The 72,089-nt window shown below is 42.4% G+C and overlaps 3 long non-coding RNA genes across 9 annotated transcripts; 2 read left to right on the top strand and 1 right to left on the bottom strand.

Moving 5' to 3' along the window:
- The first annotated feature begins 43,492 nt into the window (after window positions 1-43,492).
- On the top strand, window positions 43,493-57,305 carry LOC123281607 (uncharacterized). 7 transcript variants are annotated; one of them, XR_011497020.1, is made up of 4 exons: window positions 43,493-43,629; window positions 43,813-44,003; window positions 47,236-47,288; window positions 48,292-53,917. It is a non-coding gene; the product is annotated as an uncharacterized lncRNA (long non-coding RNA). The 7 variants fall into 7 exon arrangements; XR_011497039.1 differs by adding an exon at window positions 55,641-57,305 and having other exon boundaries at window positions 43,813-51,866; XR_011497000.1 differs by having other exon boundaries at window positions 47,236-53,917.
- A 148-nt stretch (window positions 57,306-57,453) lies between these two features.
- On the bottom strand, window positions 57,454-59,029 carry LOC139041608 (uncharacterized). Its single transcript, XR_011497080.1, has 2 exons — window positions 58,933-59,029; window positions 57,454-58,124 (listed from the first exon to the last, which is right to left on the bottom strand). It is a non-coding gene; the product is annotated as an uncharacterized lncRNA (long non-coding RNA).
- A 3,144-nt stretch (window positions 59,030-62,173) lies between these two features.
- LOC139041570 (uncharacterized) lies at window positions 62,174-69,226 on the top strand. Its single transcript, XR_011496991.1, has 2 exons — window positions 62,174-62,473; window positions 68,556-69,226. It is a non-coding gene; the product is annotated as an uncharacterized lncRNA (long non-coding RNA).
- Window positions 69,227-72,089: the final 2,863 nt, after the last annotated feature.

Genomic DNA, 72,089 nt, shown 5'->3' with positions numbered 1-72,089 from the left:
ACAGATTAGCGCTGCAATCAGTTCCCAGCCTAAAGAAAGATGCTTAATCTTTAAGGAGATGCCAACATTGGGAGGGGGTTGGAAGATGCACCTTTATCTCAAAATGTCTAAGCAGATATACAATGCATGCTCAATGGCCACAGTCAGGCCCTTTTGGAAAAACAAAGTCAGGCCGAATTAGGTTTATACCAAATGGCTTCCTCATATACTCCAATATATCCTATTGCTTGCCATTTTTATTTGTCACTAGAGACTAAAGGACATCTCTGGCTATCCAAGAATAGAATACTACAATATCAAGCTATGCTGTTAGGGTCCCCTTGGATTTCTTAAAACCTTGTCATACCTTAAACCAAGCTACCCTGCTCCCTGATTCCAAGGGGCCTATTACCCATGCTTGCCCAGAAGTGATTGATCAGGTTTACTCTAGCCACAGAGATCTCCAGGTTGAACCATCGCCTAATGCAGAGGAAGTATGATTTGTAGATGGGAGCACCTTCATGAGTAACAGATAAGGAAGAGCAGGTTATGCAGTAGTGTCTCTGCATGCAACCATAGAAGCCAAGGGGCTGACACTGGTCACCTGGGCCCAAAAGGCAGAAATAATTGCATGAATCAGAGCTTTGGAATTGGGACTAGAAAAAACAATAACAATATACACAGGCCCTAAATATGCTTTCTCTGTAATTCATGCTCATTGCAAAGAAAGAGGACTTTGTAATGGCAGCAGTAAAAGATATCAGACGTGAGCCAGAGATCCTTTGGTGCACGGCCCCAAAGAAGTATCTGTGGCCATTGTAAAGGCCATCAAAGTGGGGAATCAGAGCATATAAAAGGGAATGATTTGGCAGATGCAGCTGCAAAAAGGGCTGCTATATCAGGAGAGCTTCTCCAATTATCATTAATTCCCATTCTACCCTTCTATGAATTTACACCAGTGTAAATTCCCCTGACTAAGTAAGGGAAACCACTACACAGGGTTACCTGTGGTCCCCAATAGTCAAGAGCTGGATGATGAACCCATGAGGGAAGATTTGGGTGCCCAAACAGCTTGGGGGCTCCTTAAGAGTGCTCATGATTCTACCCATTATGGAAAAGAAACCTTATATACCTATGGCTGACAAAGGTCATAAGCACCCCAGGTATAAAAGAACTTATTGAAAACAATAACTGGACAGTGCATTTATTGCCAGAAGAATAATGCATAAACCAGACCTCCTGTACCTCCCCTGGCCAAAGAAATGTAAATTGGGGGAACTTTAGTGGGGGAAGACTGGCAAGTTGATTTTACTGTTATGTCCATGGCCACTGGAGGGTACAAATTCTTCTTGGTGTTTGTGGATAAATTCACTGGATGCATTGAAGCCCTTCCTTGTAGGTCAAAAATTGTGAATGTGGTAATAAAAGTGTTAAAAGAAATAATTGCCCATTTGGGGTAGCCTAGATCAATTCAGAGTGACAACAGGCCAACTTTTATATGAAAAATAACCTCCAAAGTAGCCAGAGTTTTAAAAATTAAACAGAGGGCTACATGCTGCAAAGAGACCACAACTTCTGAAAAAACTGAGTGGGCCAATCAAACTTTAAAGAAAACATTAGCAAAACTGGGCCAAGAGATGCAGGAAAATAGGCTAAATTACTGCCAATAGCCCTCACTCAGATAAGGGCAGTTTCAAAAGGCAAACAGAAGCTTAGCTCCTTGGAAATCACCTATGGGGGGCTGTTCTCTAAAGACTCAGATTCACTACAAACCCAGACAAAGAGGTTTCCATGGCAATCAAACACATAACCAAACTGAAGCAGGTGGTAGAAGTACTCAATAAATATGGAAACTTCTGACTTCCCTTGTCCATGGAGGTCAAACTCCACCCATATGAGCCAGGAGATTGGGTCTTCCTTAAAACAGTGAGTTGTCCCAAGTTGAGCTAAATCCTATTTGGGTAGAGTCTTGGTTGGTGTTACTAACCACACACTCTTCCCTAAACTAAGGAGTCGCCCCTTGGATCCACCACACAGGAGTTAAAAGTGCGCCCACGCCTGAACACCAAGAGAGGTCATCACAGACACTTGATGACTCGGAGTTTTCCTGGAAACCCCTCTCTGTTTTTAACCTCTCGTTTTGGTGACACTATACAGATTAGTAATGACTCCCTACTCACCCCAGGCTCTTCCCTGGATCCTAGCCAACCCCACACCAATTAGGGATGGTATGCTTCTAAGGAGGTGGCATGTTCCTAGGCAGCAAGACTAGGTCCATCAGAGAAGGATAGACAACTCATTAACCAGATTATAAAGAACTGGTGGAATCGGGGGCAAGTATGCCAGATCCTAAACATATACTAAACACATTGAGGGTATAAAATTACAGGTGGTTGTTATGAACAACTTGGGGCTATGCCTGTGGTGAGCCATAAACCTATTTGAGAGTAGCTGGAAATTCAGCTCCTCTTCTGGTCCCTATGACAATGCCCAAGCTCAGCAGTCACAGAACATGGACCTTCGACCTGTGCCCCTCAAGAACAAGGTGCAGGATTAAACCAGAGGAGGGATTTGTGTCACCGACTAGTTACCCTGTGAAACTCAAGGGTGGTTATGGATATTTTAACTGTTTTTCCAAGTTGTTACTGTTCCTTATGTTAAGGAGATGCAATCACCAAGCTCCCTGAATCAGACCAAGCCTCATCACAAAAGAAATGCCTATGACCTTTGCCTTATTTTTAACGCTAAGATCTCTCCAGGAGGAGCTTAGGCCTTATTACCATAACCTACAGTGTATGTGGAAGCATGTTTTCAAACTGAGCCTGTGCAAGGAAATACCCATCTCTCCCTTTTAACTATTCACTTCTTATCTGAAATAAATGTCCCTTCTTCCCTTTGTTCAGGGAGGCCATGACTTGGGAGATGATTCTTCATAGTCACCTATTTGCTGCAAATGTACCTTAATTTGTGAGATAAATACTTCTGATGGAGAGCCTGATTTAACTCACCAGGAGCAAACCCACATTGGTTTGGTAAAAAAGGGAATCCTGAGAATAAAATAACAAAGCTGGAGGTACCACACTCCCTGATTTCAAAATATACTACAAAGCTATAGTAATCAAAACAGCACTGTAGTGGCACAAAAAGAGACACACAGATCAATGGAACAGAATTGAGAGCAAGGTAAATAAACCCACACATCTATGGACAGCTAATTCTTAACTAGGGAGCAAAGAGCATACAATGGACAAAGGAAAGTCTCTTCAATCAATGGTATGGGGAAAACTGGACAGCCACCTTCAAAAGGATGAAAGACCATTATCTTACATCATACACAAAAATTAACTCAAAATGGATTAAAGGACTTGAACGTAAGACCTGAAACCATAACACTTTGAGAGGAAAACATAGGCACTATCCTCTTCAACATCGATCTTAGCAGTGTATTTTCAAATGCCATGTCTGAACAGGCAAGGGAAACAAAAGAAAAAATAAACAAATGAGAGTATATCAAACGAAAAAGCTTCTGTACAGGAAAGGAAACCATCAACAAAATGAAAACTCAACCTGAAAATTGGGAGAAGATATTTTCAAACTCATGCTTATCACATATACGGTATGAGCAGTTAATATCCAAAATATATAAAGAACTCATACATCTCAACAGCAAATAAACTAAAAACCCAACTCAAGAATGGGCAAAAGACATTTCTCCAATGAAGATATTCAGATGGCCAGCAAGCACAAGAAAACATGTTCACCATCACTAATTATCAGGGAAATGCAAATGAAAACTATCATGAGATATCAACTTATGCTCATCAGAATGGCTATAATTAACAAAAAAGGAAATAAGAAGTATTGTGGAGGATCTGGAGAAAAGTGAACTCATATCCAGCTGGTGGGAGTGCAGCCACTATGGAAAACATTATAGAGATTCCTCAAAAAATTAAGTATAGTAGTTCAGTATGATCCAGCTAGTCCACTGCTCGGTATTTTTGCAAAGAACATGAATAGGTAAAGACATATTCACCCTTATGTTCACGGCAGCGTCATTCAGAGTAGCCAAAACTTGGAAGCATTTAGGTGCCTGTTAAGAGATGAATGGGGGCCAGCCCAGTGGCACAGCAGTGAAGTTCACACGTTCCGCTTTGGTGGCCTGGGGTTCACCAGATAGGATCCCAGGTGTGGACATGGCACTGCTTGGCAAACCATGCTGTGGTAGGCATCCCACATACAAAGTAGAGGAAGATGGGGATGGATGTTAGCTCAGGGCCAGTCTTCCTCAGAAAAAAGAGGAGGATTGATGGCAGATGTTAGCTCAGGGCTAATCTTCCTCAAAATAAAAAAAAAAAGAGAGACAAATGGATAAAGAAGAGGTGGTATATATACACAATGGAATACTACTCAGCCATGAAAGAGAATGATATCTGGCCATTTGTGACAACATGGATGGAACTTGAGGGTATTATGCTAAGTGAAATAAGTCACAGTGAGAAAGTCAAATACCGTATGATCTCATTCCTATATAGAAGATAAAAATGAGAACAAAGACATAGAGACAGAGATTGGATTGGTCCTTACCAGAGGTTAGGAGGGAGGCAGGAGGGTAAATGGGGTAATTACACACTTGGGTATGGTGATTCATTGTAATTAGCCTTTGGGTGGTGAATATGATGTAAATTACACCAAAATCGAAGGATAATCATGTACACTTGAAATTTATATAATGTTATAAACCAATGTTACTGCAACAAATAAATAAAAAAGGAATGAATATGGTAAAGTTGCAGGATGCAAATCAACATGAAGACATATGTTAGGTTTCTATACAATAACAAGGAATTTGCTGAAAGAGAAATTGCAAATGCAATCCCATTTACAATTGCAGCAAAAAGAATAAGCCACCTCGGAAGAAACTTCTCTAACGAGATTAAAGATCTTTGCATTCAAAATCGTAAAACATTGTTGAAAGAAATGGAAGACGCAAAGAAATGGAATGATATTCCATGCTCTTGGATTGGAAGAATTAACATAGTTAAAATGTCCATACGTCTTAAAGCAATCTACAGGTTCAATGCAGTCCCTACCAAAGTTCCAATCACATTTGTCACAGAAATAGAACAAAGAATCCTAAAATTTATATGGCACAACAAGAGACCAAAAAGACCCAAAGGAATCCTGAGAAAAAAGAACAAAGTTGGAGATATCACACTCCCTGATTACAAAATATACTACAGAGCTATAGTAATCAAAACAGCACTGTACTGGCACAAAAGCAGACACACAGATCAACGGAGTAGAATCACGAGGGCAGAAATAAACCCACATATCTATGGACAGCTAGTTTTTCACAAGGGAGCAAAGAACATACAATTGACAAAGGAAAGCCTCTTCAATAAATGGTGTTGGGAAAACTGGAGAGTCACTTGCAAAAGAATGAAAGTAGACCATTGTCTCACACCGTATACAAAAATTAACTCAAAATGGACTATAGATTTGAATGTAAGACCTGAAATCATGAAAATTCTAGAAGAAAATAAAAGCAGTACTGTATTTGACATCAGACTTAGCAGTATATTTTCAAGTACTATGTCTGACCGGGTAAGAGAAACAGTAAAAAAATAAAATAAACAGATGGGACTACATCAAACTAAAAAGCTTCTGCACAGCAAAGGAAACCACCAACAAAACAAAAAGACCACCTAACAATCTGTAGAATATATTGGCAAGCCATATATCTGATAAGAGGTTAATATCCAAAATCTATAAAGAACTCATGCATATAAACTAGAAAAAATTGAAAAGCCCAATAAAAAAATGGGCAAAAGACATTTCTCCAAAGAAGATATACACATGGCCAACAGGCACATGAAAAGATGTTCAACGTAACTAATTATCAGGGAAATGCAAATGAAAACTACGATGAGATATCACCTCATGCCCGTCAAAATGCCTATAATTAGCAAGACAGGAAATAAGTGTTGGAGAAGATGAGGAGAAAACAGAATTCTCATACACAGCCAGTGGGAGTGCAAACTGGTGCAGCCACTATGGAAAAACTTTGGAGATTTCTCAAAATAATTATGAGTAGAACAACCATACGATCCAGCTATTCCAACAAAGGATATTTACCCAAAGAAGATGAAAACATGAACATGTCAATATGTATGCACCCCTATGTTCATGGAAGCATCATTCACACTAGCCAAGACTTTGAAGCAAACAAGGTTCCTGTCAAGGGCCAATAAGTAAAGAAGATGTGGTATACAACTAGACAGACACACAACTAAAACTGCACGACTATGTACCTAGGGGTTTTGGAGAGAAAAAGGAAAAATAAAATCTTTAAAATAGAAAAAAGGAGATGTGGTATATATACACAATGGAATACTGTTCACCATAAAGAAGGATGAAATCTGGCCATTTTGTGACAACATGAATGGAACTTGAGGGTCCACTGTGCTAAGTGAAATAAGTCATAGTGTGGAAGTCAAATATTGCATGATCTCATTCATAAATAAAAAACAATAAACAAACACATAGAGACAGAGATTAGATTTGTGGTCACCAGAGGGTAAGGAGGGAGGAAGGATGGTGAAGGGAGTGATGAGGAACATGTGTATGGTGATGGGTTGTAATTGCCCTTTGGGTGGTGAGCATGATATACTCTACACAGAAATCGAAATATACTGATTTACACCTCAAATTTACATAACGGTGTAAACCAATGTTACCACAATAATGAATGAATGAATGAATAAAACAAATAAATAAATAAGAAACGAATATGGTAAAGTTGTAGGATACAAAGTTAACGTGCAGAAATCAGTTGCGTTTTTAAACACTAACAAGGAAGTAGCAGAAAGAGAAATTAAGAAATAAATCCCATTTACAATTGCAGCAGAAAGAATAAAAAACTTGGGAAGAAACTGAACCAAAGAGGTAAAAGACTTTTATACTGAAAATGATAAAACGTTGTTCAGAGAAATAGAAGAAGACACAAAGAAATGGAATGGTATTTGGTGCTCTTGGATTGGGAGAATTAACACAGCTAGAATGTCCATACTCCCTAAAGCAATCTACAGATTCAATGCCATCTTCATCATAGTTCCAATGACACTTGTCACAGAAATAGAACAAACAATCCTAAAATTTATATGGCACAACAAGGTTCCAAACAGCCAAGGGAATCCTGAGAACAAAAAGCAAAGCTGGAAGTATCACACTCCCTGACTTGATGTAAGTTGAAAAGATTGGAAACTTTGGCTGGGCCGGTGGCTGGTGTCTCTGATGAGCTCCTGTGGCTCATCTTTGATCTGGAAGTCACTGACATGCTTCCCATTCTCCCCTACATCCCTAATCCTGCCGTCTCCTTCCATAGGTCTCAGGGGTGGGAAAAGCATTAAGCCCCAACATCTACCTCCTTCAACTCTTCCTGGCACTTTTGGCAAATATCAGCCCAATAATGACATTGACCATGGCCAAGCTCCCTGCTGAGCACTTTCATTCATGATCACCTCATTTAAATCCCATAGAAGCCTCCATGAGGTGGATAAAATGAACATTCCCGTTGTTCAGATGGGGCAACTGAGGCTCAGAGAAGTGAAGCAAATGGGCCAAGAAGTGCACATGGGTTTGAATCCAGGTCTCTGAGGGATGGGTGGAGAAACTAGGACACCCACACAGGGGAAGAGGGGGATCATGGGACACAGAGCTATCTTTGAATCTTTCTAAACTTCAGTTCCTTTGTCTTTAACATGGGGATAATTATAATAATACTTTCCACCACAGTAATGGTGAGAGAATGTGTAAGTCACTTCTCAGAAGTGCTCAGTAGGTGTTCATTATTGTCACTGTTATTGCTTCTATTCCCAACTCCAGGAAGCCTTTTCTTTCTGGTCAGGGTCTCTTTCCTAGCCTGGGAGAAGAGACAGCCAGACAACCCCGCACTGCTTGTCCCTAGGTCTCTGGCTGTATAAAGCAGGACCTCAGGAGTTCCCTTGGTCTCTGTCTCTAGTTTGGACTACATGTTGGCCACCATCCAGGCACTGTTCTCCTCCAATCTGGACCACCTCATGGTGAAGCAAGTGCTTTTAGACAACATCCTGAATGCCTCATCCCACTGCCTGGGTGCAACTTAACTGGTTGTTGATGTGCACGTGACAGGTGCTAGATGGGGTCTGGTTTCATGGCTCGAAGAGATGGGGCTGTGAGGAAGGATGGGTTTTCTCAGTAGCAATGTAATGGATGGAGGCTCTGGAGGTGAAAGGGGGTCTATCTAGATACCCATGGAAGTGTGCCATCCAACAGGAGGCAGGAAGACGACGTCAAGCAACTGCACCCAAGGGAATGGTTATTATTACACATCAATTTTTCCAACTCAAAACGTGAAGGATCCTGAGTTGACTTCTTAGGTTCCTTAGTTATGAGTCATGCATTGTTTCATTCTCATTCATTTATTCAACAAATACTTAAGGGGAGTAAATAGGCACTGATGGTACATTTTGATGGTTGCTATAATCAGAGAATTTCAAGAGCCTGTGGGAACCTAAAGGAGGGACACACAGCCATGTCTTGAAAAGTTTTCTGAGGAAGTGATGAGGAAACAGAGATGTGATGTGGAACAGGACCTAGAAAGGGGGAAGAGATGGGGAGTGGTGCTGCATGTGTCTATAACCTAGAGAGAAAGATCAGGGCATATTTGGGGAAGCTGTTAGAAGTTTAGTGAGGCTGAACCATACAGTTTGACACAGGAGAGGTGACAGTTGAGGCTAAAGGTGTGGGCAGGGTCTTTGGGCACTGGAATAGTTCATGGGGGGACACTACACATTCAGAGTCCTGCTTTTGAAAGCTCACCTTCTAAGTGATGTTTGGAGAGTGGATTGGGAGGGGGAAGAGGACCAGAGGCAGAAAGCCCCATTATGAACCTAGGTCAGAAAAGGTATGTGACAGATGCCCACTGGGATGATCAGCAACTGCACTTATTGACTATGCCCCCCAAGAGGCCCAATCTCCTCTTCCCCCATCCTAGTGAACTTTCATAATTCTTGGTTGAGAGTTGGACAGGTAGACATATGAATGGGTTCAATGTGGGCAGGGAGATGAAGGGTCTTCTGCAGCCCACCCTTAAAAACCCAGCTCAGGTCATGTTGCCAGGAATAAGTGGACCTGGCTGGAATGACGTCTTTGTTAAAATCGTCTCCTGATCGAGGAGTTTTATACTTTCTGTTTATTCTAGGTGTGGAGGCACCATTTCAGCTACTGACAGACAAGCCAAGAAGCGATCCCAGTCCCCAGCATTTCCAGCTGAATTTCACTGTCACCAACCTACTCTATTCCCAGGACATAACCCAGCCAAGCACCACCAAACACCAATAGAACAAGAGAAGTATTAAGGATGCGGTGAGAATGGAGTTGCTTGGCCACTCTGTTCTCATGTAAGGACTGACCTTTGGGCACTGTGTGGTCAGAGTTTGACTTTTCTTAACAATTCATGAAGACACGTCCTTATTCCTGTTTTACAAATTAAGAAATAGGCACTGAGAGTTTCAATAGCTGGCCCAGGGTCACATAGCTAAGTCATAGCCTGGAACAAGACATCCTTTGGTACACATACCTGGTCTAGTGTTCATTGAGACAAGAAAAAATAAATGGGGAAATTCATTCAGTAGCTGAAAACTCTCAGAGGCCACGGAGCCTGGGATTCTGACCTCGGCAATATTGCCGTGTCTTTCAGCTCAACCAGCTCTTCTGAAATAGCAGTGGCAGGAGCTATTTTTCTGACTGTTAAGTTTTAGCATTCAGTTGAGTTTCAACTCAGGACCTAATGACTCTGGGAAGTTCTCCTTCTGTAAAAGTATTCCCATTCCATAGTCTCTCAGTTCCAGCTATTATGGAAGAGAATCCTTGGAATATAGAACTGTTACCTAAAATCCAGCTTCTTCCTAAACCAGTGAGCCCAACAGGTTTAGAACCTCAAGGAAGCCTGTGTAAACTCAGAAGTCATGGAGGTACCTAGTGCTGGGAGCCATGGAATATAGTGTGTAGGAATCATGCCTTAGTCAAGATTCATGGAAGATGGGGGCCTAGAACCAGTTGATTTAGGATCCAGCAGTCTAACTGTGCTGTTCAGTAGTGTATCCACTAACCACATGAGGCAATTTAAGTTTTTATACACCTGTTGGGATAGATTCACATAGCGTGTATTCATCTGCTTATCTCTTAGGATTTCCTATATATGATATGTCATCTGCAAAAGGAAATAGTTTTACACCTTCCTTTCTAACCTGGATGTCTTTTATTTCCCTTTCTTGTCTAACTGCCCTCATTAGAACCTCTAGTACAATGTGGTTACCACATGAGATGAGGGCAGACCTTGCTGTCTTGTCCCTGGTATTAGGGGGAAATTTTCAGTCTTTCACCATTGAGTATGTTGTTAGCTGTGGGCTTTCCAAGGATGATATTTATCAGGATGAGAAAATTACTTTCTATTCCTAATGTGTTGAGTGATTTCTTTTTTAATCCTGAAGGATTTGTATTTTGTGAAATCTATATTCCATGTGTGTATTGAGATTATGTGGTATTTGTCCTTTACTCTATTAATATGGCATATTACGTTAATCAATTTTTCAGATAAACCAAACTTTCAGCTAAAGGTGAGGGATTAAGACCTTCTCAAGTCTTTCCTGGTTATGCACAGAGCCCTGCACACTTACAGCCTTCTAGATAACCACAAATCCACTGGAGCTTTCCAAAGCCCCCTATGGACATTTCATTCCCACAATTTTTCTTTTATGCTTCTGCTCACCTCTTGCCTGCCTCAACTGGTATAGCTCACTCAGGCCTCTGAAATGTAAAACACTTACCACTGATGTTTTTTCTTCAAGTGCTCTGGGCTAAAGCTTTCCTTACTGAGCAAGCTCTGAGTCAACTACAGAGAAGCCCTGAGAGTGAGGCTTTTTCAAGGAGCTGCCAGACAGGTCAAATAGTGACAGTTCATTGGGGATGGGTCTTTTGGGAGCTCCAAATCCATTATGGCTGCTAAGGTGTTGGTTTTCAGAGCGACCATGGTTCTGCGACTGATGGTTTTCAAAGTTATTGAGAATACTGTGAGGGCAGGATGGGAATAGTGCAAGTTATAATGCGACAGAGCTTACTCGCTTCACCAAGAATCAAGTTTTTCTTAACCAAACAGTCCTCAGATTGCTGTAAGCCTTTGGTTCATTTCTAGACTTCTGAAAATATTGATTTTTGACCATTTCGACCAGTCTTCTCATTTTTTTGTATTTTCAGAAATCCTTTCTCCAACATTTCCCTGTGACTACTTATTTATAAATCAATTACTTTAAAGTGCATGAGAAATTTAGCTCCTTGTCCATGCCCAGTAGGCACATTTTAACTGCTCAATAACAATATAGGACTAATAATGACTGTATTGGGTAGGGCAGACAAATGTTCACATCCTTACAGAAAGTTCTCTTGAACAGGACCTAGAATCAGGGTAGAATTCCAGACACACTTATGCATCCCTTGTGCCCTTCTAGGTCTGTCCCCACAGTAACCACACTGGGGGACCGTCTGTGTAACTTCTCACCATTGATGTGGAGACTGGACAGAGTTGCCATCTGTGAGGAATTCCTGTGACTGATGCAGAATGGTACCCAGCTACAGAGCCTTACCCTGGACAAGATCAGTATCTTTGTGGATGGGAAGGCTTCCTGGTCACTGGGGCTGGAGTAGGTTTCCAACTTCTAAACCTGAGGTTGTTCCTGGGAATCTGGAGGACTGGAGCGGAGAGAGCATGGAAACTTCTCAGGCTAGTGGGAGGTGGCATAGGCCCCCAGGCTTTACCTACCATTGAGGGAGAGAAAAGGAGACCCAGTGGAATATAAGAGGCCTTCTCCTAGACAGCTCTGTGAGCTCAGGCTAGTCACCTCCCCTCTCTGGACTCTGTTTCCTTATCTCTGCACTGAAAGCCACTTGGCCAGTTGGTCAGTGAGGGCCTCTAGCTGTGTGTGACCCAGCATTGACAAGTGTGGCAGGGTGGACCCGTTTCCACATCTATAGGCTGTATAAAAATAGGAATGAGCCTGATTTGGCCCACAGGCTGTAGTTTGCCAAGTCCTGCTCTAGATCAGCACCATGAACTCGAGCTTTCTGCAATGATGGAAATGTTCTATATCTGTGCTGTCCAGTGCATAACTACCTGTGGCTATCGAGTACTTGAAGTTACATTATTGTGACTAGGATTTATGATTACCGATTTCTAATGGTACTGAGGTACCAGATTTTTAATTTTACTTAATTAAAATTAATTTTAACTTAAAAAGGCACTTGTTGTAACTCCACATTGGATGACACATTGGCTGGAGAGAGGTCGCACAAGTACAGGGACCTGAAACCCTCCCCCCATGTACAACAGGTGCTGTGTGTCCAAACCCTCCTGGAGTTTATGTTGCAGTTGGTAACAACAATGATAGGTGATTGAAAATTATAAATTAGGTGATGCGAACCAATCCATGATTGGGAGTGGTAATCTGAGAAGGCTTCTTGGAGGAAATTACAAGAGAATCCTTAAAAAGTAGTATAAAACAACTCAGTAAAGGAGAAGAGGATGAATATTTTTCTAGGCAGAGGAGAAAGCGTTTGAGTGAGAATTTACAAATTTAGAGAGCTCCCATGGGCTTGCCAGTTATGATGACCCATTGTTCCCACGACCATCATGAGATGGCCAGGCCCAATTTCAGTTCTCCGTGCCCAGAGGTATAAGTTTGATTTAATTTGTTACTCTCTTGTCGTGCGATAATGGCCTTGAATATGTAGCAAAATTCCCTGATTTTTCAGAGGTGCAAAATGGGGTTGAAACCCCACGATGTCTACTTAACTTTAGTATTTCAAGGAAAATATCCATTTTCATTGAAGCAAGGGTGGCAAGTGTTAATAATTTACACATTGGAAGAAACATTGTTTTAATTGGCTAAAATATACATTGTTAAATCTAGGTGATGGATGTTCCTGATATTGTTCTACTTTTCTGTGTTTGAAAAGTTTTACTTAAAAAAGTAAACTACACATGCATTCTCCATTCCATTCACTTCCAGGGTATTCTCTCAACAGAAATGGTGCCTTGACTGACAGTTCTAGTCAACCTCAAGGAAGCCCCAGCCCAGGGTGGGGAGGGAATTTCTTGATGCTCTGACCCATAAAAGATAACCATGCAAACAGGGCCTTGGGTGATGATGAAAGTTGGCCAACCCATGTCAAGGAGTGTTGCAACACAGTGAGGGGTCAGCAGCAGCCCTGGGGGAATTACAGGAGGTTCCTCACACCAGGAATTGTCTGCCCATATCTCCCCTTCTAGACCATCGTTCTCATTTGATTGGCAGGATTCATGGTGCTCATCACATGTCTGATCTGCTGTCTCCTGGTAAGCAAGGAAGTGTTGTTTGTCTTCTTACTGTTGGGTTGTAAGAACTCTTTATATTTATAAATACATGTGCTTTGCTAGGAATATGTTTTGTTTTCTCCCATTGACCACTTGGTATGCAGAGCTCCTTTAGAGCTTAAATTAATAGTGAAATTATCTACCTGACTCTTAGTGACTCACTCCCACATCCCAGATATTTCCATCAACCCAAATGGTCTTGTGCAAAAATAAATAACTCAGAAAACATATCCACCCCCCACCAATTCCTGATTTCCAGTTTTTACTCAAATGCTCATACAATAGATACTCTTTCCTCAAGATTGGAAGTGATGCCAGATCACCACATCCTCACCTTCATTTCTCTTCTCCTCTTCATTCTCCTCTCCTATCATCCCAGGATTCCATGGGCTATGATCTCAATAATTCCCTTGGAATGATCCAAACTTTGTTACTGCTCATATCTGTCTTGTAAAACTTCAAACCCAGAAGATCCTGGTTATCTGCCATGCCTTACCTGCTGCTGGTCTTATGTTAACTGCTGAGAAAAGCACATAACATATGTTGGTACCACTATATATCCAATATCACCTACCTCAACTGGGAATTATCCATAAAGCCTGGACATTTTACTTTCTTTTTATGTGTCAGTAATTTACTCCTTGATTTTCCACACAGCCTGTTTTTAATATTCCCCACTTTCCTTATTCCTTCATACATATTCAAAGTCACTTAAATTTCCTCATATTTCACAGAGAAATTGCAGTCTATAACTCCTTCTCTGTAGTGGTGAACCATTGAGAAAAGGTCATCTATATTATGTGTGTCTGTCCCACCACCTCCTCAGACCCCCCACACTCCATCTGCCCTCACTATTCTATGGGTGATTCCCTTGGTAAGGCCATACTGACTCCTTTCTTACTAGACCCAAGAGAAACTTTTCATTATTCATCCTACGTGATGCTTAAATGGAAATCTTTTAAGTATGTTTGCAACAACTTAGAGATGTGAATCTTATGTTACAACTGTGAAGGTTATAATATCTCAATACATAGAATATATATCTGAAAAGATTCAAGTTACAAATGGAGATTATGCTACAGCTGGAAGGTGCAAACTGGATTTGTGGAACCAATAAAAAATCCCAGAATGTAAACTCTCTCATTATTAATTTTTATATAGATTGCATGCGCGAATGATAATATCATGGTTACCATGGGTTAAAATATACTATTAAAATTAGGTTCAGCTGTTTGCTTTTATTTTCTTAAATGTGACCACTAGAAAGTTTTGATTTTACGTTATAGAGTGTTAATGCTACTATTGGACAGCACCAGTGAAGCAATGAATGAAAATAAAGCACAGAGAAAGTGGTTAGGGGGGCCGGCCCAGTGGTGCAGTGGTTAAGTTCGCACATTCCGCTTCTTGGCAGCCTGGGGTTCACCGGTTCGGAACCCGGGTGTGGACTTGGCACCGATCTGCAAAAGCCATGCTGTGGTAGGCATTCCACATATAAAGTAGAGGAAGATGGGCATGGATGTTAGCTCAGGGCCACTCTTCGTCAGTGAAAAGAGGAGGATTGGCAGTAGTTAGCTCAGGGCTAATCTTCCTCAAAAAAATGTGGTTAGGGAACATTTTTCCCAAGAAAAGGAGTATACGCTGGCCCACACTGCAAGAGGCAGTAAACACTCTCATTCTCACACACACACACACACACACACAAAATGAAACAAATGTCATCCTAGAGTCCCACCACTACTTCTCAAGTGGCATGAAGTTGCGCTCCTACATAGTCCTAAATGTACTAATCTCAAGAAAGTAATCAGAAATCAAGATAATTTACCAATTAGGAAGATCTAAAACCAGAGTCTAAGGGTCAAAAATTTCTTTGTGAATTTTCCATCAATGGCTTCTGTTATTAATTCAATATGCTAGGGAGACTCTTTCAAGGAGAGTTATTTTAAAACTCACTTTTTCTTTACTATGTAAATATATACAAGATATGTAAAGAATAATTGAATTACACCAGCCAATCAATGAAAAGGAGATGATAGAATACAAACATCACTACTATAAATCACTATTGGATTAGCGAATTGGTCAGGGTACAGATGACGTTGGATTAATTTGGACCTCTTTAGGATGATTCTGATTTCATGAACCATCATATTGCAGGTATTATGCTAGGAACTATGAAATAGCCATCCCCCCACACACAATTTAACTATCAAGGCCCACCAGCAGGACCAGTCCTTGCTGACAACTCTCCTGACTCCATCCCTCTGTCAACACCTGGGGAGTTTTACACAAATCCCACCCTGTCACTGCATGCTTCTACCTGCCACAGGCCAGGGAAACATTTCTAGAAGGCTCATGCTCTGTGCATGCCCAGATCTGGGGATGACACTTGTCATTAGTGTGAAGAAAAGGATCAGAGTGCAGACCCTGTGAGCTGCAGCAATTAGGACAAGGACTGGTGTTGGTGACAGAGAGAAGAGAACCTTTAGAGGGTATCATCACTATGGTCCAAGAAGCCCCAGTGATTCCTGGATAGACTCAAAGAAGACGCTTAAGGACAGAACACATAGGTTTGGGTGTGGTTCTGCTTGGGAATGCCTGTAGGATGACATATGTGACAGTGGTAAAGCATTCAACAGTGTTGTTCATTCTTTTATTCATTGTATGTCATGGAGTGCTTTCTACTTATATCCGGGCACTAGCCTCACCCTCTGGAGCTTATGAACAGGGTCAGAAGATTTTTTTAATTTTATTTATAATGCATAGATACAGTGCTTATGATATGCTAGGTGTTCCAAGCATTTTACAGACATTAACTCCTATAATACTTGGCATGATTTTACAAAGTGGGTGCGCTTATCATAATTGCCAACTGACAGATGAAGAAACTGAGGCACCAATGACATAGTAATTTGCCCAATACACATATCTAGTAAGTGACTGCGCTGAAATTTGAGCATGAGATGTTTGCTCCATTTTCTATGCTCCTAATAATGATATTTGCCCTCCAAAGACTTCACACATTGAAAAGATTTGATCAACTTATCCATTTTCTTGGTATATTCAATAGCCTAGTTTATCTGTTTGAAAAATATAATAGCTGCATAGAAACTATTGCACATACACACCCAAATTACTTCTAACAATATCCCCTGTCCTTGAAAATTAATACAGAGAACACTTCAAAACATTTCTTGCCCAGGCTGGGCGGTCTCTGAGGAAATCCCAGTGTTACTCTAATAAGCCAAGGGCAGGCTAGGAGTTGGGTCTCAGGGGAAAGGTGACTTCAGAAGTTACCACTCAATTACAAAATAGATGGGTAGGTCTCAGCAGTAACTGAATTCAGGATCTGGTGGAGTTTCAATCTGGCGCTCGTTTTCTGGCTTGGGTTTAAGGGCTGGTGCTGCATTACAGGGAGAGGGGATGGATCACTGTGTTCTTGGGGAAACCAGACCCATGAAAGAGAAGAAATGATGGTTTTCTTTCACAATGGACTTGTAGTGAGAAAAATTGGGCCTGGAAGAGATAATTGTGTGCTCAGTGTGACCAGAAGGAATTGCACCTGCTTCCGCCAAAGCAGACAGCCCTTCCACATGAACACATCTTATGTAAATAAGACCAAGAAGGAGGAAATAATTTAATGTTCTTCTGGATGTGAAATGTGTGATGGTAGAGATCTGCCTAGAAGGTTCCAAAAAGCCTCACTGAGGTGACATTCGCTGTGACCAGAGTGACAAGGGTAAGCCAGCCCTGCCTTTGCTGGGAAGAGTTCGTGTGTCAGGGAGAAGGCTCCACTGGTGAAGAAACTCACAGGAAGAAGTGAGTTTAACCAGAGGAGGTCAGAAAGGCAGCAGTGTGGCTGGAGGGATCCTGAGAGGAGAGAGCAGGGGAGAAAGGATGGCAGGGCCAGATCCCGGGACCTGGTAGACTATTTCCTTTTCCTCTTTGACAACATTGCTCTAAAATCTTGCACCTATAAAGAACAAATATTTAATATCTTATAACTTCTGTGTCCCAGGCTTCAGGCATGGCTTATCTGGGTGCCTCTACCTCAAGGTCTCTCTGAAGTAGGGGCACCAGTTACTATTGAGGCTCAACTGGGGGAGAATTTGATCCCAAGCTCAACACTCACAGGAGTGTTGTCAGAATTCATTTGGACTGACAGTCTGAGTTCCTATCCTTCTGTTGGCTGGACGCTCCCTCAGGTCTCTCCTATGGAGCCTCTACATAGGGCAACTGAAAACATGGGCATTTGCTTTTCCATTTGCAGAGATAGACAGAGAGAGAGAGAAAGATGGAAACAGGGAGAAGGAAAGAGGGAGGGAACTCAAGAAAGCAAATAAGAAGGAAGTGACAGAGTTGAAAATTTGGACATGGTGGCCAACCCCATGGCTGAGTGATTAAGTTCACACACTCCATTTTGGGCACAGGGTTTTACCAGTTTGGATCCTGGGCACAGACATGGCACCACCCATCAAACCATGCTGAGGGGGCAGAGCAAAATGGCAGAGTGAGCTGACCCGGGATTCTCTCCCCTCCAAAATACAACAAAAGATTGGAAGAACTGAATTTCAGAGAATAAACATAATGCCAGCTCATTAGAGACCTACAATACCAAGAAGGAGGAGATCATAAACCTAGCTTTACACCTTCAGAGGTGCCGGAACGGTAGGAGGGAACATCGCTCCCTCCCCTAGAGTCTGCGGCGCGGGTCGAGAAGGAGCAGGGGAGGGGCCGCACGACCAGGGGATCATCCAGGACTCCTGCCGCTGATTCAGTGGAGACCTGCTGAAGGGGGGGAAAGCTTCCATCCACGGGAACCCTATAAATCAAGGGCCTTGGGAGACCAGAGAACAGAACTGATCTGAACCCAGACCGGCACGTGTGAGTAACAGCCCCTCCCCCACAGCAAAGCCAGTGGGTGCAGCCATCTTGCCCCAAGGCAGAGAGCTAACATGCCGCTCTCGACCCCCATCTAGTGGCGACAGGCTGTAACTGCAACTGAATTCTACCACCATGAGAAAAAACCGCTCCTCTACCATCCAGCAATTTATAAAAGCCCCAGACCAGAAGGAAAACAATAAAAACACAGAATTAAGTCCTGAGGACTTGGAATTAGGTAAACTAAGTGATAATGAATTCAGAGCAGCTATAATCAAAAAACTCAATGAGGTAGAGAGAAAGATAGAGAAACAAGCCGAGTTCTGGAGTTACTTCACAAAAGAGATTGAAATCATAAAGAAGAATCAAACAGAATTAGCTGAGATGAAAAACACAATGGACCAGATAAAACAGAATATGAATTCCCTGAATGCCCGTGTAGACAATATAGAGGAGCAAATCAGCATAATCGAGGACAGACAGGCTGAATGGCACCAGACAGAGGAAGAAAGAGAACTAAGAATTTAAAAAAATGAGGAAAATCTCCGAGAGATAATGGATTCAATGAGGAGTAAGAACATAAGGATCATAGGAATTCCCGAGAATATGGAAAAGGAAAATGGAGCAGAAAGTGTGCTTAACGAAATTATTGAAGAGAACTTCCCAAATCTAGGGATCAACGGAGAAATGTGTGTAGAGGAGGGTTTTAGATCTCCTAGATTTGTCAATGTAAAAAGACCCACCGCAAGGCACATAATAGTAAAGTTGGCAAATAGGAATGATAAGGAAAGAATACTCAGGGAAGTAAGGGAAAAAAAGAGAATAACCTATAAAGGAGCCCCTATCAGACTGTCAGCGGATTTCTCTACAGAAACCCTACAAGCTAGGAGAGAATGGAGTGATATATTCAAAGCTTTAAAGGATAAAAACCTTCAGCCAAGAATACTCTACCCAGCAAGAATTTCCTTCAGATATGAGGGAGAAATTAAATCTCTTCCAGACAAACAAAAGTTAAGGGAATTTGTAACTAAAAGCCCTCCATTACAAGAAATCCTCAAGAAGGCTCTCATACTTGAAAAAAGAAAAAAGGGAGAAAGGGGACACAAGCCACAGACTAGGGAGACCGATGGAGAGAACCAGAACAGGATAGCAAATATTCAACTATAGCATTAGGGTAAAAATAAGGAAACTACCAAAACAAGGACGATCTTAGCACTCTAACTACAAATTAATAAGACGAGTTGGAATAAAAAATGAAAATAATTATTTAGGAGGGGAAGAGCAAAGGGTCTTAATCAGTATTGGTCAAGTAAGTAAGAGACCACCAGAGAATAGACTATATTATACACGAGATTCTAAATACAAACTTCAAGGTAGACACTAAAATAAAGTACAGAACAGAGTCACCAATCATAGATAAGGAAAAATCTAAGAAACCCAGCATAAGAAATCGCAGTATTAAATGGATAGTCTAAAGCACACAGGAAAAGAAACACAGGAAAAAAGATAATGAGCGACAGATTGACAGCATTAAGTCCACATGCATCAATAATCACTCTCAATGTGAATGGATTGAACTCTCCAATAAAAAGACACAGAGTGGCAAAATGGATTAAAGAACAAGATCCAACAATTTGTTGCCTCCAGGAAACACACCTCAGCCCCAAGGACAAACACAGACTCAGGGTGAAGGGGTGGAGGACAATACTTCAAGCAAATAGCAAGGAAAAAAAAAGCAGGTGTTGCAATTCTCATATCAGACCAAGTGGATTTCAAAATAAGACAGGTAAAGAGAGACACAGAGGGACAATATATAATGATCAAAGGGACACTTCATCAAGAAGAAATAATGCTTATAAATATCTATGCACCCAACACAGGAGCACCAAGATTCATAAAACAACTATTAACAGACCTAAAGGAAGATGTTAAAAACAACACAATAATAGTAGGGGACCTCAACACCCCACTCACATCAATGGACAGATCATCCAGACAAAAAATCAACAAGGAAATAGTGGAGCTGAATGAAAAACTAAAACAATTGGACTTAATACACATATATAGATCACTCCACCCTGAAGGAGCTGAATACACATTCTTCTCAAGTGCACATGGAACATTCTCTAGGATAGACCATATGTTGGGAAACAAGGCAAGCCTCTACAAATTTAAAAAAAAATTGAAATAATAACAAGCATCTTCTCCGATCATAGTGCTATAAGGCTAGAAATTAATTACAAGAAAAAAGTTGAGAAAGGCACAAAGATGTGGAGACTAAACAACACACTACTGAACAAGCAATGGATCATTGAAGAAATTAAAGAAGAAATAAAAAAATACCTGGAAACAAATGAAAATGATAGCATGCCATACCAACTCATATGGGATACAGCAAAAGCTGTATTAAGAGGAAAATTCATCACAATACAGGCACATCTTAACAAACAAGAAAAATCCCAAATAAGCAACCTTAAAGCACACCTAACTGAACTAGAGAAAAAAGAACAAATGAAGCCCAAAGTCAGCAGAAGGAGAGAAATAATACAAATCAGAGCAGAAATAAATACTATTGAAACGAAAAAGGCAGTAGAAAGGATCAATGAGACAAAGAGCTGGTTTTTTGAGAAGATAAATAAAATTGACAAACCACTAGCCAGACTTACAAAGAAAACAGGGAGAAAGCTCAAATAAACAAAATCAGAAATGAGCGAGGAGAAATAACAACAGACTCTGCAGAAATACAACAGATTATAAGAGAATACTACAAAAAACTATATGCCAACAGAATGGATAACCTAGAGGAAATGGATAAATTCTTGGACTCCTACAGTCTCCCAAAGCTCACTCAAGAAGAGGCAGACAATTTGAACAGACCAATCACAAGGAAAGGAAAAACATCCCAAAGAATAAAACCCCAGGACCAGATGGCTTTCCTGGGGAATTCTACCAAACTTTCAGAGAGGATTTAATACCCATCCTTTTCAAGCTATTCCAAAAACTTAGGGAAGATGGAACACTTCCTAACACATTCTATGAGGCCAACATCACGCTGATACCAAAACCTGACAAGGACACCACGAAAAAAGAACTACAGGCCAATATCACTGATGAACATAGATGAAAAAATTCTAAACAAAATTTCGGCAACCAGAATTCAGCAATTCATCAAAAGAATCATACATCAGGATCAGGTGGGATTCATACCAGGGACACAGGGATGGTTCAACATCCGCAAATCAATCAACGTGATACACCACATCAACAAACTGAGGAATAAAAACCATATGATCATCTCAATAGATGCAGAGACGGCATTTGACAAGATCCAACAGTCATTTATGATAAAAACTCTGAACATAATGGGCATAGAAGGAAACTACCTCAACATAATAAAGGCCATATACGACAAACCCATAGCCAACTTCATACCCAATGGGCAAAAACTGAACCCCATCCCCCTGAAAACAGGAACGAGACAAGGATGCCCTTTATCACCACTCTTATTTAACATAGTACTGGAGGTCCGGGCCAGAGCAATCAGGCAAGAAAAAGGAATAAAAGGAATCCAAATAGGGAGGGAAGAAGTGAAACTCTCGCTGTTTGCAGACGACATGATCTTATATATAGAAAACCCCAAAGAATCCATTGGAAAACTGTTAGAAGTAATCAACAACTACAGCAAAGTTGCAGGGTATAAAATAAATTTGCATAAATCAGTAGCATTTCTATACTCCAGTAATGAACCAACAGAAAAAGAACTCAAGAATACAATACCATTCACAATCGCAACAAAAAGAATAAAATACCTTGGGGTAAATTTAACTAAGGAAGTGAAGGACCTATATAATGAAAATTACAAGGCCTTTCTGAGAGAATTGGATGACGACATAAGGAGATGGAAAGACATTCCATGTACATGGATTGGAAGAATAAACATAGTTAAAATGTCCATTCTACCTAAAGCAATCTACAGATTCAACGCCATCCCAATCAGAATCCCAATGACATTCTTTACAGAATTAGAACAAAGAATTCTAAAATTCATATGGGGAAACAAAAGACCCCGAATTTCTAAAGCAATCCTGAGAAAAAAGAACAAAACGGGAGGCAACACAATCTCTGACTTCAAAACATACTACAAGGCTACAGTAATCAAAACAGCATGGTACTGGTACAAAAACAGGTGCACAGATCAATGGAACAGAATTGAAAGCACAGAAATAAAACCACACATCTATGGGCAGCTTATCTTTGACAAAGGAGCTGAGGGCATACAATGGAGAAAAGAAAGTCTTTTCAACAAATGGTACTGGGAAAACTGGAAAGCCACATGTAAAAGAATGAAAATTGACCATTCTTTTTCACCATTCACCAAAATAAACTCAAAATGGATCAAAGACTTAAAGGTGAGACCTGAAACCATAAGGCTTCTGGAAGAAAACGTAGGCAGTACACTCTTTGACATCAGTATTAAAAGGATCTTTTCGGACACCATGCCTTCTCAGAGAAGGGAAACAATAGAAAGAATATACAAATGGGACCTCATCAGATTAAAGAGCTTCTTCAAGGCAAATGAAAACAGGATTGAAATAAAAAACAACCCACTAACTGGAAAAAAATATTTGCAAGTCATATATCTGACAAAGGCTTAATATTCTTAATATATAAAGAACTCTCGTAACTCAACCACAAAACATCAAACAACCCAATCAAAAAATGGGCTGGAGACATGAACAGACATTTCTCCAAAGAAGATATACGGATGGCCAATAGACACATGAAAATATGCTCATCATCGCTGATCATCAGGGAAATGCAAATCAAAACTACACTAAGATATCACCTTACACCCGTTAGAATGACAAAAATATCTAAAACTAATAGCAACAAATGTTGGAGAGGTTGCGGAGAAAAGGGAACCCTCATACACTGCTGGTGGGAATGCAAACTGGTGCAGCCACTATGGAAAACAGTATGGAGATTCCTCAAAAAACTAAAAATAGAACTACCATATGATCCAGCCATCCCACTACTGGGTATTTATCCAAAGAGCCTGAAGTCAGCAATCCCAAAAGTCCTGTGCACCCCAATGTTTATTGCAGCACTGTTTACAATAGCCAAGATGTGGAAGCAACCTAAGTGCCCATCAACAGACGAATGGATAAAGAAGATGTGGTACATATATACAATGGAATACTACTCAGCTGAAAAACAGAACAAAATCATTCCATTTGCAATAACATGGATGGACCTTGAGAGAATTATGTTAAGTGAAATAAGCCAGCGAGAGAAAGATAATCTGTGTATGACTCCACTCATATGAGGAATTTAAAACTATGGCCCAAGAACAGTTTAGTGGATACCAGGGGAAAGGTGGGGTTGGGGGTGGGCACAAAGGGTGAAGTGGTGCACCTACAACATGACTGACAAACATTAATGTACAATTGAAATTTCGCAAGATTGTAACCTATCAATAACTCAATAAAAATAATAATAATAATAAAAAAGCCATGCTGAGGCAGCATCCCATGTAGCACAACCAGAATGCCCTACAACTACAATATACAACTATGTACCAGGAGACTTTTGGAGAATAAGCAAAAAAAAAAAAAAAAAAGATTGGCAACAGATGTTAGCTCAGGTGCCAATCTGAAGAAAACAAAAACTTGGACATGATCCCATCACCTTGGCTGTATTAAGTTGTTCAGAAGCCAGTAACTAACCACATCATCGTTACACGAGGATATGCACACCAGGAGGCAGGAAGCATTGGGAGCCATTGTGGAGGCTGCCCAACACATAGGCCAACATGAGGCACTTGGGTCCATAAAACAGGGGACTCTGGAAGGTTTAATGCCAGTGGATGATATTAGATGAATATCTGAATTTCATCTAATTTCAACACTTTAAAGATGCAGGACTGAATATGAGGCCTGGAGAGGCAGTGAATTTCCCAAGATCACACAGCTGAAACCCAGGCCAGCTTTGAGAGATAGTCTGTGGTATATCCCACGCTTTCTTGTAATTATTTCATCCGTAAGTTTGTGCATCAGACACATGTGATGCTAGCCCACAGGTGTTGTAGATGTGATCTCATATACACCTAACCATGTGCCTAGGTAGTAGTTTTGAGCATCATCACCATTGTGCAGGTTGAGAGTGGGGAAGCCCTGAGAGGCACAATGGCTTTTCCAGGACACAGAACTGGTAGAAAAAAGGAGGTCTAAATTCAGTTCTGCCTCCTCAAAGCTGGAGCCCTGGTTTCATCCCCAAGGAGCTGAGGGCAGGGTTGTGATGGATATTTGTGTACAGTTATGGAGATGACATGGGCAAGGAGGATGAGCAGTCAAGAGCCCATAAGGCTCAATGCCTAAGCACAATGCCTTGGGAACATAACACAATCTCTGCCTGTTTAGCACTCAGCAGAGTACTGTCCGTTTGTGCATTCAGCACAGTGGCTGGTGAGCACTCAGCATAACGTCTGCATGTTGAGCACTCAGCACTGTGTCTTCCTGTGAGAAATAGAAATGGCAAGCAATAGGATATATTGGAGTATATGAGGAAGCCATTTGGTGTAAACCTAATTTGGCCTGACTTTGTTTTTTTCCAAAAGGACCTGACTGTAACTGTTGAGCATGCATTGTATATCTGCTTTAAAACATTTACTATGGCAAGAACAAATGGCCTTAAGATAAAGGTGCAACTTCCCCCCACATTGGCATTTCCTTAAGGATAAACATCTTTCCTTAGGCTAGGAACTGATTGCTGTGCTCACCTTTGACCACCCAGCTCACCTGTGACCACCCAGCTCAAGACAGCAGGCCTGCTACCCTGCTGTGTTCACCGAGACAGCAGACCTACCTGCTGTTTCCATCCATCACCATGCCGACAGAGCTGTCTCACGACTATTGTAAAAGGACATTTCAATTCTATGTGAAACATCCTGTTTGGGGGTATATAACCACTCTGTGCACCCCACTTCTTTGGTGCCCTTTCTTCCTTTGGGAAGAAAGGCCCTGGGCCATGGTCCTCACATTTTAGCTCAGAATGAACTCACCCAAATTTTCATTTATAGATTGGTTATGGGTTATTTTCGTTGACACCTGTGAGAACTCAACACTGTGCATGGTGCTCACTCAGCCTAGTGCCTTCCTGGTGAGCACTCAGCATAATGCCTGCATGGTGAGCTCTCAGCACAGTGCCTGGTGAACATTCACAAAGCTCATGCCAGGTGAGTGATAAGCACAGTGTCTGCCTGGTGAGCATTCAGCACAGTGACAGCCAGGTGAGTACTCAGCATAGTGCCTACATTGTGAGCATTCAGCAGAGAGGCTGGTGAGCAGTCAGCACAGTTCCTATCTGGTGAGGACTCATCATATTGCCTGTCAGGTGAGCACTCAGGACAGTACCTGGTCAACACTCAGCAGACTACCTGCCTGTGCAGCACTCAGCAAAGTGCTTGGAGAGCACTCAACACGGTGCTTCATGAATGCTCAGCACTTCTCATATTTGTATTCCTAGCCCTGGCACCTCCATTCCAAGGTCTCTTTCTCTGAGGCCACCAACAGAGTTCTTCCTCAGGCACCTCTGCTACACATTTCCTATGAGGGGAAGAGGGAAAGATTTGAAGACACTTTTTCCCTCTCTGACTCAGTACCCCACACTTCTTCACTCCTATCTCATCCCTCCTAGCCCCCAGCATCCAGAGAAAAAAAAATTGAACCCTTTTGTCTGGGGCTCTCCAAACAGTGAGATGACCCACATATCTGTGCTGATCCACATGACCCTCAACCAGTGAGCCATTCCGTGGGAGAAAATTAAATAGGAGGAGACTAAAATTCCAGTTCTAGTTTCTTGCTTATACCATCACAGTAAGTGGTTAAAGGCTTAACTCCTTCATTTTGAGTTTGTTGTTTTAACCAGTCACTCTGACACCTGGCAGTTCAGCTGTCTCTCTCTCAGCCCAGCTGATCTCCTGACACTAGCTTTATATAATTGTGTTACAAGATTCAGGAGGATAAAAGACAAGTTTAAATGCTCTGGTGGAAGGGCTGGCCCCGTGGCAGAGTGGTTAAGTTCATGCGCTCCACTGCAGGTAGCCCAGTGTTTCGCTGGTTTGTAATCCTGGGTGCGGACATGGCACTGCTCATCAAACCACACTGAGGCAGCATTCCACATGCCACAACTGGAAGGACCTACACTGAAGAACATACAACTATGTACCGGGGGGCTTTGGGGAGAAAAAGGAAAAAAATAAAATCTTTAAAATAAATTCTGGTGGAGAAGTGGAACATATCTTTAAAAAAGACAAAGTAAATTTGGAGAAATGAAAATAAAAATTCTAAAACTGACAAGTAAAATAATATTAAGAAGTCAATTGATGTGTTTGAAAGTGCACATCTTAGAGACAGCTAAGGAAAAATTAAGAAGCAGGATAGATTGTTGGAAAGAAATCCAGAATAAAGTCTAAAGAGGCAAAATTTTGAAGAAGAGAGAGAGAGTCCATGAGAATGAAATAGAAATAATTCTAAAATGCATTCAGCTATTACCACAGGTTAAAGGGACAAATGGGCAGCAGCAAGATTGAACTGAAAATGACTAAGCATTTTTAAGCTGATGAATGATTACTCCATAGAGACAGAAGCTCAGTGGATCAGAAGCACAATAAAAAACAAATTCCACATCTACAGTGATTATAATAAAATCACAAAAAAGAGAGGAATGAAAAGACAAAGAGAAAACCTGAAAGCAGTCAGGAGCGGGCAAAAACAAGGAGAGGAGGAAATAAGGAAAGAGAGAAAGAACAAATTCAACTGATATCTCATTTTTCAACAGCAAAAATGGGAGCCGGATCACAGTGGGGAAAAAATAGCTTTAATGTGCTGAAACAATACAATGACAAACCCAAGAACTGTAAACAAAACGATAATATCTTTTGAAAAAACTAGAAAACAAAAACGTTTCTAGAAAAACAAAAACTGAAATTTATCATTAACGTATTGTGGGAGAGCAGAATTTGCTAACATAAAATGTGTATTTTTGGCTTGATTATTTTTAAGAACTAAAGACCAAGAAGATCATTTGACTTTCCCCCTAACTTCCTAAAGGAATTTAAGATAGAAGGCCTGTTCCAGGAAGGAGCTCTCACCATAGATAACTATAGAGTAATATGTATTAGGTGTGGTAGACAGAGAGGAGCCTAGCAAGGCCCATTTGATCAAAACCCTCCTCATGTCCCACTGTCTCCGCCAAACATGGCAAACATTTGTTGACCAAACATTTGCTTTTCCTTCTCTTATTGAATTGCCTCCCTCCCCTTTGAAGTCTCAAAGCACTACCCACAAAACGCTCATTTGTCTTTAGCTGTAGTATTTAAGGTATTTAAGGTATTTAAGGTGGTGGCTCCAGCCATTTTGGGGAATTACTCAGTTTTCCTGGGCTTCTCCCATGTATACATGTTCTTAACTTTCTTTGATTTTCTCCTGTTATTCTTTCTCATGTCAATTTAATTCTTAGACCAGCAAAGAAGAACCAAGAAGGAAGAGGAAAATTTCTTGCTCCCCTAAAATATCAAATTAAAGGATAATAGTGAAGGATATTTTTTGAGAGAAAGGGAGGAAATCTCAGGATTGAGAAGTAGGAACAACTTAGGAACAACAAAATTAATAAATATGTGGGTAGCTCAAAATGAATAATCTATAAAACAATGATAATATGTGATAGGCTTCAAATATATATTTTCATATATTACATTTATAGTTTTATAGTTATATGATAATTTCAGCACACAACAATAATAATCTAGAAGTCAGAAAGAGGTAAATGGGATTCTTGCACTCTCTGGGTAGAAGGTATAAATACTAATTAATGTTAGACCTTGATAAACTAGGGTAGCCACTAAGGTAATAGGAAAAATATTTACTCCTCTGAGAAGAGAGAGCACACAAGAACGAGAAGGGAGTATTACTAGAGATGTGGTGGAGGAGCAGGAGCAGGAGGAGGGAGAGATAGGGGGAGGGAATCCAGGAGAGAAGGGGTGTCTGGAAATCCAGAGGAAAGTGTTTCAAGAAGGAAGGAGTGTTCAATTGTATAATCGGTGTCAAATGCAGCTGAAAGGTTGAGTGAGATGAAAGCAAAAACTTTAGCTTGAATTTAGCAAAATGGAAATCATTGGTGACCTGGAAAAAGCCATTTCAGTGAAGTGGTGTGGAGAAAACTCCTGAATTGGTTCAGGAGAGAACCTGAGGAGAGGCAGCTTGAATGGAGCAGAGAAACAGAATGGGAAATGGAGAGGAATCTTGGGTCAAAGGAGGTCTGCCTGTTTAACACACATTAGGGCATGTTTGTTGGCAAGGAATCATCCCAGATAGAGGACTACAGCACTCTGAGATGCAGCCTGAAAGGACTTCCCAGCCCAACTTTACTCAAAGTTACCACTTTAGGTCAAGATGGTGGCATAGGCAGACTCTGAACTCACCTCCTCCCGTGGACACAACAAATCTACAACTACTCTTGGAAAAATTACCCCTAAGAGAGAACTGGAAACTGGATAAAAAGAACCCCCACAAAAAGGGACAGGGCTGACTGAGGTGGAAGAGGCAGAAGTTCCTTTCTGGAGAGAAAAAGACCACCTTCTAGCAGAGATGCTTCACGGCCAGCTGGGAGCAGCCTTAAGCCTAGCCTCCCCAGGAACCTGCAGCAAGAGCAACACGAACAGAAGGGCACATATAGCACACAGAGGGGACACTCCTGCAACATTTGGAACTGGTGATGAGAGGGAAGCAAACTGCTGGACCTCATAAGGCATCTCTTACATAAGCCCACCTCTCCAAGATCAGGAGATGTAGCTGGCATACGTGATACATAGATATAAGCACAGAGAAAGAGGCAAAATGAGGAGATAAAGGAATACATTCCAAGTAAGGAAACAGGATAAAACCCCAGAAAAAGAACTAAATGAAACAGAAATAAACTACCTGACAAAGAGTTCAAACAAAGAGTCATAAGGATGCTCGTTGATCTTGGGAGAAGAACTCAGTGAGAACATCAACAAAGAATTGGAAAATATAAAAAAGGATCAATCAGAAATGAAGAATGCAATACCACAAATGAAACCTTCACTAGAGGGACTCAATAGCAGAGTAGATACAGAAGAATGGATCAGCAAGATGGATGAAAGACTAGAGGAAATCACACAAGCTGAACAGATAAAAGAAAAAAAATTTTAAAAGAGTGAGGGCAGTCTAAGGGACCTCTGGGACAACATCTAGCATACTAATATCTGTGTTATAGGTGTCCCAGGAGAAGAGAGACAAAGGGGCAGAAAATCTATTTGAAGAAATCATAGCTGAAAACTTTCCTAACCTAAGGAAGGAAACAGACATCCAAGTACAGGAAGCACAGAGAGCACCAAATAAGAGAAACCCAAGGAGGCCCACATCAAGACACATTATAATTGAAAGGTCAAGAATTAAAGATGAGAGAGAATCCTAAAAGCCACAAGAGAAGGGCAACAAGTTACATACAGAGGAAACCCCATAATGCTATCTGCTGACTTCTCAGCAGAAACTTTTCAGGCTAGAAGGGAGCAGAACAATATATTTAAAGTGCTGAAAGGAAAAAAACCTACAGCCAAGAATACTCTACCCAGCAAGCTTATCACTCAGAATGGAAGGAGAGATATTTTCCCAGACAAGCAAAAGCTAAAGGAGTTTATCAGCAAGAAACTAGCTTTACAAGAAATGCTAAAGGGACTTGCTTAAGTGGAAAAGATAAGACCACAAATAGGAACAAGAAAATTAATTTTTAAAAAAGCAATAAAATCAGTGGTAAAGGCAAATGTAAAACAAATGTAGCAGCTGATATGAAGGTCAAAAGACAAAGGTATTAAAATTACCTCTTTCCATGATAAGAGGGTAATGGATACACATGCACAAAAAAAGTGGTTAGATATGATATCAAAAACAGAAAATATGGGATGAGGAGAGTAAAAGAGTAGAGCTTTTAGGGCCAGCCCAGTGGTGCAGTGGGTAAGTTCACATGTTCTGCTTCAGTGGCCCTGGGTTTACCAGTTCAGATCCCAGGTGTGGACCCATGCACCACTTGTCAAGCCATGTTGTGGCAGGCGTCTCACATACAAAGTAGAGGAAGATGGGCATGGATGTTAGCTCAGGGCCAGTCTTCCTCAGAAAAAGAGAGGAGGATTGGCAGCAGATGTTAGCTCAGGGCTAATCTTCCTCACACACACACACAAAAGAGTAGAGCTTTCAGCAAGAGGTCAAATTAAAGAGACCAGCAACTCAATATTGATCATGATACATGTAGGCTATAATATATGAACCTCGTGATGATGACAAACCAGAGACCTATAATACACGAATAATTAATAGAAAGGAACCCAAACATAATACTAAAGAAAGCCATCAAACTATAAGGGAAGAGAGCAAGAGAAGAAAGGAACTGAGAAGAATTACTAAAATACCCAGAAAAAAAGCAACGAAATGGCAATAAGTACCTTCTTATCAATAGCTACTTTAAATGTCAATGGACTAAATGCTCCAATCGAAAGGCATAGGGTGGCTCATTGGATAGAAAAGTCAGTGGATACAGAGGAAATTATTAATAAATGCTATTTTGTATCAAGAAAGAAAAAGTACCAGCTCTAAGAGATAACACGAACACCTTCCCTGTTAGCTCTTTCAAGAACGCGTTTAAGATAAAAGCAGTGGCCATGCCCACAAGTTCCTTTAGCTCATTATCAGAGCACTGCACACTATTTGTTGACCTTCACTGGAAGAATGGCTGCAGTGGACTTGCCGGGATGAGTTCTCTTACATATGAAGGGGGATCAGAATAAATAGTCTTAGTTGCAAAACGATATATTCTCCTGGTAAGAAAATAGATTCTTCATCATAGTAAATGTGGTGGCCACAAGATCATACCAGCTACAGGGAGCAGAACTGACCAATGGCCCCAGCCGCTGCTCTGAAATCCATCACTTCTTTGTGCTGAGGCCACGCCTCCCACAAGCTCTTCCCAGCCCATTACTGAGCTCAGCAGGGATAGCTTGGCTGCCCTCTTCCTGAAAGATGTGAGCTGCAGGGTTCCTCTATTGGTTGACTTTGGTTCAAGGTTGTCCCCCCTTTCCTCAAGTCAGACCTCTATTACAGTGTGAGAGCCCTGCCAGCTTCTCTAACTTCTACCACAATTTCTCTCTGAAATATTTCCCTGCCAAAATCCTTGTCATCTCTTGGAGGATCCAGATTTTCTTTAAGCAAAACAAGAAAATACTCAGTTTTCAAAAAATTTTTGCATCTATAATAACATCTATTCCTTATAAATATCCAATACATTACACAAAATGGAAATTGTAACCCCCACAGTTTGGATGAGGAAACGAGTTAAGTGATTTAGCCACGGTCCATTACCTTATTTTTGTTCAGTAGCTTCTCCATTTCCTAGTCTTCCATGATCAGTGTTCAGAAAAGAACTTTGAGTCTGCTTTCCCTTTTGATTAGTATTTCCCTACTATGGATAACAATAACACCTATAGTTTACTAAGCAGGCACTGTGTAAGCACTTTGCATATATTCAATTTTTCATTTAATCCTCACAACAACTCAGGGAGGTAGATACATCCCCCTTTATATATATGTGAGGAAATAGCTCCCAGGAATCAAGTGACCTGCTCAGGTCACTCACCTACTAAGCAGAAGGCCTAGGACCAGCCCCTGACTCTAAATCTAGTGCCATTAGCACTTATCATAACACGTCATATCTGTCAGCATTTTACTAAGCACACCTACATTCATTAGGAAGTGGGATGGGCACCCACCAGCAACTCCCCCTGCAGAGGTCTGGAGATGACAAGAGCCAGGGAAAGGAGGAGGTGGTGATAGGAGGTGACAAGGTACAGGCAAAGGTGAAGATGAGTAACCTTCTCCTAACTGCTCCATCTCAGGTTGCAGAAGAGTTGCTCATGGCCACCTGTACTCCAAGGGGTCTTATTTCAAAGAAAGTATGGGGGGAAGTAAGCTTTTATTTAAGAGGTTGCAGCAATTATTTTCGCAAATAATTCTCATAAAAATGTTAGGAGATGGGACCCAGCTCCCTCCCACCTGCCAGCCATGGAATGGGGAAGAAAGTATTAGACACTCAAGCTTCTCCATGGTCCAATCTTTAGCCTCCTCTCCAGCTTCATCTCCCCTCATACTCTGTTTTACTTGATGCTTCAATACAGCAGCATCCTTACCGTGCTGTCACATATCACTGTACATTCAGTCATGAAGTTCACTGTCTAGTTCACCCTTACTTCCCTTCCCTTGGCGAACTCTTATTCATTTCTCCACATCTCAGCTCAGCCACCATATACTTCAGGAAGTCTTGCTCAACAACCGAATTGAGAACTCCCAGAGGACACCTCCTCTGTGTTCCCCTATCCTACCCTCAGTGCTTACCTTGCCTCAACATTTCCCTTATTACGTGAGATTATCTCACACTAGAGATACAAACAAAATTATCTCCTTAAAACCTCACTCATACCACATCACTCTGGCCCATAAAGTGCTTCAAGAGGCATCCTATGGAAGGTAAGAGAAGATACAGGTCCCATGCTCTGACCTTTAAGGCCCTAAATGGCCTGGTCCCTGACCTTCTCTCCAAACTCCTCCTTTGTCCTTGCTTACTGTGATGCCACTGTCTGTTTTCAGATCCATCACCCTGCCAAACCGTCTCATGCCTTAAGACTTATTTCCTGAGCTCTTAGCACAGTTGTTCCTTTTTATTCTCCAGGGCTTTGCTTGAAAGTTGCCTTCTTACAGGCACCTTCCATCTCCACCTCTAGAACTGTCATCCTTTCCCACTGTTCCCTATTTCTTTTCTTCACTGCAACCACAGAATTTTATAATTAAGATATTTATTGACTTATTCATTTATTGTTTTCTTGTTATTTAAATCTCTAATTTAGTGGAAAACACACCGTCAACTCTTCATGCTACTGGAAAGCACAATCCAGACTTTTTAATCTGTATCCTTCCAGGGTGTTTGGTGCACTGTTACATCCTCAAACGTGCCAAGTAAATGAATGAGCAAGCAAAGTTCAGGAATGACATAAAAAGAGAGGGAATTACAAAATAGCAGAGATTTAAATAAATTAAATATTAGTGTTAGTTTCCATAATAACTTGCATTGAGGGAACTCTGAGTGCTTTAAAAACACTAATTTACACTCTGTTCACAGGAAGAACTCATTATCTCTAACTTACGAGCAAAGAAAGTCAGCCAAATGAAGCGACTTTTCCAAAAGGAATATAATGCATTAAATAGGGAGCTTGGTCTAAACTCTGAATAGCTTTATTTTATACCCTGTCTTGTTCCCAAAGGATTTTCGATGGCTTTGAAAGACACAGACAGTTACACAATTTAGAGTGTTCACAAAAACAAAACAAGCCAGTTGCTCAGGAGAAGCACGATTATTCCTGGTACAAGGTCTGAAAGAAACTTCTTTCTTGGGTCCACACAAAGGGCAGAAAACCACATCCTCAATCACATCCTCCAGGCAAGGAAGCAGTGGGGCTCACGGGGTTGTTTGCGGCACTCCTCAGTGTGGGCCAATGGCGCGGGGCCAAGGCTCAGATCCACAGAGCAATTCTCCAAGGAATCAGATCAAGACAGCCCAGGTGTGCAATTCTCTGATGGCCTGTCTTAATCCAAAAAGAACACCTGGAGATTCTGGAGGAATCATTTAACAGCACACTCTTCATACGCTGGGCTCTGTGAATTTTACTTTTCACCCAAAAACTTCTAATAAGTACTACCTAACAGTGAAATTGAATGTGACAAGCATCTGGAACACGGTCAATGTTGTGTAACAATGAAGATTTCCATCTGATTTATCAGTCAGATGACCTGGGGAAGGGTGTATTAGCTAAGGTGTAGGTTAAGCTGTTCTAACAAAGAGACCCCAAAATACAGTGACCTAGATAAAACCACACTAACATTTTGGGAAAAAACACTGGGAACTTCTGGTCCTGTTGCCTGTGTTAACTAGGCCAAGAGGCCCATGGTGGGTAAGGAGGTCCTGTGGACCCACTGAGTGGGGCCTCAGAGAAGGGGCTTAGGGGGTCACTTACTGGGCTTCTGCGTTTCCTGTCTATAGTGCAGGAATTAGAGCTGTCCACTGTGATGTTTCCTCCTTTTAATACTATGGCTGGGGCTGTTCTTCTATGAGGCATGACCAAAGTGTAGACCCCTCAGCCAGGAGTTCTCCACTGTGAGGGTTCCAGCAGCCCGACCAGATGGAGGGGATGGAGGGAAAGGTGGCTTTGAAAATGCAAGTTCCACCTACCCGGGTCCCAGTATTTCCATTTTAGCCACTGAGCTTTTATCAGCCAGGGAGCTTTTGCTGGGTTTCAAGCTGCCTCAGGAGCCCTCAGGAGCCGGCCTCAGGCGCCATTAATTAAACCCGCTTTAGCCCGGCAGCATGGCTGCAGGGTCAGAGTGTGGAGGATGCCGGGAGGAAGGGGAGGGTCGTGAAGAAGGAAGGGGAGGGCCGTGAAGGAGCACAGAGCGTGGTGGGCGTGGGGAGGGGTGTGGGAAGGGGTGTGAGGGGAGGGGCTTGAAGGAGCGCAGAGCGTGATATGCGTGGTGACGGGCATGATGGAGGAAAGGGTGGATACATCGGTGCTTTCCTAAGAGCTGTAAGCAGCAGTGACTGTGACTCCTTTCAGCCCTCAGGCCATGGAGCAGTGGGCCTTTTGCTGCAATTTGCGCTTGCCCTGAATCTTTGGGGTGGGGCCTTCAGCCTGGGTGAGGCGTGAAGGGGGCGTTCCTGACGCCACAGGCGTCCAAGTCTTATGGCAGGCACCACTGTCACGCTCAGACTTCTCAGACTTGGTCTCAGGCTCACCTGCTGTCTCTATGGGGCGGCTGTGGACTCTTCAGGTGGGTCGGACTCACTTTGGGGGGCTCAGAGCTGGGGTGGGGTGAGCACAGCTCAGCAGGCAGGGGATGAGGGGCAGGGTGGGGGATGGGGTGGAGGGTTCTGTGGCCATTTGGGGTCTCCTGGAGTGACCATATACAATTGAGAGGCTGCTGTTACCTGTTATCAGATGCATAGGACTAAACTAAATGATAGCAGATGCTTGGAGGTCCCAGAGAAAATTCACAATGGAAGCCTCACTGCAGGTGGGGGAGGCTAGGGCCATCCTTCTGTATAGAAGTATCAGGGAACCTTGGGTTGTGTTTCTGGACCATCTGTCCTTCTACCTTGTAGTGAACACAGGGAATGTGTACAGATAAGAGACAGAGGCTGTACCTGCCGATCCGGGTTCTCTAAGTCTGTTCCATTCTGCAGAATGGTCAGCATGGCTTCATTCAAATAACATACTTATTACTTATATGTATTGAGTGTTTGATGCAAAAGAAGTGCTTTGCAAATTAGCTCATTGGGTTGGTCAACATTTGTAAGAGGTTGTTAAACCATTTCACAAAGGAGAAAGGTAAGGTTCCTATAGGGGAAATGTTTACACATAATCACAGTTATATGTCACAGGCAATTGATATTGCCTGCTGTGTGATGAGTCTGTGATTCACTTTAAATTGGTGAGGAGAATCTAGTTATGTATTCTTAAGTTGACAACCAATAAACTGTATTAAGCGTGCCAGTCTGTAAATGAGATTTACCATATTATTGCACATCATGTGATATTCCTTAATAATGAAGCTAGTATGTATTAAGGCTGTGTACAGACTGTATATACGTTTGCGGTTATGCAAGAATAACACATGCCAGATCAGCACAGGGAAGCGTTTGGCTAGAACCCCAAAGAGGACTTCAGCTTTATATACCTACAGCCTCATTTCCCCAACTCTATCATGTCAACTTTCTGCCCCTGGACTCTGGTAGAGATGTCCCTGTCTGAACCAGAATGTCCACAATGTTTTAGGAATCAGCGACCTTCATGGATGTGGTTCTGGGCTTCACCCAGGAAGAATAGGCCTTGGTGGGCGCATCCTGGCAAAAGCTACACAGAGATGTGATGCTGGAGAACATCATTCATCTTCTCTCTGTTGTTGAGTCTGTCAATAAGGATTTATTTACTCAACAAGTATCCAGAGAAGTTTCCACATATCATGCTCCCCTCAGCTCTCATTTTTATTCTTTCATAACACAACTACGGGAAGGTAACTCTGTTTATTGATTTAATGACATGTAGTTTGCCCCTTCACTAGAATATAGTCTTCTTGACCACAATTTTATGTCTTTGTTGCTGCTCTATTGCCAGCACCCAGAACAGTGCTGAAAACTCAATGGATTTTTTTTAATAACTAAAAAATAAGATTAAACAGTTCCTAAGTAATTATTCTGTTCTAAGCAGTAAGCCCAAAGTTTGAGGCCACAGTAGAAAAAACCACCAGGCAACATAAATTTAGGTTATTCTGGATTAACTAGAAACATTTAATTCCTCATTTGTTGAAAACACTGGGAATCTTTACTCTGTGAGCTTGCTCATGCACATCCACGAGTTCCTCAATGCTTTTGGCTTGGTGTCATGGTGTTCCTCCTGCTCTGCTCAAGGACTTACAAGGTTTTCTTCAATGCTCACTTAGTCGTTCATTGAGATCCTGTCCTTTACTTGAGGAATATGTATGGTTCCTAAAAGACAGTTCAAAATTCAAGTGGCTTTTCCCCCATGAACAGGGTGGCAGGTCTGCAAATAAGACAGAATTTCCCATTGGAGCAAGGAGAGGAGTTGTGGAGGGAAGAAAGGGGATTCCCACAAGGCCTGAGGCTGGGTAAGCTCCAGGCATGTGTGTTCACTATGAGGAAAAGCCTAGTCAGTGAGGGATCAGGACCTTGGTAATGCCAACTGCAGATTTCCTTAAGTCCATGGTCTTTTCAGGAAAGTATGGGAATCCAGTGGGGAAAAATTCTCAATGTTGTCATTATTCCTAGCATGTATCAATGTCTTTTATTCATAGTTTATGTCCTCTTTGGATTGAAAGTTTCATATTGTGAACTTTGCCCTCATCCCTTCCCCTTGATGATTTCTTCTCTCATAACCTTACCAAAATCCGTCTTAGTTTTCTCTTCAATCTTGAGAACATTTTGTAATTGACAGTGCCCTAAAACATGTTTCTAGACACTAGTGCATTGCTCCATTTCACATTCTTGCCCTGTGTAAGGGTCAATATTTGCCTTGCATGCTGTACAACACTTTGGTTCCCTAATGCCTCTTGAGAAATTTATTTTTTAATTGACTTTAGGCAGGAGAAGTAACCTTTAAAACCAAGAAATGGTACCTATACCAGATATCTGCAGGAAGGATCCATCTAACTGCACAGTGATGGTAAGTTTCTTGGGTTGAACCCTGGTCCCCTACGTTAGAGGCCTGGGAATGGGATGATTACTAGTAAAGCACAATAACGGGACTATAATTTGAGTTGGGAGTAAGTGCCATCCCAGCAGAAAGTTTTGCATAATTTTAATTTAGGAAAGATATTGACCTGAGCTCAGAGCTACAACCTGAGTTCTTATAAAAGGAAAATTGTATAAACACGGCTCAAATACCTAGTCTATGAAACACAATGATGTTACAAAATTAACCAACTGTACAGTTGAGGTGTTATAAAGAGGAAATCTCTGGGCTGGTCCAGTGGCACAACAGTTGAGTTCACACGTTCCACTTCAGTGGCCCAGGCTTCACGAGTTTGGATCCCCAGTGCAGACATGGGACCACTTGGCAGGCCATTCTATGGCAGACGTCCCACATATAAAGTAGAGGAAGATGGACACAGATGTTAGCTCAAGGCCAGTCTTCCTTAGCAAAAAGAGGATTGGCAGCAGATGTTAGCTCAGGGCTAATCTTCCTCAAAAAAAACAAAACAAAACAAAAGAAGAAGAAATCTCAATGCATGCAAGAGAGTAACACACCGTGCATATGTAACTTACATAGGGAAGGTTTTTAACCAGGAACTATGACTGACTGATTAGCCTAGAATTCATACATAGAGAAAAGAACAAATGAACGTCTGTGGGCAGTCTTTTAAGTGCCTCTTATCTCCTCCAATAAGCAGAAATCTCACGTTGGGGAAGAACCCATTGAACAGAACTAGTGTGAGATGTTTTCACTCACAGGTTCACAGTGACTTAACATATGTGAAGTCACGTGGGCCCAGGAGGCCCACCTCTGTAAGCTGTTGGACCAACTGAGGCAGCAAAGCCATGAGGAAACACTGAAGTTTCACCTGGAAAATACCCAAGATATTCTCCAGAACATGAAATACTGGTAGGCAGACCAGATTCAAAAAGACAGAAGGGGATGGCCTGAAATCCATAATTAACGTCAGATGAAGCCTGCTTAGGAGCCCAGGGGTGTGCCCAGGAAGTTCAAGATGAAAATCTTGCCTCTAACTTTGGAGAATGTTGTGGACTTTGCTGCTCTGTTCTCAGCCAACTCAGGAGGTTCCAGGGAGAATTTTGATCTGAATAACTTATGGAGGGAGGTTTCAAGGTCATGTAATTTAAACAAGTGCAGTCAAAGAGATGGCTGTAAGTGAGGAAAGCAGGGCTCCTGGAGTGGTGAGAGTCACTAGGCCAGATGGGAGAGATGGGGGGCTGGGGAGGGTGTGGGTACACCAACGATGCACTCCTCGGGTCCCCAAGATGCCAGATGTCTGGGAAGCAGCTGCCACCATGGCCTTTACTGCTGCAGCCACCGCCAGTGCCATTTTCCCAACCACCAAGAACACCACCACAGTAGGCTGGACAGGGAAGTAAGAAGTAGGTTCCAAATTCACCACTGTGGTCTCAAATCTGGACGTGGGAATGTTGGGATTAGGTCTGATAGGAGTCGTTGGGCAAGAGGAATTATCCTGAGGCAGGGGCATGAAGATCCCTGAGCTCCTCTCCAAGTGTCATTTGTTGTATTTGCCTCTGTTGAGCTGAGGTGGATCCCTGCCCCAGAGGTGACCAGAGTCAGCCCACTCCACATGCCACACCACAGGGGGCGCCACCCCACCCAATGCATCCCAGGAGGCTGTGGGACACCACCCCCGCTGCTGGTGCCCTTGCACCGGCTGCTGCCAAGTTCATCATCCTCCCTCAGGAGCCCGGCCTGGGCTGGAAGGAGCCAGAATGTGGAGGGGCTGAGACACAGTTTGGGCACACTAGCTGCCTGGCAGCCTCCTGCTCCAACCAGGCTGATGACAACTGCCAGGGTACTTTCAGGTCTCAGGGCCCTTTTCCCCATCGTAGACCCCAGACAGAGACTCATCCCAGGAAGCTGGAATGGCTGGCCTCCTTAAGACAAAGCAGGCTCCTCCAGAGGATACACCTCTCCCCGTGCCCTGCCACAGTGCACCCAGGGAGATGGCCAGGGGAAGGCCTGCCTTGGCCCTTAGTCATGGATTTCTCTCAAGAGTAGATCTCTGGGCAGCAGGAGGGCATGGCTTTAGTGACTCCAGAGTGAAGGGAGGTGCCTGCCCCTGGAAGGGCAGGCCTGCCAATTTCCCCACTATTTCCGCAGGGGGCGTGGCATGCCTAGTGTGGCCAAACTCCTTTGGCTAGCATTGTGAGCCCTGTTGACTTGTCAAACATTTACTGCTCCCTGTGTTGAAAAGTTCCTTCCTGATGGGAGGCCTTGTTCTGTCAAACAATAAAGGAGGCCCCGGATGATCAGCATGCAGGAGGGATAGCCTTGCCCTGCCCCCTGGCTCCTGATGGGCAAAGAGGGGCAGAAAGCTATTTTCAAAGGATGGGAGTGGGACCTGAGCAGAAGGGGAGAAGGGGATGTGAGACACAGTTGTAGAAGTTGGGAATCCCAGTTCACCAGCAGCTGCACCCAGCCACCACCAGTGGGCTCCCCTACACTTTCAGTGCCACAAGGACCTGTCCCTCAGCAAGCCCAAGGGCCTTTCTGAGGCCAGTCACCTTTGCTGTGCATGCGTAGATAGAAAGGAGGGTTTTCCCTCCATGGAGTGGCGCTTCCAGAGTGCTAACAGTCAATAAGACCCATGGGATTTGTCAGTCAGTTGGGGAGGGGCGGGTGCACCCACCATCCTCTCTTCATTTTCCTGAGATCCTAGATCTGGTGAGAGTCACTTGAGGTTTCCATGAAATTAGTGGAGTTCTCACTGTGTTGTAGGGGATCTTGTTGAGGTAATGGCTGGCCTCTGTGATATCAGGTCTTGGTGAGGTCAGAGGGGGGTCTCTATAATGTCACTAGAGGTTTCTTGGAGGTCATGGGAGTTCTTTGTGTGTTCAGGGAGTTCTCTGTGAAATCAGGAGACCTCACTTTGAGGGAAGAGGGGTTCACTATGAGGTCAGTGGAGGTCTCTGGGTGGTCAGACAAGTCTCTGTGTGGGCATGGGATGTCTCTGTGTGGTCAAGGGGAGTGTCTAAAGTGTCAGGGGATGACTCTGTTAGGTCAGCTGAGATCTCTGTCTGTCAGTGAGGGCAGAAGGGGTCTCTATGAGGTCAGAGGTGGTCTCTGTGAGGTCACGGTGTTACCAAAATCAAAGTGGGTTGAATCCTTGCGAGTTAAGTTGGCATGAGCACACTAAAGCTATTTGGGGACATAAACCTTCCCTCGTTTGTTTGTCTTCCAGCCCTTGACTATTGGGGGCAACTGAGAATGCTGTGTAGTAGCTTCCCTCACTTCATCTGTAGTAAGTTCACAGAAGGTGTCAGTTCACACAAGGGCAGTGTGGAAATTAATGGTAACTAGAGAAGCTCTCCTGATGGAGCGGCCATTTTTGCAGCTGCAGCTGCCACGTTATGTCCTTTGAAGGGCTTTGCCATGGATCCCAGCTACTTTCTGGGGGACCTGTACCACTTCTAACAGTTTAAGCATCTCTGGCCCATGTTTAACGTCCATGATTCACTCTGGAGACCTCTGTGGCTGGAGGTCACTTCTGGGCAAGCATGGCTTAAAGACCCATTGGAATCAAGGAAAAGGGCAGCAGAGTTTAAGATATGACAGGATATTAAAGAAATCTGAAGGGTCTCTGGCATCATATCTTGATACTGAAGTATTCTATTTTGGGATAGCCAGAGGCCTCATCAGTCACTGGTAGACTAGAGAATTGATGTAGGAGTCCAAACCCTCATAGGTAGGTCCATAGCCAATTTTTTTGCTTTCTTGATTAACAGGCAGATGGCAGCTACTGCTCTGAAGCTTGGGGGCTACACTTTAACCACGGTGTCCAGCTTGCCCCACTCAAAAGCGTCCGTTTATGGTCGCCGTAGTTTATCAGAGAAGCTGATAGCCCTGCATCCGATGTAAAGAATCCAAGGAAGAAAAAACAGAGCCATCCCTTTAGACACATCATATCCCTTACAGGTCAAGAAGCTGAACATACTTAGCTCACATCTGACTCTATCCTCCTGGGGATAGAATCACACCCTGCAGGATTACCCTTCTCCCCGCCCCCATTTTCGATGCCAATTGCAAGTTCGGGTCGTGACCTGTGCTCCTGACAAAGCGGCCGCGAGACCGCAGGTTCCCACCACCCCCTCCCTGGGTTTGAGGGCTCTGATAGAGCGGCTCACACAACTCGGGAGAACCTCTCCCTTCTGAACAGCCACAGGGAAGAGGTGCATAGAGCAAAACATGTGTGGCAGGGAGGAGGAGCTCCCGGGGCCTCTCTGGGTGTGCCACTCTCCCCGAACCTCCACGTGTTCGCCAACGCGGCAGCTGTCTGAGCACCGTCCTTTCGCAGTCTGACGGAGACTCCATCGCCTGGGCATAGTCGATTACGGTCATTGGCCGTCGGCTACTCAGCGTGACCTTCAGCCCCTCTTGCCCCCGCCCCCACCCCAGGGCTGGGGGTGGGGATGGGGACGGGGACAGGCCTGAAACTTCCAAGGCCCGAATCGAATCGCACAGTTGGTTTCCCCGGCACCCAGCCCCCACCCTTAGGGCTTCTCCAACACTCACCTCGTTAACACCAGTTCAGGTGGCGTTGAAAGGGGCTTGTTAGGAATAACACCAGACAAACCACTTCGCCTTTCTGGCTCTGGACTCGTTTCAGGAACTGAGCCCTAAAGTAATTCTCCTAACCAAAGATGCGCCATGTGGCTCTCGTATGGGCAATCACAGGACTTTTAGGCACTCGGTGCCAGAAACCAAGGGAAGACATTTACTGTTATAGCCCCAGGAGCGCACAGCATTGAGAGCACTAAGGTCACGGGCAAAGCTAGATTCCCCTGTTCTGAAAACTTACTGATTCCGGGAAAGCTTCCTCTTTATGGCTTCTGGCTTCAAGGGGCATATGTTTTACCCGGGGCCAGCCACCTACCTGCTTCCGTTTTACCTTTCCTGGCGTGGCACCAGCTGCTCACTCCACCTGTCCTTGGGCCCATAGTTCCGAGTTAGCCCTGCTTGAATCACGTAGGGGAATCTCTCGCTTCTCAGGGGCTGCTGTATCCTGCAAGAGGGCCATCAGCTCACCTCCCCCACTTTTTGGCGCTTGGAGCTCGGTTTTCTCCTGTTCCCGGCCTGTGGAGGCCCCTAACTCACAGCGCATGTCCCTCCCTAGAAGGGGGTGGGGAACGGGGCATTCTGGTACACACAGTGAGGAATCCTTCAGCAGTCTGGACCCTGTTTCACAGGTCCAGGGCTCCAGACGTCTTCCGGTCTCTCCCTTTCCTGAGACCTCCTTCAGTTCACACTTTCCTTCAGAAAGGTTTCCCTTGTGGGCATTCCACACCAAGAACACGGCTCCACTAGGGAGCAAAGATTCAGCCTGCTCTCCTCCTTCCTGCCGAGGTCACCGGGGCCTCCCGGAGCCAACCGGGGGAGGGGGCTGTCCCTCAGCCCCATCACGTCTCATCTGTGGTCAAGGGAAACTGCCACGGCTCGGTCTTCTTCGATCCCTTCCCTCCCTGGGGACGGTTCGGACAATCCTGCCACCAACGCCCTTCCTCTTGGCAGTCCGCACACCGATTAGCCCCCGACATTGTGGGTGGCCTCCTGGCCCCTCGGTGGGGGCCGGGGTTACTCACCCATGGCATATGCCCCCTCTCCCTCAGGATACCTTGAGGAGACTGGCGGGCCACAGCGAGCAGGGCGGCCTGCCTTTTCATCATCTTGTCTTCCTTTGCATCCTCAGCTTCAAGTCGGTTATGGAGCACCCTCCGTGCAGCCACTCGTAGCTGTGCGGGACTGGTAGCAGGACGGATCGCCAACTTTTGGAGTTTCCCACGGGTGTCTGGAGCACTTCTGAGATCTGAAACACGGATTCGGGATCACTGTACTGCCCCGGGCCTCCAGGTCCCAGTTTGTGTATCGCCTGAGGCAGTCCTGCGGCCTCTGGAACAAAGTGTGTGGGTGTGGTGGGGTGGGGGTGGGGGGGTGGGCGCGGGGCGGGGAGGGGCGGCTCGGCTTTCCCCAGGGCCCTATTGGACCTGTCTGAATTTAGGCCATTTAATGGGTGGCCGGCTTACTCTTTTCATGGCTTTCAGAAGCAGACCCCGACAATATCCTCCCTTTCCTCCATCCCCAGGATCATTGGGATTCCACCCTGCCTCGCTCTCTGGCACAGCCTGTCCACCAGGCCTGCGGATGTCCGATCCTGGGTCATCTGCCTTACCCGCTTGTTCCCTGGCTTCGAACGGAACGGATGACTTTGCCTCAGGCATGCTAACCTTCTCCTCCAGAAGCCCACAATTCGTATGGGGTGAGAATTCATATGGAGTAAGTATAATAATATTGCTCATAATGTTATTTTTATTATTAATAGCTAACAATTATATAGTGCTTCCTATATTCCAAGCAATATTCTAAGTGCTTTCTCAATGTTAACTCTTTGAATCCTTGCAATTCCCCCATGAGGTAGGTATTATTTCTTTCAAATGAGGAAACTGAGGCACCAGAGAGAAGCTAAAACCAATATGTAACTGATAAATGAAGTCCTCGATAAGGCTGAGTAAATGCAGGCTCTTTGTGTTCGGAGTCTTGGCTCTTGATACTCTATACCTGTTCTCCTGCAAGTCCTATGAAACTCAGAAGCTTGTACCGTGGTGGTGAGGCACAGGGGCTTTAAGCACACTGCTGAGTTCCAGAGCTGACTCCACCCTTGGCTTGGTAGTGAAAACAGTCCTGGATTTGAGAAGCTCAGTATCTACTGCCCTCTCCTCTAGGACCCAGTAGAGGTGGGGGATACAGATGCAAATGTTGGGAGACTTTTAAGTTCTAGGGGCAGGTTGTATCCAAAGAAGCTGAGGGCCTGCAGGTAACTTCTCCTCGCCAGTTTAGCACCTCCCCTACCCCTTCAGCCCCCATCCATGCAGAAAGGCAGCATGAGCCTGGAATCACTCAGGCCTAGATGGAAATCCTGGCTCTGAAATGCACTGGCTTTGGGTAACAACTTAGGCTTCATGATCAAGAAGGTAAAATCAGAGGAAGATGGTGCTGTTGAGTGAGCATCCCAGCAGCTGAGTTAAACGGTAACCAAAATGACTGCCTGACTCAGGGGCATAAGGCTTTAATGCACACACACTTCACATGTCCCAGGCACAGGCTAGACATTCTACACGGCTCCTCCCTTTTCATACTCCCAATAGCCCCAGGAGTTGTGTTGTTCTATACCCACTTCACAGGTGAATAAGCTGAGGTTCAGAGACCTTAAGTAAGTTGTACCAAAAGTTGGGCTTCTTTGAATCCTTGTTACCATTATGGGCTTAACTGTATCCTCCCAAAATTCATATGTTGAAGACCTAACACTTAGCACCTCGGAAGGTGATTGTATTTGGAGACAAGGACTTTAAAGTGGTGATTAAGTTACATGAGGCCATTAAGGTGGAGCCCTAATCCTGTCTGACTGGGGTTCTTGTAAGAGGAGGAAATTTGGAATCACAGGGAGACATCAGGAATGCGCTCACACAGAGGGAAGAACATGTTAGCACAGTGAGAAAGTGGCCATCCACAGGTCCCCTACTATCAGCACATAATCAGGAAGGGCAAAGAGGTTTTCTGGTGCCATTTTGTCCCGAGGCTTTATCTCATATTTCGTAACTCCTAGCAGCTCTGAAAAATAAATGTTATGAATGTGGAAATATCAATGGATCTGGGACTTTGTTCTTGCATTATTGTCATTTCTCAGAGGATCAGAAGATGTCATAGGCATAAGCCTGTCTCTCCTAAGAAGGCCTGGAAAGAAATTACAGAAAGTGTAGAAGGCAGGAGCTACTTCTACTATAGCTCATTTCCAGATTCGGGCTAATATCAGATCTTCATTGGATTATTAATGTTTCTTGAGAGTGCAGCTTCATCAAATTTCTCTTCCCTGCCTGGGCCTTCAGCAGCTGATACGGTCATCAGCTGTCTAGCTTGTGGCCCTGCATACCTATGCCTTACCTATTCATATGTCCAAAGTGACATGAAGCTCAGGACGCCATATTTTCTGATTTATGGTATCATTTTTGGAAAAGTTTTATGAGGTATAAACAAAGCAAACTAGTTAAAAATCTAACAATCCTTTTTATTTGAAGAGAATAAGATTATATGCCATTAGAACTCCTCTGCAAAACCCAGGACATATATCTCACAACTTGCTTGACATTTTTTTTTAAAGATTTAATTTTTTCCTTTTTCTCCCCAAAGCCCCCCGGTACATAGTTGTATATTCTCAGTTGTGGGTCCTTCCAGTTGTGGCATGTGGGATGCTGACTCAATGTGGCTGGATAAGCGGCGCCATGTCCGCACCCAGGATCCAAACTGATGAAACACTGGGCCACTTGCAGCAGAGCACGCTAACCTAACCACTCAGCCACGGGGCTGGCCCCCTTGCTTGACTTTTGATAGGTAAGAAGGAGATAGAAATTCTTACCAGTGGCTATCTGGTTGCTAGAAACAGAAACTGCCTTTTGTTAACATAAGCAAAAGCAATATCTTTAAAGGCTATGGAATGACATATAAAATTGAGGGAAAATAGAACTTCAGGAAGAACCAGAACCAAAAAATAATGAGAGATACAGAGACAGAGATAGAGAGTGGGGGGGAAGGGAAGAAGGGAGGGAAGGATGGGTGGAGAAAGTGATAGAGTTAATTGAACAAGGTGGCCACAGCATAGGCTAAGGGAGGGGATGGGAGATTGACAGTAGTCCGTGATCCCAGAGAAGAATGTATTTATATACAAATGGAGGAAGGATACTGGACAAGCAAGTATAAGTGATTTTCACTAACAAAGCATTCCTAAATTACTCATAAGCATTACGTGACTCCCTGATTGTCACATGCACAAGTATTGCTCCATGAAATTCCTGCTTGGGGACTTCACCAAATGTCATCTATTTACACTCAACACCCATTTCCATCTCCTTGTACATTCTTTCTTGTGTTGCAGTACTTCCCATACTTGAGAGGGCTAAAAAGAACGTTTCCAAAACTCCCTTGATGCCACGGTTCCAGAATTGATTTAAGTTCCATCAATGTAATGCAGTTGCATGAGATTTGAAAGGCAGAAGGGGTAGTGAAGGGCAGCAGGGACATTTCGTATATTTATTTTCCGGCATTAGTAGGAACTCCAGGCCCTGGCAGGCATCAGTTTTTCCAGTGGCCAAAAGGCACTTTGCACTGCCTAGTCACCAACCTCATGGTCAGGGGCACGGAGACATCAGCCAGAATTTCCTGCAGTTCCCCCATCTCTGGACTACATCTGCTGAGGCCTGACCCTGAGCCTGAGCCTAGCAGCAGACACCAAACTCCATTCTACTAGCCCTTGCAATAATTCTGTGGATGTCTAATTTCCTATAGTAAAGCCCTTTCTAGTGGAGATACTTAAAGTAGTTTCTGTTTCCTGCATGCACCCTGAATGATACAAGTATCAAAAAGCTCCTTCAGTATCAATTTAATTTCCAGCTTTATTGCACCTTCTTTCAGTGCAATGATATGGTTCACCCATCTTATGGCTCCTTTCCTTGCACAGATGACAGAGTTTTCTTGAGTAATTGAGCAGAGCTTCCTCTGACTTTCCTACAGGTGAGTTGAGTTATTTTGTTCCTTGAGATCACTCCCATTTCCCAGAACTATTGTTGACTATGCTGCTTAGCTTCAGTGGTTCCTTTGTTGTGTTTCATCTCATTACTCCCAGAAATGTAGATGCCTCACCAGTGAAGAAAGACTAGGAGTGATGATTGCCTTGATGGCTGTTCTTTTAGGCCAGTTGGATCATAAAAGGCATACTTCTCCAAATATTATTATATCATGAAGCATTCTCTGGTGATAGCCCTTTGATAGGTACACTTATGGAAGAAGTTAGAGTTGGTATTATGCATTAGAATTTCAGTCACATAGTCCCTTGGATCTAGGAATCCCAAAGCTAGGGACTTATGTTACTGATATCTCACAAAAAATCCTCTCAGATTTACATATAAGTTTAGTGCAGGAATTTTTTTTGGTAAGTGTTTTTAAAAATGAAAACAGCAAAACGATCATTCAGGGACCATTTAATTGAATTACAGTATATTCAATTGATAAAAGTATTCAGCTGTAAAATAACATGGTTGGCCCAATACAGGAACATTTCCAAGATGTAATATTAAGTGAAATGATAAGGATGAATTGCACAAAATATTTAGCATTTAGCAAGTTTTAAGTATGACAGGTGAAAAAATATGCATTGGTGTCAACTACACATCAACTGTTCACTAATTCCCCTTGGGATCAAAATACTAGGTTCTGAGGGTTTAGAGTGGGGGGGTGGTATATCATTTTGTGTTTCAGTAGAGAAAGAGAAACATTACCAGGTATTTCAAACAGAGGGAATTTACAACAGGGGATTGTGGGTTGGTTATGCCAGGATTGGACGACTGAGAATGAGGGTATTCATTTCCTAAGGCTGCTGTAGCAAATTACCACAAACTTGGAGACTTAAAATAATAAGCATGAATGAAAAAAGAGAATGAAATATACAAAAAGAAGTGTATATGAGACATATAGGAAATGCTGACAATACTCAGTACACATGTAATCAACGTTTCAGAAGGACAGGAGGAAGAGAACGGAGCTAAAGCAATATCTGAAACAATTATGGCTGAGAAATTTCCAAAAGTGATAGAAGACTTCAAGCCACAGATCCAAGAAATGCTATGGATTCCCATGAAGACAAATACAAAACATTTAGAGCCCACCAAACATGGTATGGTCTAAGGTCTAAAGGGGTATTTCACAATAAGGAAGTGTGGGCCCAACTTTGCATCTCTTCATTGTGGGGCCTGTGAGTGAGGGAGAGGAAGAAGCAGCAATCATGGAGCAGGGCTATAGCATGGCTGCTGATGGGGGATAATTAGGAGGGAATGAAGGTAGCCTCAGAGGCTCATTGATCCCCTCAAACATTGCTTGAAGACCTGTAACTCAAGATTTGACAGAAAAATGGCTAAGAGTTTGCCTTCCCTTTTATCAAGGAAAAAAAATAGCTATAGTAATTCTTACTTACAACTACTTATACAAAGGGACAGAAAACCCAACTCAGTGGGTATAGACCATGAAGAGTTTTTCTTTTATGTAAGTGCAAAGTCTGGCAGCAGCAAGCCTTACAGGTGTGGGTTGATCTAACCATTCAGGTGTCAAAATCAAGGATCTGCTTTCATTCTGGCTCTCTGTTCTGCTTTACTTGGTGTTGGCATAATCTCTAGGCTCTACGTGGTAGTCCTCCAACTTCTCCAGGTGGGCACTCCTCTGAAATAGCAAAATAGCCATGGCAGCTATGTCATCATATCTGTACAGCTCCCTCTTTTGGTAGGTCCTTCTAGGAAGGAGAGAACATTACTAGCTAAGAAATTATAGCAGATATCTCCTCTCACCTGAGGCTCAGATTGAGTCTTATGCCCATCTTTGAACCAAGATCGTGATTGAGATACCACGTTAGTCTTCAACTAAGCAGAGACCAGGTTTAGAGTTGGAATTGGGGGTTAATACTACCAAACCACAGCACTGGGATGGGGGAGGAGTGGTCTCCACAAAGCAAAATATAGTTGCTAACAGTAGAAGTGGGTAATCACCAGAGGAGGAACAAATGCTGAAAGCCAAAAAAAAAAAAAAAAAAAAAATTAACTCAAATCACATGGCATGACACTTGACCCACTTCTCTTCCCTTTTCCTCCTGGGTTAGCTCGGCTCTGTTCTCAACTGTTGCTTGAATGCACCAAACACCACGCCCTTGAGGCCTTTGCTCTCCCCAGAGCTTTATCCTGGAATGCTCTTTCCTCAGACATTTGCTTGGCTTTCTCCCTTGTTTTTCTATTCACGGCTCTATTTAAATGTCACTTCAGAGAGGCCTTTGGTGAATTCCCTATCAAAAATAGCAACTGCATTTCTATCTACCCCCATAATTGGCTTTGGTTGTGTTTATAGCATTTATCACTATTTGACATTATTTTATGTCTCTCTTTGTCCTCACCACTGGAACGCACTCTCCCTGAGAAGATTCTCTCTTGCTCATTGTTGTATCGTGGTGCCTAAAACAGTGCCCAGCATGTAGTAAACATTAAACAAATGTTTGTTGAATGAATGAATGCGTTAGAATCCAAGACCTAACCCCACTTCTGTAATCTTAAGCAGGGAACTGAAGCCTTTATTGCCTCTGTTACCTTATCTGTCAAATGGAGATGCTTTCTACCACAGAGCATTATTCTTCAAGTAAGAAAATGCGTGGGAAATGTCTGGCATGTACAGATCTTTGATATATATTATTCTCACAAACATATATATTGATGTATATATATATATATATATATATTCTCACAAAGCTTCATTCAGTGGACCCAATGAGGCCAGAATCCTTTATTTAAATCAGTTGTTATCGACCCTGGTGTCACTTTAGGATTACCGAGGGAATTCTTCACAGGTGCTGAGCTTGGTTCTCACCCTGAGTCTCTTATTTAATTGGCCTGGTGTGACGCCCAATCATTGGCAATTTTTAAAGCTCCCCAGCGGGGTCTAATATGCAGCCAGTGCTCAAGACCACTAGTTTCTAGTCATTGGTGGGCTGATGGCAGGGCTGGATGTGTAACCATCAGACTCATGGAAGCATTGTAAAACCTGGCCCTTCCAACACCTGGAAATCTCTAGAAGCCAGCTTGGCTTATTTTCTCCAGTACAAACCTTCAACTGGCAGACTACACAGATGATTCTTCCCACTGTGTTAGAAAGAAAAAACATCAGCCCTGCCTCAGATTTCTCAAATGATTTTTACATGTGCAAACCATGACCTGTTTCCACGCTTGTAGATGTTAGGGGGGAGAAAGGGAAGCTTAAAGGAGACCAGGGAGACTAGTGTGTATTTTCTTCTAAAGAAACTTTTAAAAGTGCAGAGAAACTGGCCTGGGACAGGGTCTAGGATCTAGATCTTATACTAACAGGGATGATGCATGTGAACAGTGCCCAGGACAATTCCTGGCCCATCGTAATTAGTGTTCAATTAAGCAAACTAGACTTGCCTAAGGTGTTATGATAATAATGACACAACAAACAATGAATCCTTTTTTTGAGCATCTTCCCTGTGTTAAGTATTTTAGGTAGGTAATTTTTTATCTCTACAACATTACGGTAAATCACTGGTTTTCTCCCCTTTCACAACTGGCAAAATTAGGATCTGAAAGCTTGCAGCTGGGAGAGGGAAGACTCAAGATTAGCATTCAGGGCTGACACCAAAGTTCATCTTCCTGCCTGTATACTCTATACTGTTTCTAGAATCCCCTTAACTCTCAAACTCTATGACTTGGAGCAACTTGGACCTTTTTCACCTGCAGTAAACAGAAAGCTTTTCCTTCACTTAAAATAATGTAAATAGTGATAAATGCTAGGAATACAACCGAAGCCAATTGTGGGGGTACTGGGTTAGAGATGCTGTTCAAACCTCATCCCATTCAGACCCTCTGACTATTGATAGGAGAGGGAAAGTGGAAGAGAGAGGTTTTGCCTGATCTTTGAGGCATACACCTGTGTGGAGAGAGGGGGCAGAAATGCCTGGTTTTCTGTTAAGAGGTAGGGCCATGGGAGGAAGCTGCTGCCCACTCCTCAAACTGTGCAAGTCCTCCTGATTCAGGGCAGTTCTACAGGCTCTTGTCTCTGCTTATCTGGAACTCTCTGCTCCTTGTGAACACCCACCATCACCTTTGCCTAGAAATTCCTATTCACCCTTTGGATCCACAGTTTAAGTGTCACTTCCTCCAAGAAGCCTCCTCTGGTTCTCCACCACTCCCACCCCTACCCTAAAACAAAATATTTTCACATCTTCTTTTGTTGTGTTTATGGTAGTTTGTAATTAAATAATAATTTTGAGTAATTGTTTAGCGCCTACCTCCCCTTTGTCAGCTCCATCAGGGCAGGAACCAGATCTTTCTGATCTACCTCCATATCCCCGTCGCCTAACACAGTGCCAAACACATAGAAGGGCCTCAACATTTTATTTGCCTGGCTGTAAGTGTTACAATGAAGAGACCAAACTTAACCCTTCCATTTTTTCTATCTTTCTCAGGAAACAGAGGAAAGGGAACCTCTGCCACTCCAGTGCAGCCTGACATTCCTGAGATGACTCAAGACACAACTAAACAAATGGTATGCACCTGGGTATGTGGAGCTTGAGGAAGAGCTTCACTCATCTTTCACCTTCTATTCTCTGATGCTGGGTAGGGTCCTCCTTTCTGGTTTTTTTTTTTTTTGGTGTTGTTCATTTATTTTTTTAATGATTGGCCCTGAGCTAATATCTGTTACCAATTTTTTGTTCTTCTTCTCTCAAAATTCCCCTAGTACATGGTTTTATATTCTAGTTGTAGGTCCTTCTGCTTCTGCTATGTGGATGCTGCTTCAGCATGGCTTGTTGAGATCCATTCCCAGGATCTGAACTGGTGAAGCCCTGGGCTGCTGAAGCAGAGCATGTGAACTTAACCATTCGGCCACGGGGCTAACCCCCCCCTTCTTGGTTTTTGCTTTCCACCCACCACCGTGATGTCAGACTCTCTTTGACTTTGAGAATCTCCTCTGGCAGAGAAGGGAGGTAGAAACCTCTTCAAGTGTGGGGTGGTTCCTGCCTTAGCTGATATCGCTGCAGAAACCTCTCTCCACAACCTGGTCATGGGCTTGGCACCTGCCGCAAGAAATTGGACCTGTAGCATGTGCAATGGTTCTGAAGCCTGTGACCAATCCTCCCACTGCCATCAAAATAAAGGGTGGTTCTGAGACCTATTTCAACATTTTTTTTTAAAGATTTTATTTTTTTCCTTTTTCTCCCCAAAGCCCCCCGGTACATAGTTGTATATTTTACTTGTGAGTCCTTCTAGATGTGGCATGTGGGATGCTGCCTCAGCAAGGTTTGATGAGCAGTGCCATGTCCGCACCCAGGATTCAAACCAACGAAACACTGGGCCACCTGCAGTGGAGCGCACGAACTTAACCACTTGGCCACAGGGCCAGCCCCCTATTTCAACATCTTAAATTCAGCTTCCAGAGACTGAGGGTGACCTTTTCCCCAGACACCACATTTTAAAATGTAATGGGCTCTTTGATTTTGCAAACAAAATCTTGCAAGCAGTTAAATTACATTTTTAATATTCCCAGCACTTAGCCAGGAAAAGATGCAGACAGAATTGAAAAGCATCCTGAGGTTTTCTGTCGTTGTTTTTATTTAAATGCCCAGATTAGACCATAATTCATCTCAAAATGGCAGGAGGCCTCTTCATGCACTTCACACTTCAAAATGTCTTAGAAAATCATGTCAATTTTGGCAAGCCTCTTGCCATGCCAGAAACAACAGCAGATGCTTTTCTCCTTGAGTATCATCTATTGTGAATCAGATTATTAAAAAATACACCTTGCTCTTTTATTTTGCCTCTGTTTTGAGGATTTTATGGCATCTCTGCAGTAATTGATTTGTGTCACATTCCTGCATAAGTAGCATTCATTGTCCCACTTTTTAGAAGGGGGAATTGAAGCAGAGGTGTGGTAAACCAACTTTCTTATGATCCCGGAGAAACTCACTCATTCATTCACTTGTTCATTCAGTAACCATGTCTTGAGAACCAGCTATGCCCTGGTCACTAACCAGACCTTGAGGATACATAAACGACTATCTCACAGGCCAGTCTCCAGATCTCTGGTAGAAGAGAGAGTCAATAAATGATTACAACATTCCACGATAAGTGCTGAGGTGGATAAAGGGGCCACAAAGAATCGCCCCTCAGCCAGCTTGTCTGTAAGAGAAGGCTTCCCACAAGAAGTGAAATATGAGTCAAATCTTGAAGGATGAGTAGGACCCCAACCATCCAAGGCCTGAGTGGCAAGAAGGGCTTTTACAGCAGAGGGAGCAGCATGCACAAGGCACAAAACAGCTTCGTGTTTTCTGGTTTTAGGTGGTTGGAGAAAAAGATGTATATGTGGGATTGAAAGAAGATAGGCAAGAACGAGAACGAGAACAGTCTTACATGCCAATCACGGGACGTGGACTTCCTCCTGACACAGTGGGACGAAAACAGTATAGAGTGTGTTAGTTAGTACTCACTCACTTACTTAGTTCAGCCTAATTCAGGTTCATACAAATTCCCCCTTTCCCTGTCTTTAGTGGTCAAAGAGAGTGTTGATCTATCTGAAGAAATATAAAATTATTAAAATCACTTTTTCAGATCCAAGGACCTCTTTGAACTGTCTAAAGTCATCCTGCATGCAAATGTGCATTTGCCTGGGTAGATTATCTAAAGCCTTCGTTGGATTTCTCAAGTGATCTAAAGCTCTAAAAAGTATAAGAATCACTACTCTGTTTATTTTATGAAAACTTTCAGCCTTTCCCAAAGTTGATTTTATCCAAGTAGAATTCTTTTATATCAATCTCTTAAAATTTACTGGTTGCTTGTTATCCATGTGGGTACCATATCATGTACCATTCTATTATTTCAAACAAAACAATTCTTCACATTTCCCAGCAGCAGGTTAATCCATGTTTGTTAACCAACTAAAACTGGACTTCTAATCTCAATTACCATTCTTTAGACCTATGGGATTTTCATACTTTCTATGTGAGAAGTTTGAGACAAAGGTACTATATTGGAGAAATACAGGTATTTGAATGTTGGGGGAAGCACAGATGATTTTCAAAAGTTAGAGTCATAATTCTATGGTGAGTTAGTTAAGATTATTTGGATTGAAATTAAGAGAAGAAACTCTACTAAATTTATTGGAAGGAGAGAGAAGCGTATTATGCTACCTAAGGTTAGAAATGTAACAAGTAACAGTGAAGTAAAATCAGGGACTTGAACTTCATCATGACGTCCTATATCTTTTCTCTTCTCTCTGCTGTTAGCTTCATTCTCCCTCTCTCTCTCTCTGTCCGTCTCTATCTTTCTGGACAGATCAGCCTTTTCTCATTTCCAGTACACAGTGTGTAAAACCTGTGAGAGTTCCTACCTCTCACACAGAATGATCTCTGTTTGTATATCCCTCTGTCTTCATCTCTCACAAATCGTTCCAAAATCACTGAACAATGAGTGCATTGGTCCCTTTGCATTAGATACCCAGTCCTGCACTGTACACTTAGATATGGCTGTTCTCTCCCTAACCATATGGCTCGGCAGGAGAGAAAATTCCTGGAAAAATGAAGTTGTGAAGATCAAACAATGGATGCCACTCTGTACATGGTAGGTGACAGAATGCCTGTCATGGCTGCCGGGACTAGGTTGTCCATTATTCTAAAAACATCTCTATTTTGCAGTAGACATGAGATTAGGATGCCAAACTGAGCTAGACATAACCTCTACATCTCCTTATAGTTCTGTGTCTACCATTCACTGCCTGATCTCAGTAAGTCACTTCCACTCTCTGGGCCTCGTCTTCCTTAGTTAAATTAACAGGACAGACAGAACTAGAAGTTCTTTATGGTCCATTACAAGGAGCCCATGAGCCTAAGACAATGTCACTATTCTTTCAGTCATACTTTGTCAAGAACCTCAGGCTCATTGTCCAGAGGTTATTCCGTGGAGAAGTTATAAGCAATTCCTGAAGACCCTCCTCCATGAATCCCACTAGTATAGAACGTCAAGAAAAATCTCAACCAGTTACAAAAACCTTTTCTTTGTGAAAATCAGAAATGCAAACTGATTAAAGTCATGATTTCACCCTTCTCTTAAAAACATAGAAAACATTCAACACAGTAATTTACATCCTGGAAGGCTTCACAGATGTAGTCCTATAGCACTCAGGACTTGAAACCCATCCTCCAAGCTTTACAAAGCCAGACATTACAGTAAATCTCGCTAGCTGTATGGCCTCATCTTTGGCCAAGAGACTGGAGAAGATCTAGGTGGTGACTGTGTTGCCAGTGAGATAGTTGTGTTGTTTTGGTAGAAAACTCTAGAAGAGGATCTGCAGCCAGAAAACCCTACTGCTGAGACTTCAGCCTCCAAAGATCCCCCAAGCTCTTTGAAAATCAGGCCAGTCTCACAGCCTTTCCTGAACCCAGTGATGAAGAACGAGTCTGAAGAATCGGAGACATGGATCAAAAGGTTCAGGAAGCTAGAAGATGCCCTATACTTGTGTGATCTGAATAATGCAGGTGAAGTGCGAAGCTTAAAGCTAATAAACTTCTGTTTGTGTTTTAGTCTGAAAGTGGTGATCTCATTTTCTTTCACTTGTTAACAAACACAATATGTATATAACCCACGTGCCTGGCACTGTGCTGGGCGCAGTCAGGGAATACAAAGATGGATCAGATGTGTAACCTCCACCAGGTTGCTTAAAGTTTCTCTGTGTCTCTGGAGGAATCCACTTCACCACCTGGGTCTAACCCACAGTCCAATCTTGCAATTCCCTTGATTGACATTTTCAGCATGCTTGCTAACAGACTGAACTCCAAACTTCTTAGCAAAGCAAAACCTGATCCTTGTCTACCTGACCAGTGTCTTCTCCTTCAGTTGCTATTCTCTCAGCATACCCTATCCTGTCAGAGTCAACAACGTGCCTTCCTCAAATGTGATTTCTCCTGTGGCCATGCCCTCCATCTGTGCTGTCTGCCTCTCCTTTACCTACCTCACCCCCTCCCAACTCCCCGTCTTGTCCAACTGGCTAATTAATGCCTAAACATATTTTACGTTGGAACTCCACTCCACTCCTCTGAGACTCCACAGACAGATCTAGGCCAACCTTTATCTGATCACTTAGAGTTCATTAACATCCAGTATCATATTTGATATATTGTATTTTTTCAATCGAGGGCTTGTTACTATCTCACCAGTAGACTATATTCCCTTTTTATCCCCAGCATCTTGTGCAATTCTGTTCAACACTTTTTTTGAGGCAATAAGTAAATAAATAAATGTACATAAATAACTAAATCCAAGATGGGAGGTGATAAATGCCATTAGGGTGTGCTACGTGGGCATTCAGAGAAAGGAGGTTCCTTCCCATAAGGTGATCAGGAAGTCTCTGGTAATATGGGACTGATCATTAGAGATCAAGCGCAGTTTGTATACAAAGGGATGAAATGGAGCGCCCTCTCTGGCAAAGGTGCAGGTTAGCCAAGCAAAGTTATGTATGAAGCTCAAGGCAAGGAGTTTGCTTTGTATAAAATGTAAGGACTATTAAGAAGAATATCAAACGGTAGAAGATGGGACCAGATCCAGGAGGATCTTAGATGCCAGACCTGGAGATGAAGATTTCATTCAAAGATAGTGAGTAGTAGTGAGGGTTTCTAAGCAGGGGAGTGGTATGATCAAGTTGTACTCCAGAAAGTTGGTGTTTCTGTGCAGAATGAAGGAGAAATTGAAAGCAGGAAAAGGAGGAAGGAGGCTATCGGAGTGTCCAACTGAGAGAGAATGTAATCCAGAACCAGGTCAGAGGCCTGCAGAAGGGAGGAGCACATACAAAAGCACATGGGCTGAAATTGTTGTACTTAATCACACGCTGTGGCTCGTGAAGACTTAGTGTCCCCTATGTGGCTCTGGAAACATGAAACTTGTAGAAACAGAGATAAGAGTGGTTGTTTTCAGGGGACAGGGGGAGATGTTTAAAGGGTACAAACTTTCAGTTTTCAGATGAATAAGTTCTGAGGATCTAGTGTACAGCATGGTGAGGCTAGTTAATGTAGGGGAGGAAGACATTTCCTCTTCCCAAATGTGGGTTCGTCTGGCCGGAGAATGAATTAAATTCACCTGAGACAGAATAGCAAGAGAAAATTAAACAAAGCTTTATGAGGAACCATGGCCCGGGGCCTTTCTTCCCGAAGGAAGAAAGGGCACCAAAGAAGTGGGGTGCACAGAGTGGTTATATATCCCCAAACAGGGTGTTTCACGTATGATTGAAATGTCCCTTTTACAACAGTCACGAGCCTGCTCTGTCAGCACAGCCCTTGATGGAGGCAGATAGGTCTGCTGTCTCAGTGAACGCTGCGGGGTGGCAGGTGTGTTGCCTCGGGGCTGGGGGATCACAGATGAGCGCAGCAATCAGTTCCTTGACTACAGAGAGGGAGGCACCTTTACAGATAGAGATTTACCTTACAGATGTAAATGTGTCCTAACAAAGGGCAAGTTCCACTCCTCAGAGCCTCCTTCCCTGTCCCACTTTATCAAAAGCAATCAGCCTCAAATAATCCTGATGCCAAAGAGACATATCTTGGGGTGGCCAATTTCAGGTCCCTACAGTCCCGCCTTTGAAACTAAAAGTTTCACAATCCAGAAGCTGAGTGGTAGATTGTTTCATCTCACTGAACACATTTCTTAGTCCTGGTAATAGATCAGTCCAGTTAAATTCATTTTAGAAGGTGGCGACGCAGGTGGGCTCCCAAAGTTAGGCCTTTATTTTGGAAGCAAGCAATCAGGTGTTTAAGAAGTATTTCTATGGAAATAAAAAGAAAAACAAGGTTAATGGTTGGAGCAAATTATAAACTAGTTCCTGAGTCCAGGAGGCAGCCAGTCAAGAAGACTTCTGGATGTCGGAGTGAAGCATCTTTAGCAGCTTGAAATGTCTCTGATGATGTCATCAGGCATTCAGATATCTTTCTGAGTGGCTTACAGCTTACACAGCAGCAGACAGGAATCTCTCAAGTTTTTATCAAGTCATTCAGCTTTAGTTTGCAAGGCTTCAGGAAAAAGAGCAGGTTCAAATCTCAATGATTCCAAATGAAAATGAGGAAAAGATTGAAAACATTAGTTTGGAGATTTGTAACCAGATATTTCAGCAGAAGAATTCAGGATCCAGTCCAGTTCACAGGTGGAAAAAAACCCTCAAAGACAGTTAACAAAGCTAGGATCTAACATCCACAAATGTGTCTTATAGCTTTTCACTGAAACGTAGTTCTTCTCTCTAAAATCACCCTCATTTTTACCAAAGATAGCCAAATTAAGACTAATTCGTTTGCAAAATAAGTTTAGTTTCAAGAAACTTGGCCCAATTATTTACATAAGTGCAGCAAGAATAGCAGTTGATCATATAGGCTCTTACATCTGCTTTGCTGAAATTTTTTATGAGGAATCTCAGATTGAACTTTAAAGACCTCTCGAGGCCAGGAAAGCCACGCCAAGGACTTGCTGTCAGATTTTGCCTACAGTACCTACAGATTTGGGTGGACTCCTCTCTTCTTGAGTTCCCCCAAAATATTCCAAGTTTCCTTACATCTGCCAGATAAGCAAGCTTCCTTACTTACCGGGTAAGATTGCCATAATCTCTATACACAAGGTACCAGGCCCATGTTTCCAAGTGGCTTTATTTCCAGAAAGTCAACCTTATTCCTCAAAGGCAGTATTGTCATATCTGAGTCTGTACGTTTCTCTCAAATATGACATTCCAGTCAAAGCCTTGGTAATACAACCAATGTCCTGTTATAAGGAGGACAGATTCTTATTGAACTTATGCAAATAACAATATTGCCATGAAACAACCATACTCACTCACTTACTAGGTTTCCAAATTCTGGAGGGATCAGGTAGGGAGAAAAAGATAAATGTTTCAGTTTTGCTCATAATGGTATACTATCAGTAAATTGCTGTAAGTCATAGTCAGCCTAAGAGAAAAGATTTCCTTAAATCTGAGGAAACAAAACAAAACCAAACATCAAAAGAATCAACAATATTTCAAATAAAAGTCATAAAAAGTCATAATCATCCTCATCAGTTCACACAGTCCTGTATAATTGATTACTGTGCTTAAGCTCCTGTTGGGAGGATCTATGAGGTTATCCGTTTCTCCATTAGATTTCTGTAATTTCTTACCCAGTCCAGTTCTGTGATCTGAAAGTTTATCAGAAAACTGTAATCCAGAGTAAGTGTCAGAGTCTTTTCCATGAATGTCTCTGAAGATGAGTGTATTTGCAAAAGCAAATAGCATCAGAGTAAAACAACCGACTGTAGGCAACAAAAGACTTAAAAATGACAATTGACAGAGAAACTTATTATTTCTGATATACAACACCTTAAAATGATAGTTAGAATTATGGCTGATAGCCAGGACAGATCAGAATTTTAGGAATGTTATCTAATTTTCAAAACACTTATATCAGTAATATTTACCCACATAATACCACTTAGGAAAGATTATCATCGCTTATCTGATAATGCTTCCAATGTAAATTAAGCTACCAAGGAAGCCTAATTAGTTTAGAATCTTCCACCTTACAGGAAGGGAGAACAAATGTCTCTCCGAAGTCCCAGGGGCCGTCTGAAAATCCACAGAGAAATCCTCCCCCTTCTACCAGGTTAAAAGACAGCCTTCATTCGGGACTTGAATATTCTTGAGGGAGAAGCTTGTCAAAAATATCAAAAGATTTGAAAACACTTGTTCAAACAACGCTCACTGTCAGACAATGCTCAGGTGTCCATTTAAAGTGACAACAGAAACAATCAAAAGTCTTGAGTGACCTCAGTCATTATACTAACAAAACGGATTTGTCTTTTAGGTAGACTTACTCAAAGGAACACCTTTTATAACCTCTTTATCAAGAGCAGACCAAAAGTTCAAGACAATTATCCTTTGAGAGAAAACCAAATTTTAATTTCTGTACCACTTTACTTTTTCATATTAAAACCCATTTACTTAATTAGATTCATTTCAATCTTAGCCAACTTCACCAGGCATAAAACTCCTTTCAGAATTTCTCCTTCACAGACCTTCTACAACTTTCTTTTTGCCTTCAGAATTTGTCCCAAAGTCTTTCTTTTTTTTTTTTCCACCTAGTACTTTAGGACAAGTTTATCTTTTCTTAACCCATCAAACAAAAATATTCCATTCTTCATACCTTCTTTACTAAAAATTTACACCTTACTTTCCTTAAATACAGAGCTGTTTTTCTTATTAATTTCTAGCAGCTTTAATCACATATATTAGAACTCTTTAACCTTTAACAAACCGTAGGAAACACGAAAATGGTAAGCAATTATGTATTGTCTTTTATATCAGCCTTCTAAACACTTTTCATAATTTCTAGAAACACCCCACACTTTACAGTAAAAGACCCAAAGACTTTTAGCCTCTCTGCAATAAGAAGGCAAAAGTAGATAAACTTAGATACGTTTAGCAATAATGTTTCAGTGTTCTATCCAATCCAAAAATGACCCAGATACTCAGATTTTTTATCATTTAACTTAACTTGGCAAAACTGAAGATTGTTACGAAAAAGAATTTCGAAGCTGTTTTTTTTCCCCAAGTATACAAACCATAAAACAGTTATTGTATCCACTTTTATCTATTTAAATCATTTGTTCCCAACAATTATATTCAGATTACCTACGGAAACCTTATGAGACATCAGACAAAACTGATCATTTATAGCTGTTATTTTGCTGACGAATTTCTAACAGACAACCTGAGCTTATTTGACTAGTAAACACAGGCTTGCATGCCTGCATCATATGCAAATACCTACAACTCTTGAGGGCATGCATTTTCAATCAAACCAACAACTTAAACTTTCATTAAGCAAAGATTAATCTATGTCATGTTAACTTGAAAGACATTTGGGTTAATACTTCTTAGAGAAACTTTTTTGTAAGTGTTTACTTTAAGTCAAAGGAATAGAGCTCTTTAGAAATTGTACCATCTGGAGGTAAAGTATCACACATTTGTAACATATATAGATACAGACAGACATATAGAACAAAGATTTTCCTTAGATTTGATTTAGGTGTTGTCATAGCAGACCACGGTGAAAAAACTTGTTTTCCCAGTTTTTTTTTTTTCCTTTCTCTCTTTCTTTCTTTCTTTTCGCCTTAGCAATCTGGCTTGGGATACCCCCTTTGTTAAGCAATTGCAATCACAGCACGAAGCCAACCAGAGTCTGGAGGAAAGGCTGCAAATTCGGGAACTGATTCGGGCCTTTTCAGAAGCTCAATTTCCCGTGTCTCTTTTGATTTTCTTTTGTTATTGTGGGGACCTGGAATTGGCCACCCCAAGATATGTCTCTTTGGCATCAGGATTATTTGAGGCTGATTGCTTTTGATAAAGTGGGACAGGGAAGGAGGCTCTGAGGAGTGGAACTTGCCCTTTGTTAGGACACATTTACATTTTTAAGGTAAATCTCTATCTGTAAAGTTGCCTCCCTCTCTGTACCAGGAAGAAGACAGGAGATGACCTTCTCTCTAAAAACTCTTAATCAATACCAAAGACAAGGACTTAAAATCTGCATTTTATTGTGCTACTCTGGTAACCTCCTGGAACTAACTTCCCTCCCCCTCCCAACGCTGGCATTTCTTAATGATTAAGCATCTTTCCTTAGGCTAGGAACTGATTGCTGAGCTCACCTGTGACCGCCCAGCTCCAGACAATCGACTTGCCTCCAGCTACGCCCTCTGAGACAGCAGACCACTACCTGCTGTGTCCATCAAGCACTGTGCCGACAGGGCAATCTTGTGACTATTGTGGGAGGGACATTTCAATCACATGTGAAACACCCCGTTTGGGGGTATATAACCACTCTGGCACCCCACTTCTTGGGTGCCCTTTCTTCCTTCTGGAAGAAAGGCCCCGGGCCATGGTTCCTCATAAAGCTTTGTTTAATTTTCTCTTGCTATTCTGTCTCATGTGAATTTAATTCGTTCTCCAGCCAGACGAACCCCTATTTGGGGAGAGGAAATGTCCTCCTCCCCTACAGTTTTGGCGTAGTTGGCAGGCTGAAATTTCCCTGGCTGGACACTGCTTGCTCCTAGACTGCTGCGGCTGAGAGATCCCAGACCCCTGACGAGAGCCGGCAAGAGGTAAGAGTTCTTACCACATCATTCTCCCGGATCTCTGCCTGCAGAGTCCAAAGGAAGCAAGAGTGGTGAGGTTTTTGCTCTTCTAAATTTAGATTAGCAGGAGAAAATGTTGGTGGGGCTAGCTTCTCGGATTCAGCGACTCTAGGATTTGAGTACTCACTGGTTGTAGATCCTTTTCCTCCCAGAGATAGACTTTTCCTTGTCTCTGTCTTTTTGTTTGTCATACAACACAGGCATCTCTATAAGCCTGTTGTCTGGGCTTTTTGTCTTGTTGTATGTCTTGAGAGCTTGGCTTTGTGACCTTTCTGGTCTCCGCCATTGGAGGATGCATGTACCGGCATGCATCTTGGCAGCCAGTCACATAGACTGGGGCTCTGGGAAAGTTTGTCTTGAGAGCTTGGCTCTCTTTGTCTGGCTGTGTAAGCTCTCGGGGAAGTTTGTCATAAGAGGTCCCAACTGCTTTCATAAGGGGCCTTTGTCGTCTCAACATTTGTTGCTTGCCTTTACTTTCTTAGGCTATTTTTGGGAGTGAACTTTCTGGATCTCTTTTGGGGACGCCTCTTTGTCCTTGGTTAAGCTTTGGTTGAGTCGCTGTTAAGATCCTACTCGTCAAATCAGCCAGACGATGGATCATTTAAATTCGGAAAACTTCTAAATTGGGGAAAAAAATTGTGAGAGCTCTCATCATAATTTTTATTGGTATCTATGAAAAAAAGCCAAATTGAAAAGGAAACACAAGAAAATGGTAACTAGGTTTAAACCCTGACTCAGGTTATAATTGAACTGGTGAAATATAAAGGTCTATGTGTTAAGATTGTAAAGGTTGGAATGCTTGAGCTGATTTTCTTTTTATGAAGAGGTTATATCAACTTTGCTTGAGTATGTTTTAAAGCGTCTTTCTGGGAATGCTTCCTTATGCAATATTATAAGACTAAGACCTGTTGAGTCCTGGCCATGGGTCCTGCTGCCATGCTGCAGCTCTTCACTGCCCATAGGCCCTGTACCCACGCTATTTGAATAGAGGAACGCTATTTCCAGGCCTTGAGCCCAGGAAGTCTTTCTTTTGACTCCTTGGCTGCTGAGCCAGCTTGCTTCACCAGCTTGGGAGTCGAAGTTGTAGTTTTCATTGTGCCTTTCTCTTTTTCAAGGATGGATCTAAATTAACTGCTCCATCGGGAACCTTCTCAGACAGCTGTATGAATCCATGTTTGCTTGCCCATGGCTACTCTATGGGGCAAATCGTGGCATTCAGCCTGAATAGAATCAGTACCTTAAGCCTGAGGGTGATGGAAAATGAATTAATCCATTCCTTCCTGACTCTATCTGTAATAGACAAATTTTACATGGGCACGGGTCGGCCACTTAAGTCATTAGGATGGTCGCCAATCTCCAAGACTCCTGTGGAAGGTTTCTTTTCCTAAGGCTGGATTGGGATCCCTTCCTCTGGCACCTGATCACTCTCTGAACTGTGGGTAAGTCCCAATCAGGACTCCGGTTCAAGGCAAGTACCAAACTCTAACCTTTGGTTGAGTATGGGAACCCCTTCTTGGGAGAATGGCTCCAGGATGCAATTGGGTAGAATGTCCCCCAGACCGGAGGAAAAATTCTTCACGGTTTTTCTCTGTTCTTTGATCTTTGGGACAACTCTCCTGGCACTTAACGACTGCCAGGCATAATAGGGAAGGCGTACAAGAGATGCAATGCAGAGGGATGCGCCCCATCATCCCTTGCTATAGGAACCCCACAGGCAGAACAAGTAGGATGCTGCCCTAGGTTCGGGAGATTTTCAAGGTAATGGACCCTTTTCTTTCCTCTCTCTTAAAGTGATAGTGACCATTTTTGGGCTCTTTTTGAGCTTTGCAATTGAGAAACAAAGAAATCTTTAAAGTGTGAAAGGCTGGACCTCTGGGAGCCCCCACTCTGGTTTCTGGGCCTGATCACCCCAGCAACCACGTGGGGTGCCCTCTCTTGGCGATCGACTTGTTAAGCATTTTAGGTGCCTACTGAATTGGTTATGACAATAGGAGACCTGTGGTTTATTCTGTGAACTGTCCTGATGGTGTTGTGTGCCCCTGCACGGGAACTGCTGTGTGACCTCTATCTCGATAACCCTTGGGGAAGAGGCCATGAGGGTGAGGCCTGATCTCTTTTCCATTGTTCTCCAGGCCTTTGCCTCCTGCTTCCCTGCCTGGCTCACCTGTGCTGGCTCAGGGACTAAGTGCCCTGGGCTAAGTGGGATTTGACTAGATCTTATAACTATGTTGATGCCTGCGGTCAGGCGCCTTTGCACCCTTTCTCTGGCCTTGTCAATTGGACACCAGCTTTACCACCATGAGGAATGCCTCAAGCATCCTAAGAGACTCACCCCCTGGGTGCATTTTAAAGTTGGAAACGCTTTCAGTTGGATGGCTTATGCCCCAGAAACTCCAGCTTGGAGAAAACTTGAGGAGTTTCTCTGTCCCTTTGTGATGTAGTTGGACAGGCAGGTCACTCTAGAATGTCATTAAGTTAAACCCAGTAACTTCCAACTGTCCTTGGAAAATCCTTGCAAGACTGGACATACAGCTCTAGAGGCAGTTCAGATTCCACCCAGTTCCTTTATCTCAAAAGGATTATCATCTCCCCTCTCCAGGAACTACTATCTAGACCATCACTAATCCTAAGACTGAAGGAAAAAAAAAAAGAGGGGAAAGGTCATAAGTGTGCCCTTGCTGAGAAAAAAAATCTAGCGTCTTGAGTGTCTTCTCCAGAAATATTAGTAAAAAGGCTCAGAACAAAATTTGGATTCATAACTAGGGAGTTTTGTATTGTACCAGATTCATGGAGTGATTTTTAAAACAATTGCTGTGGAAGTGCTGTGTCTGTGTGTGTCTATGTGTGTGTGATATTTTTACCCCGGGTGATATGGCCCAAACTAAGAGCTCTGTTTAATTGGATTAAAGTCAGCGCTTACATAAATTCTAAATGCAATGGAAATTAACCCAATGTCTTTTAAGTTAAGATGATATGGATTAATCTTTGGTTAATGAAAGTTTAACTTTGTTTGTTTGATTGAAAAGGCATGTCCTAAAGAGCTGTCAGTATTTGGATGTGATGCAAACATGCAGCCTGGGTTCACTAGTCAAAAAAGTTCATGTTTTCTGTTAGAAATTTGTCAGCATAATAACTTTAAATGATAGCTGTTTGTCTAATGTCTCAAAGTTTTTGTGGGTAATCTAAACATAATTATTGGGAACAAATGGTTTAGATATAAATGAAATAAGAGTTTATAGATAACTTTTTTTTAGCAATAATTGTAGTTTACGGTATGTGTATTTAAAATAACTTCCAAAATCTTTGGTAACTTGAAATTTTGAAGTTTTGCTAGGTTAATTTAAATGATAAAATTCGTTGAGTAACTAGATCATTTCCAAATAAGATATTAGACATTAATTATTAAATGTAAGTTTATCTACTTTTGGCTTCTTATTGCAAAGAGGCTAAAAACATTTGGGTCTATTAGAAAGTATGCCTTGTGTTTTATTGTGAAGTGGAATGTTTCTAGAAATTATGAAGTGTTTAGAATGCTGATATAAAAGATAATTCTTAATTGCTTAGTTTTTAGTTTTTTACTATGGTCTGTAAGGGTTAAAAGTCTAATTAACACATGTAATTAAAGCTACTGGAAATTAATAAGGAAAATGCTCTGTATTCAAGGAAAGTAAAATGTGTGTTTTTAGTAAAGACGGTATAAAGAATGGAAATATTTTGTTGGATTAAGAAAGATAAATTTGTCCTAAAGTACTAGAAAGTAAGAAAGAAAGCATGGGACAAATTCTGAATGTAAAACAAAGTTATAGAAATTCTGAAAAGAGTTTTGTACCTGGTCAAGTTGGTTAAGATTGAAATGAATCTAATTAGGTAAATGGGTTTTAATATGAAAAAGTAAACTGGTACAAGAATTAGAATTTGGCTTTCTCTCTAAAAATGATAATTTTCTTAAACTCTTCGTCTGCTCTTGATAAAGAAATTATAAAAGGTTTTTCCTTCTGAGTAAGTTTCCAGAAGAAGATCTATGTTTGGTTAAGATAATCTCCTATGCAAAAAGACAGAGGTCTCTCTATTAAGGTTTTTCTTTTTTTTGCTGTTGATACCTGAGCATTGTTTCACAAATGTTTTAAAACCTTTGATATTTTTGACAAGCTTCTTCCTCAAAAATATTCAAGTCCTGAAATAAAGGCTTTCCTTTGACCTGGATGAAGGAAGAGGATTTCTCTGGGGATTTTCAGAGGGCCACTGGGATTTCACAGAGAAATTTGCTCTCTCTTCCTATAAGGTGGAAGATTCTAAACTAATTAGGCTTATTGGTCTGTTAAATTACATTGGAAGCATTGTCATATAAGTGATGATAATCTTTCTTAGCTGGTATTATGTGGGTAAATGTTATTGATATAAGTGTTTTGAAAATTATATAACATTCCTAAAATTCTGATCTGTCCTGGCTATCAGCCATAATTCTAACTATCATTTTAAGGTGTTGTATATCACAGAAATAACCAAGTTTCTCTGTCAATTGTCATTTTTAAGTCTTTTGTTATTTACAGTCAGTTGTTTTACTCTGATGCTTTTTGCTTTTGCAAATATGTCTCATCTTCAGAGGGATTCATAAAAAGGACTCTGACACTTACTCTGGAATACAGGTTTCTGACAAACTTTCAGATCATAGAACTGAACTGGGTAAGAAAGTACAGAAATCTAGTGGAGAAACTGAAGAGCCCATAAAACTGTTAACAGAAGATTAAGATCAAGAACTGATTATATGGGACTGAATGAACTGAGGATGATTATAATTTTTTTATGACTTTTGTTTGAAATATTGTTTTTGATGTGTTGCTTTGTTTTCTCAGATTCAAGGAGATCTTTCTCTCTTTTTCTCTTATGCTAACTATGACTTACCAATTTGGTGAAATTATACCTTTGTGAACAAAACTGAAACATTTATCTTTTTCTCCCTACCTGATCCCTCCAGAATTTGGAAACCTAGTAAGTGAGTGAGTATGGTTGTTTCATGGCAATATTGTTATTTGCATAAGTTCAATAAGAATCTGTCCTCCTTATAACAGGACATTGGTTGTATTACCAAGGCTTTGACTGGAATGTCATATTTGAGAGAAACGTACAGACTCAGATATGACAATACTGCCTTTGAGGAATAAGGTTGACTTTCTGGAAATAAAGCCACTTGGAAACATGGGCCTGGTACCTTGTGTATAGAGATTATGGCAATCTTACCCGGTAAGTAAGGAAGCTTGCTTATCTGGCAGATGTAAGGAAACTTGGAATATTTTGGGGGAACTCAAGAAGAGAGGAGTCCACCCAAATCTGTAGGTACTGTAGGCAAAATCTGACAGCAAGTCCTTGGCGTGGCTTTCCTGGCCTCGAGAGGTCTTTAAAGTTCAATCTGAGATTCCTCATAAAAAATTTCAGCAAAGCAGATGTAAGAGCCTATATGATCAACTGCTATTCTTGCTGCACTTATGTAAATAATTGGGCCAAGTTTCTTGAAACTAAACTTATTTTGCAAACGAATTAGTCTTAATTTGGCTATCTTTGGTAAAAATGAGGGTGATTTTAGAGAGAAGAACTACGTTTCAGTGAAAAGCTATAAGACACATTTGTGGATGTTAGATCCTAGCTTTGTTAACTGTCTTTGAGGGTTTTTTTCCACCTGTGAACTGGACTGGATCCTGAATTCTTCTGCTGAAATATCTGGTTACAAATCTCCAAACTAATGTTTTCAATCTTTTCCTCATTTTCATTTGGAATCATTGAGATTTGAACCTGCTCTTTTTCCTGAAGCCTTGCAAACTAAAGCTGAATGACTTGATAAAAACTTGAGAGATTCCTGTCTGCTGCTGTGTAAGCTGTAAGCCACTCAGAAAGATATCTGAATGCCTGATGACATCATCAGAGACATTTCAAGCTGCTAAAGATGCTTCACTCCGACATCCAGAAGTCTTCTTGACTGGCTGCCTCCTGGACTCAGGAACTAGTTTATAATTTGCTCCAACCATTAACCTTGTTTTTCTTTTTATTTCCATAGAAATACTTCTTAAACACCTGATTGCTTGCTTCCAAAATAAAGGCCTAACTTTGGGAGCCCACCTGCGTCGCCACCTTCTAAAATGAATTTAACTGGACTGATCTATTACCAGGACTAAGAAATGTGTTCAGTGAGATGAAACAATCTACCACTCAGCTTCTGGATTGTGAAACTTTTAGTTTCAAAGGCGGGACTGTAGGGACCTGAAATTGGCCACCCCAAGATATGTCTCTTTGGCATCAGGATTATTTGAGGCTGATTGCTTTTGATAAAGTGGGACAGGGAAGGAGGCTCTGAGGAGTGGAACTTGCCCTTTGTTAGGACACATTTACATCTGTAAGGTAAATCTCTATCTGTAAAGGTGCCTCCCTCTCTGTAGTCAAGGAACTGATTGCTGCGCTCATCTGTGATCCCCCAGCCCCGAGGCAACACACCTGCCACCCCGCAGCGTTCACTGAGACAGCAGACCTATCTGCCTCCATCAAGGGCTGTGCTGACAGAGCAGGCTCGTGACTGTTGTAAAAGGGACATTTCAATCATACGTGAAACACCCTGTTTGGGGATATATAACCACTCTGTGCACCCCACTTCTTTGGTGCCCTTTCTTCCTTCGGGAAGAAAGGCCCCGGGCCATGGTTCCTCATAAAGCTTTGTTTAATTTTCTCTTGCTATTCTGTCTCAGGTGAATTTAATTCATTCTCCGGCCAGACGAACCCACATTTGGGAAGAGGAAATGTCTTCCTCCCCTACATTAACTAGCCTCACCATGCTGTACACTAGATCCTCAGAACTTATTCATCTGAAAACTGAAAGTTTGTACCCTTTAAACATCTCCCCCTGTCCCCTGAAAACAACCACTCTTATCTCTGTTTCTACAAGTTTCATGTTTCCAGAGCCACATAGGGGACACTAAGTCTTCACGAGCCACAGCGTGTGATTAAGTACAACAATTTCAGCCCATGTGCTTTTGTATGTGCTCCTCCCTTCTGCAGGCCTCTGACCTGGTTCTGGATTACATTCTCTCTCAGTTGGACACTCCGATAGCCTCCTTCCTCCTTTTCCTGCTTTCAATTTCTCCTTCATTCTGCACAGAAACACCAACTTTCTGGAGTACAACTTGATCATACCACTCCCCTGCTTAGAAACCCTCACTACTACTCACTATCTTTGAATGAAATCTTCATCTCCAGGTCTGGCATCTAAGATCCTCCTGGATCTGGTCCCATCTTCTACCGTTTGATATTCTTCTTAATAGTCCTTACATTTTATACAAAGCAAACTCCTTGCCTTGAGCTTCATACATAACTTTGCTTGGCTAACCTGCACCTTTGCCAGAGAGGGCGCTCCATTTCATCCCTTTGTATACAAACTGCGCTTGATCTCTAATGATCAGTCCCATATTACCAGAGACTTCCTGATCACCTTATGGGAAGGAACCTCCTTTCTCTGAATGCCCACGTAGCACACCCTAATGGCATTTATCACCTCCCATCTTGGATTTAGTTATTTATGTACATTTATTTATTTACTTATTGCCTCAAAAAAAGTGTTGAACAGAATTGCACAAGATGCTGGGGATAAAAAGGGAATATAGTCTACTGGTGAGATAGTAACAAGCCCTCGATTGAAAAAATACAATATATCAAATATGATACTGGATGTTAATGAACTCTAAGTGATCAGATAAAGGTTGGCCTAGATCTGTCTGTGGAGTCTCAGAGGAGTGGAGTGGAGTTCCAACGTAAAATATGTTTAGGCATTAATTAGCCAGTTGGACAAGACGGGGAGTTGGGAGGGGGTGAGGTAGGTAAAGGAGAGGCAGACAGCACAGATGGAGGGCATGGCCACAGGAGAAATCACATTTGAGGAAGGCACGTTGTTGACTCTGACAGGATAGGGTATGCTGAGAGAATAGCAACTGAAGGAGAAGACACTGGTCAGGTAGACAAGGATCAGGTTTTGCTTTGCTAAGAAGTTTGGAGTTCAGTCTGTTAGCAAGCATGCTGAAAATGTCAATCAAGGGAATTGCAAGATTGGACTGTGGGTTAGACCCAGGTGGTGAAGTGGATTCCTCCAGAGACACAGAGAAACTTTAAGCAACCTGGTGGAGGTTACACATCTGATCCATCTTTGTATTCCCTGACTGCGCCCAGCACAGTGCCAGGCACGTGGGTTATATACATATTGTGTTTGTTAACAAGTGAAAGAAAATGAGATCACCACTTTCAGACTAAAACACAAACAGAAGTTTATTAGCTTTAAGCTTCGCACTTCACCTGCATTATTCAGATCACACAAGTATAGGGCATCTTCTAGCTTCCTGAACCTTTTGATCCATGTCTCCGATTCTTCAGACTCGTTCTTCATCACTGGGTTCAGGAAAGGCTGTGAGACTGGCCTGATTTTCAAAGAGCTTGGGGGATCTTTGGAGGCTGAAGTCTCAGCAGTAGGGTTTTCTGGCTGCAGATCCTCTTCTAGAGTTTTCTACCAAAACAACACAACTATCTCACTGGCAACACAGTCACCACCTAGATCTTCTCCAGTCTCTTGGCCAAAGATGAGGCCATACAGCTAGCGAGATTTACTGTAATGTCTGGCTTTGTAAAGCTTGGAGGATGGGTTTCAAATCCTGAGTGCTATAGGACTACATCTGTGAAGCCTTCCAGGATGTAAATTACTGTGTTGAATGTTTTCTATGTTTTTAAGAGAAGGGTGAAATCATGACTTTAATCAGTTTGCATTTCTGATTTTCACAAAGAAAAGGTTTTTGTAACTGGTTGAGATTTTTCTTGACGTTCTATACTAGTGGGATTCATGGAGGAGGGTCTTCAGGAATTGCTTATAACTTCTCCACGGAATAACCTCTGGACAATGAGCCTGAGGTTCTTGACAAAGTATGACTGAAAGAATAGTGACATTGTCTTAGGCTCATGGGCTCCTTGTAATGGACCATAAAGAACTTCTAGTTCTGTCTGTCCTGTTAATTTAACTAAGGAAGACGAGGCCCAGAGAGTGGAAGTGACTTACTGAGATCAGGCAGTGAATGGTAGACACAGAACTATAAGGAGATGTAGAGGTTATGTCTAGCTCAGTTTGGCATCCTAATCTCATGTCTACTGCAAAATAGAGATGTTTTTAGAATAATGGACAACCTAGTCCCGGCAGCCATGACAGGCATTCTGTCACCTACCATGTACAGAGTGGCATCCATTGTTTGATCTTCACAACTTCATTTTTCCAGGAATTTTCTCTCCTGCCGAGCCATATGGTTAGGGAGAGAACAGCCATATCTAAGTGTACAGTGCAGGACTGGGTATCTAATGCAAAGGGACCAATGCACTCATTGTTCAGTGATTTTGGAACGATTTGTGAGAGATGAAGACAGAGGGATATACAAACAGAGATCATTCTGTGTGAGAGGTAGGAACTCTCACAGGTTTTACACACTGTGTACTGGAAATGAGAAAAGGCTGATCTGTCCAGAAAGATAGAGACGGACAGAGAGAGAGAGAGGGAGAATGAAGCTAACAGCAG

Source organism: Equus asinus, chromosome 1 (genome assembly GCF_041296235.1).
Source record: "Equus asinus isolate D_3611 breed Donkey chromosome 1, EquAss-T2T_v2, whole genome shotgun sequence".
NCBI lineage: Eukaryota > Metazoa > Chordata > Mammalia > Perissodactyla > Equidae > Equus > Equus asinus.
Note: the sequence above shows the minus strand (reverse complement) of the source record. Positions and strands in the feature narration are given on the sequence as shown.